The sequence below is a fragment of the Acartia tonsa genome, chromosome 5 (assembly GCF_053477335.1).
Source record: "Acartia tonsa isolate MP-2025a chromosome 5, ASM5347733v1, whole genome shotgun sequence".
Taxonomy (NCBI): domain Eukaryota; kingdom Metazoa; phylum Arthropoda; class Copepoda; order Calanoida; family Acartiidae; genus Acartia; species Acartia tonsa.
In genome coordinates this window covers 42789266-42861354 of record NC_137264.1, presented here as the reverse complement: position 1 = coordinate 42861354, position 72089 = coordinate 42789266, and the positions used below count along the sequence as shown (strand labels likewise).

At 32.3% G+C, this 72089-nt stretch overlaps 4 protein-coding genes across 4 annotated transcripts in view; 1 reads left to right on the top strand and 3 right to left on the bottom strand.

Moving 5' to 3' along the window:
• Window positions 1–30594: 30594 nt before the first annotated feature.
• On the bottom strand, window positions 30595–44741 carry LOC145320157 (metabotropic glutamate receptor 3-like). Its single transcript, XM_080162596.1, has 25 exons — window positions 44659–44741; window positions 43636–43759; window positions 43293–43331; window positions 43072–43112; window positions 41709–41795; window positions 41092–41176; window positions 40475–40521; window positions 40070–40150; window positions 39578–39656; window positions 39034–39132; window positions 38568–38624; window positions 38151–38235; window positions 37839–37887; window positions 36610–36708; window positions 36195–36246; window positions 35512–35559; window positions 34976–35029; window positions 34460–34547; window positions 33855–33966; window positions 33127–33248; window positions 32504–32568; window positions 32060–32176; window positions 31485–31594; window positions 31069–31227; window positions 30595–30670 (listed from the first exon to the last, which is right to left on the bottom strand). Exons 1-25 carry the CDS (start codon window positions 44739–44741, stop codon window positions 30607–30609), a joined length of 2046 nt encoding a protein of 681 aa, XP_080018722.1. The 3' UTR covers window positions 30595–30606.
• A 186-nt stretch (window positions 44742–44927) lies between these two features.
• On the bottom strand, window positions 44928–53773 carry LOC145319573 (metabotropic glutamate receptor 4-like). The gene is made up of 10 exons (XM_080161776.1): window positions 53681–53773; window positions 53209–53343; window positions 52558–52657; window positions 51958–52059; window positions 48478–48630; window positions 48124–48205; window positions 47792–47844; window positions 46516–46569; window positions 45716–45777; window positions 44928–45057 (listed from the first exon to the last, which is right to left on the bottom strand). The coding sequence occupies exons 1-10, from the start codon at window positions 53761–53763 to the stop codon at window positions 44964–44966; spliced, it is 918 nt and encodes a 305-aa protein (XP_080017902.1). The 5' UTR covers window positions 53764–53773; the 3' UTR covers window positions 44928–44963.
• Window positions 53774–59908: 6135 nt separating this feature from the next.
• Window positions 59909–72089, top strand: part of LOC145319574 (SET domain-containing protein SmydA-8-like) — an 18004-nt gene continuing 5823 nt past the window's right edge. Inside the window, exons 1-7 of the mRNA XM_080161777.1 lie at window positions 59909–60070; window positions 60331–60364; window positions 61277–61348; window positions 61810–61944; window positions 62266–62307; window positions 71272–71339; window positions 71755–71878. Coding sequence (XP_080017903.1) covers window positions 59970–60070; window positions 60331–60364; window positions 61277–61348; window positions 61810–61944; window positions 62266–62307; window positions 71272–71339; window positions 71755–71878 — 576 coding nt within the window. The 5' untranslated portion in view covers window positions 59909–59969. The remainder of the gene's footprint in view (window positions 60071–60330; window positions 60365–61276; window positions 61349–61809; window positions 61945–62265; window positions 62308–71271; window positions 71340–71754; window positions 71879–72089) is intronic.
• LOC145319575 (uncharacterized) lies at window positions 62650–68176 on the bottom strand. Its single transcript, XM_080161778.1, has 9 exons — window positions 68086–68176; window positions 67479–67633; window positions 66699–66771; window positions 64577–64671; window positions 64170–64398; window positions 63777–63843; window positions 63526–63594; window positions 63157–63246; window positions 62650–62811 (listed from the first exon to the last, which is right to left on the bottom strand). Exons 2-9 carry the CDS (start codon window positions 67629–67631, stop codon window positions 62760–62762), a joined length of 828 nt encoding a protein of 275 aa, XP_080017904.1. The 5' UTR covers window positions 67632–67633; window positions 68086–68176; the 3' UTR covers window positions 62650–62759.

The window sequence follows — 72089 nt, the reverse complement described above, 5'->3', positions numbered from 1 at the left end:
GAAGAATTAGCAGAGCAGGCTGAGTATATCCACAACCTTTGCCAGCTAGGGGAGGCCGCAGCTAGCCGGCCTCCTGCCGCCCGACTGGATTCAGCTAGAGTATTGGAGGCCCAGACACAGGACCCCCTCCTGCTCCGTGTCCGCCAATGGGTGGCTGATGGCAAAGCCCCAACCAAGGCTGAGCTGCGTGGCAAGGAACGAGACGAGCAGCAGTACGCCAGCCGCTTCCCAGCCCTGGGGCTTGACGAGCACGGCTGCCTCACCACCACTGACCAGACTCTGACAGGAGAGAGGACAAGATACCTGCTGCCTTCGGCCCTCCAGCAGGACGCGTTCTTTCTAGCCCATGGGACCCCCATGGCTGGGCACTTTGGGATGGACGCAACTATCGCCCGCGTTGCCATGCACTTCTGGTGGCCCAACCTGGCCCGTGACGTCCGCCTGATGGTACAAACCTGCCCTGAGTGTGTCCAGAAAGTTACCAAGGAGAGGCTGAAGCAGGGGATCCACGTGCCCTCCCGCCAGGGGTATCCACAGCAAGTCCTATTCATCGACCTGGTGGGACCACTGCCAGAGACCCCAGCTGGGAACCGCTACATCCTCACCTGCCAAGATGGATTCAGCCGGTTTGTCAGCCTCTACGCCATCCCCAACAAGCGCACCCTCACGGTGGCTGAAGCCCTGTTGCACCGCCACCTGGCCACGTTCGGATGCCCTCTGAAGATCCATTCCGACAATGGAATGGAATTTACCGGCCAGGTATTCCAGGAACTGGCCTCCAGACTTGAGATTGGCCTGACACATCCACCACCCTACAACCCGCAGTCCAACCGAGTGGAGAGGTTTCATAGGACGCTCAACACAGGCATGCGCCTGTTCCTAGACAGAGACGATAACAACTGGGAGCCACACTTGCCTGCCATCGCCTTTGCCTACAACACCAAGGCCTGCAGATCCACTGGCGTGACCCCGTTCCTGGCCTTCTTTGGGAGAGAGGCCAAACTTCCGGTGGACATGGTGCTACGGCTGCCAGAGACCGAATATGCTTCAGTTCCAGCCAACGTCCAAGCTCTCTTGCAGCGCTACTATGCAGTGTATGATGCCATCCAGCAGAAGGAGGAGGGAGCCATCAGGAGGAGCGCGGCAGCTTACGAAGGCACGGCCAAGTATGAGGTTGGAGACTTGGTCTGGTACCTGGCCCCCCGCCTGGTGCCAGGGAAGGCAGCCAAGAGATGGACTGGCCCCTGGAAAGTAGTGAGGAAAGCTACAGAAGTCCATTATGTCATTAAACCTGCCTCTCCCGTAGCCAGGATCTCATGTAGGCCGACTGCGCAAATACACTGGAGATGTGACTGCCCACCAGATCCCAGAAGACATCCAAGTTGACGTGGACGGCGACGAGGATGCCACCGAGCTGCCAGTTGGAGCGGCGGCGCCCGCAGCTAGCAACCCAGGAGAGCTCCCAGTGCACCAGCCAGCCGCAGCCGCCCCACAGCCTAGCGGCCAAGATCGTGACCCAGTGGAGGAGAACCTGCAGGAGCAGCCCAACGAACCACCGCCGCCGCCGCCCGCTCCAGAGCCACTCAGAGATGCCATCTGGAACCCTGACGCGGACATGGAGAACCTGCCAGCCAGCAGCGAGCCTGTAGGAGAAGAGCCAGCCACTGCGATGGAAGAGGCCGCCCCAGAAGAAGAAGAAGAAGCTATGTGCCCCCTGCTGATGACAGCCATCCCCATCCGGGTAGGAGCTAGGAGACCAAGCAACCTGAATCAAGCAGGCGCCCCCATGGAGTTCTATGCACCCTTTGCCATCACCATTCCACCCCTAGGAACCACCAGAGTCTGCCTAGGCCTCCGTGTCCAGCTACCAGCCGCGACAGAACTGATCCTGCAGACGAGGCAAAATTTCCAGCGGCGAGGCTTGGCCGTCGCCAACCCACGCCTAGAAGCCAACCAGGAGCTGACAATGCTGATCACCAACCACAGTCAGACCGAGCAACGAGTGTCCCAGGGAGCCTGTGTAGCCCGAGCTGTCCTCCATCGAGCTGTGCCCCAAGAACTGCCTGTCCGGCGCAGGCATAGGCTGTCGTATCCCCAGGTTCAAGGCCTGGTGGCTCAGGAGCCACGCAACCCTTGAAGGGGAGGTTGTGGTAATACGACACCCAGACGGACAGGCCGTTTACAGAGTTGCTTCGCTGTGACTTATGATAACAAACCCCCCGCACTAATCCTATTATATCACCATCCATCTCATGACCGCTGTTGACCCCGCACCCAGCGGTCAAACTAGCCTGCCTAAATGTGGGGAGGGGACTCAAACATGCAACTATCACGAGTCCCTCACGCGCTTATATAATCGGGAGGCGTTGCCTCCCCTTTTACCACCGCTGCCCCCACAGCCTGTCTACCGTCGGGCGCTAAGCCCTAGCGCCCCACACCCCCTTCAAACCTAACCATTGTCATATTTTGTTGTATATATATAGTAAACATAACTTGTAAATATTATTCAGTTTAAATATATAATTTCTGTATGATTGAATCCTGCTTGTTTGTTTGGTAGAATACTTAAAGGCTAGGGCTCGTTGAATCCGAACTCGTTACCCCGTGGGCCGAGAACGCTCGGCTTACCAGAATTACTTTATCTGTGCTGTGCATTAATGAAGATGGATATATAGTGGAGGAGGGTAGGAAGTGATCTGATCATAATTGTTTAGACACAGGATATGACAACACATTTATTTCAAGGGATTCTGAAGGATAAGACAATGATAGATAATTTGTTATATATTCCTATTTGTAATAAACAAAATTACCCTTTCTGTAGATTAAATAATTGGTTGGATACTTCTATTTTGGGTCTAAACAATCAAATTCTTTAAAAGTAACCTATGATTTTGAGCTTGGAATGAGATAAAACTTTGGTTATTAAACAAATAGTAGCGGAGCACAACAAACTCATGGATGGACATACAGACTCGGGACGTTATAAAGTAGCTTCGCTACTTTTGAAAAGACAAACATTTAATGATGAGAATATTTCATGTTTATTAAAATGATATTCAAAAATGTTTGTAAAGAAATAGAAATTCAAATAATCATGCAAATAAGATAAATTAAACTAAATTTCTAAAATGAAAAGAATAAAAAATAACTATTAATAGCAACGAAAAAAGACATCAATGAGAGAAAGAAAAACCTCGCTTTTTATGATTAAGACAATAATAAACGAAAAAAGACATTTGCTCAATAATGAGCTTGTCATCTTTGAAACAAGAATTGCAATATCCATAAAAGTAAAGCTCTAAAATGCAGAATGCAGTAAAAGGACACACTTTGACTATAGGATTAAATTATAAAGATGCCTCGCATATTTTATTTTTCCTTGTTGTTTTAAAATTCCTTATTCCAAAAATCAAATGAAAAGCATAATTATAATATACAAAACTTTGTTGTCAAAAACTTTAAAAATAAGTATGTTTTTAATGGACGTTTCGACTTTTTGACAACGATTATAGAGTTGCTATGGTTTCTAAACCGTACCTAACTGTTATAGGAATCATCGTGCAAAGTTTGAAATCGATAGGACAATTCTGGCGTGCATAAATTAACGAAGAAAGCTAACTGGACTGGGTTACGAATGTCCTTAAACAATTTACTGTATTCAAGCAGTTATACGTAAATTTTCGTTAAAACTTATTTTTTTATGTTCTGCTTATTCCGTTCTGACAGTCTAAGTGTTAATGTTCGTTTGTCCCACAATTTAAGATCTTCGCTTTTATGGATGTTGTCATGATTGTTTATAAATATACAAACCAAACCAATGAATACAAGCATTTAAATCAACTGAAAAAAACGAATGCAAAGACATTTTGCAAACACTCAAGGAATTTTTATGCTACTTTAAAAATGCATTGGGGAAAAAATTATCTAGTTTAGGCTTATTAGTTAGGCAAAATAAATGCATGTTGCGTTAGTGTGGCATATCTTTTGGAATAGTTTTATTATATTAAAAAGTTTATTATTTATTTGCTCCCCCATATTCCATATTTTGTTATATGCCCCGAAGAATAGGTTCCAATCTCTTTAGCAGATACGAGATCTTAATCTTTAGACAGGCGTTCTACTTTGTATTATAGATTATGATGCTTCTTTAATATTAAATAGTCTAATATTATCAGTCGCTTCAAGATGCCTGTTAATGCTTAAAATCATTGCATCAGCCACAAGGTTCGTACTTTGTTTTGGACAAGCTTCATTCGCAGCTGCTATTATTTATGAACTGCGGTCGTTCATTTTTTTAATAGCAGACTCCTGAGCTAAACCACCATAAAATAGGCAGCTATCATTTTATTATTTTAATAAATAGTTCCTATTCATTTATTTTTCACAAAATTCTGTTCAGCCTATTTATGCATTTAATCCCTGTATATTAACATTTATTGCCATAAGTGTGTTTATAAGCATATTTTTAAAATGGCCTACTCAAAAATGCAAGTGGATTTATAAGCTCTACAATTATGCATTTTGGTTGACTGTTAGCGTTGACTGTTTGAGAAACTGATTTTTCTGCAGCCCAAAGTAGATGAACGACAGTTTTAACGGCCGTGAGAAATGAAGGCTTTAAACTTAAGCAAAGCTACACAATAATTTTAAATCTCAATTCTTCTGTTTGCCGTCGATCTATAAGTCTTTCGATTGTCTGTAAGAAACATTATGGTAAACTGCTTCATAACTCACTTTGTCCGTTGGTCCAACCATTGTATTCTATGCTTCTCTACTTATTGATGTTGTCATCCTTGTTGATTTTCATTTAATTTTCAATTTGCTAAATTTAATTTAAGTTTATGTATTAAATAAGAACTTTTATGTATATAAAAATCTATTAAAAACGTAATAAATATTTCAATTACTAAATGCGTAGCATTAAAAAAAAATGTATGTGCGTCAGTACGTTATGTACAGTTATGTATATCTTATTTTATACAAGAAAGAATTGTCTGATCGGAGCAAAGCTCCTTTATAACTCACTAAGTCCGATTTTGGACGATTTTTAGAAGTTTTAACGGGATGATTTTGAATGTCAAAATAAATAATATAATATATAAGAGAGATGTTAAGACATTAGGGGGCTTGGTGTCGCTTCGGGTACTAGGTAACTAGACCTTTCTCCACGCACCTTGAAACATACTCCTCTTATAATTGCGGTGTAAACCGTCCATTTGCCCATCAGACAACCAACTCTCTGAGATGCACAACCTTTGTCTGAGAAGTCCCAACTGTGCATGGTAACGAGTTGCGCCTGTTTTGGGCCAAGGCATTCCCCCAACTCTGACTATTTACGTCGCTCATCTGACATTGTAGCAGTGGGAACCATTTTTAACGTCTTTAGTTATGACGCGGTGTCGGACCGAGATTCGAACCTATCACCTTCCCGACGACGAGCGGATGCGCTACGTGTTGAGCCACGGTCGCGGGTTAAATAATATTATATAAATGTTTAATTGGTTAAAATTTAATTCTTAATTTGTGAGGTTCGCTTTCATGATGTTGACAACCTTGTATAATTATATACCTATCCAATAAACTGGAACCAATTTAGATGTTAAGTAAGACAATTAAATTAAAATGTAAGGAAAATTTTAAAAAAATTAGATGCAGAATAATCAGCATTTAGACACTAACACCTGACCATGGCAAACAAGAAGAGGGCTTCGGGCATCCGATCGGTATTGGGAGAGTGATCTGGGTTGAAACCTCGTCTTTACACCGTATGAAAACGTTCAAAATAGATCCAGTATCTGCGCCAGATGCACAATACTAAAAGTTAGAGTTAGACAGACTCAACTCTTTGGAAGATAGCAATGTACATGTAGTGCAATCAAAGGGTTGGTTGTCTGTAGGACGTTTGGCCGTGTAATCATGCATTTCGTCAGCAGGAATTTAGCATCCAGTAAATTATCATTTTTGTTCGTCATTACTACTTCTTAATTTTCTCAATTTTTTTTTGACTGCTGAACATCTGCACTTTAACTCATTTTGTCCGTTTTCCCCTCAGTTATTTGTTTTTTCTTCTTTAATTATGGATGTTGTCATCTTTTTTTACATTCTTGTTTGTCTATCACTAGAATTAATCGTATAATTTTAGTACAAATTTCCTACAGCATTACAGAAAATTAATACCATTTTCTTTTCTGTTCCAATAGAATTAAAACTAAAGCCATATTTAGTTTTATATTATAAAATTTAATTTTCTTATTTCTTATTTATTTATGTCTACTTCGTAATTAATATTGTTACAGTAAATCTATATTCGAATTTTTATGCCTCTAAAAAACAACATCATCAACTTATAATTTACAAGATTATGGGCGGATACCTTTCAATATCTATCTATCCATCACTCCCTGTCTATCCTTCTATCTATCCATCATTTGTTCTGTTCTAGTTTCTCATTTATAACTAGCGAAGTTACTCTATAATAAAGTATGTTTGTAGTTCATAAAATGCGCAAAAAATACTACAGAACTGTTACAAAATATTGAAACCCCACCTAAAATTGCTAAAAATTCATCCAAAAATTAAATTTACCGAATTTGTGATATATTTTTTTCCCTTTAATTCAATACATTTTAGACTACCAAAAACATTCCCCATTATTTTTAAAAATTTAACAATATTCTTAAATATATCTCAAGCAGGGTGGGGGGTTATATTTTACGTGGTATCAACCCTGATAGACTCTTTAAACCTTTACGCAAGCATGAAAAGTTTTAAAGTTCATTTAGTGGTCTTTTTAATCGAATTTTGTTATTGCTGCGATACGTATCAATTTATTTTTCCTTGTGATATATTTAGGCTAGACACACACACACACACACTGTCGACATCTTTTAAATATTATATTTTCTTTGTTAACATCTGGAGTTCTCAATTTTAGCGCATTTTTATTCTGCTACCCTGATTAATATTTAAAAATGAATAGCAATAAAAAAATCATTTGAAAGCAAGAAAATATGAAATTAATATGTTAACACAGCCGGATTTTCCAGCAGATGAATCTGGCGTTAGTTATAAAGAATTGCTTAATTTAAGTCTTAAAGAAATTTTTTTTTTGCTTTGAATTTGTATCAATTATATTCATAGATAGCACATAAAAAAACTGCGTATCAATATTTTAGATGAAAACATCTTTTAGAAATAAAATAAAGCCAATTAGGTACCATGCATATATTATTAACAACCATTAGTGATAGTGGGACGTGCGGACATGCCATAGTTATGGAGAGGCCGCGCTGCTAAATATGAATTAGTTTTGACAAGACCTGTCAGTTAAATTTTAAGTTTGGGCGGGGAGGAATAATTAGTTCACAAACAATTTTAATCAAAACCATGTTTTTTCATACAACTATTAGACCATAGCTTCTCCTTTTATTTCATTAGTCCCCAAAGTTTATAATAACGTTTTCTTATTCGTTGGCTTGCTTAACAACTTTGGGGACTTTAGTGAATTTTGATTGGTTAGTTAGTTTATTAAATTGAGTGTTCAGACGTTTAAACCACTAATTTTACGCTACAGAAGGAGTAATTTTGTGAATCATCATTAGGAATGTACATTAATTTATCGGCTATTGTCTTTTCTCTTTAGATACATGATAGCTTCTAGTTCTATAACTAAAAGCTAGGTTTGTTTGGAGAAGGAGATTTTTTGTGTTACAGGTTTTTATTTCTCTTAGGCCATAACTTAAATTTCCTGAATATTGTATAACGATTTTTCCAGCCGTTTATGAGATATTTTGGTACATACACACACAAATACAATTTACACAACTCATTTCATAGTCTTGGATAAAACGAAAATTTACACTTATAGATTAAGCCCCTTGCCTCTAAAAGGCTCTAAAGACTTGCAAAGACCCTGTGGCTATATTTTACATAACCTAACTTTCAATAAACATAAAAACATCAACATTTTTTTTTAAAAACATCTCTGGTTCATTTTTATTTTAGTATAATGAGTGAAAATTGCAAATTTATTCTATTGTATGTAGATTGTTAAGATTAATATTATCAAAATATGCATTTATTTATCTGTCTCCATTAGTGTATGATTACATAAAAAATATAGAGAGTCTTGATGATTAATACCTTAACTGGGCCAATCAGGTCACATTATTGGATGGAAAGTGTACACAGTTCGTACAAAGAAAGGTAGTTTTAAATATCAAATCCATATAATAAGTCAGCTATGATAGTTGAATTTCTTCAAAGACAAAAATTTTCGTTTAATAGAAATTGATTGAGCATCTAGTGTAGTAAATCTATTTACTGTATCTATTTTATGTATATTAGATAATGCAATGTAGGATTAATCTTCAGAAATTAATTTATTAATAAAATTTGCAAGTTTTGGCAGTATTGTCAATAAATCACTGAATAATATCCTTGTTAATGATTTCCCTAAATGGGCCTAGCAACCAGAGAAAGAGGTAAAAATGTGGTTCCATTGCTGAATGAGAAATTATTATGTCGAGTCTAGCCCTACATATTGAATATAAATTGAATAAGAATAATTATTTCCTTTTAAAAATTCCACACTCACCCAACACCCCAGAGGCAAGGGGCACAGTACTAGTATTTGAAAAATTACATCATTATTCAAAGTAATCAGATAATGAAAGTACAAAAGGTATGAGATTTATTACTGCAAAGGACACATATGTACAATGTTCATTGTGCAGATTTGTAAATGCAAAAACATTGTCTTTAACAAACAAGAAAAAATATCAAAAATGCACATACCAGGGATATAGCATATAAATTTTAAAAAAAAAACTACAATATTCTATACAATCTTTAAAAAGCATGCCTTGAAGGATATTTTATTAAGAGTCTTTACAATTTAAGAAAAGATCAAATTAGTCCTTCTGGTCCCATAAACCTTCAAATGTAAATATAACTGCCATTTCGCACCAAAAACTGTTCACTTTCTAACCAATAATATGGCCAAATTCTTCTTAACTGTTTTCCTAATAACTGATTTAAGGAGTTTGTATCTAGACCTTATAAGTCTATTAATATTAGTTTAATTATTTACTTACTTTTTAACACAAGAAATGTTAATTAATTTTTAAAACTAAAGAATTTTATAAAACTTTATAATTCTTAAAACAACATAAACATTGCATAGAAAGAAAAAGCATTAACCCCTTGATCCCTGAACATAGAGATATAAGTCTCTCTCTCTCTCTCTCTCTCTCTCTGTATGGAAAAACAATTTCAAGTGAAGTCTATGACGAATCTTTAAGTGTGGCTAAAACTCTCAAGGAGTATGTTATATGAAAGTTTTAGAAATAAGACCCCGTACAGTCATCCTATTATATAAAGTAGTAAGTGTTTTTTGTCTGTCCCGAAGGATCTCGCTAACCCCTTAACCGATATTGTTCTCCTTTACAGTGAAGCTTCTTATAGGTCCTGGGAAGGTTTTAAGCTATTTTTGGAGAAGGTGTCTTCACCACCCTCCCCCCAAAAAATATTTTTTAAAACTCTTTTGAAACTCAAACTTAAAATGGGTTGAGGTCGACTTTTCCCCCTCCTACCAGTGCCCTTAGAGGCTTCTAGGGGCGTAGCCGCTAGTACCATATAATTGATAATAGAAATTGATTTTAAAAATTTTAATCTTGTTTATGAATAAAAATTTCATTCTTAAAAAGGCATACATCAGTTAAGGTAAACATATATCTGTATGTAGCGAAGAATCTAGCTAATTCGGGGTGAGAACATTCCCCCTCTCAAAGTATTGAATTGAAAGTGAGGGTTTGATTGTCACTCCCCCTACCTCAAGTTCCCAAGAGGTCTCTAGAGGCGTAATCGCTAGTAGTAAGTCTAGTTGCACATAATCAACATTGAAATAGACTTAAAAATCAAACATAAGTACTTGAATAGTAATGTGTAAATAATAAATCTTTAACTTTCAATATAGCATACCTGAAATTTAAAAAGACAAGGGGAGTATTGCCATAAATATAAATATAGGCATAAAACTTGCAGTTTAACCCTTCACATACAAATAATAAATCAAAGATATTCTTGCCAACCAAAGGTCAATTTTTTATGATTTAGGGAAAGCTTTATTCTTATACTCTGCCGGACGGTTTTAGGTTATTTGCTTCCTGAATTATCGTATTGTTTTAAGCTATTTTCATATCCCGTACTTTTCCCATATGTAATAAACCAGCCTTAATTATTTTATCCTTGTACTTATTTATTGATAATTATTAAAGATGGCCAGTTTGCTCAAATATCATTTTCAAAGTTCATATTATGAAGAATTATGTTTAATTACTTTTTAATGTTTTTAATCTTCTTCATAATGAGAATTGCTAAACGACCCTACCTATTTCATTATTCAAACGCACAAATTTTCATTATTAAAGAAATTATGTCTGATATATTTCATTTTTTAAGTTTTATTTTTCTTTTCTTTTTTCAAAACTACAAAACTGATGTTGAACAACTAATCCCAAAATTAGTTTGGCTTTTGCTAGATTTCTTTGATAATTTGTTTAATTTTTTTGCTAACGTTTCTCAAGATTAGAATTAGATTCATTTCAAAATCCCATTAGTTTTCTTTATTTAGTTTGATCTAGTGACCCAAAGGGTTGAAATAATAGATACAATATTGTTAGAATGTTCGAACAATTAAAAATTTTAGTGTTGAGCCACAATCGCGGGTAACCTTGCATTACGTAGAAAATTAAACATCTATAAAATTAAGCCTGTATTTTAATAAATTGTTTCTCTTAGAAGTTTTTACACTATCCTATTTTAAAAAGTAATATTAGTCTTTTGTCTGTTGTCGATAACCATGAATGAATATAATACATTATACAGCACCTGGATACTGGGGGCGCAAGTCCCCTTCTCTCCCTCAATGTTATAAGGGTCAAATGAATGGGACCTCTAGGAAATTCTCCTGTTGAGTTACGTGTGTACAGACTGACAAGCATGAAAACTTCACATTTCAAACCTTTTTTTGGCAACAAAAATTGCCATTGTCAAGTGGACAATGTTAACTCAAATTACTTCAGAATGAAACTATTCATTCAATGGCAGCAAAAAGAAATTTATAGCAAAATTACATAATATGATACCAATAATACTCATTAAAAAGTAAGGGGATGTTCATCTGTCTTCTGTATCAAATGTATCTCGCTAAATGTTGGACTTATATGGTTCTCCCTTTCGGCGAAACATCTAGTAGGTAATACGAATTTTTAAAACTATTTTGGAGGGAGGAATTCAACCATCTCAAGGGAAATCGCCCTCAAAGTTTTTAGAATTAAAAAACTTCATGCATAGAAAAAAATAAGAATTGATTTGCTTTTTTTGATTTATGCAACTAACGTTAATATAAGAACACTAAATAAATGGCCAAAACCCAAATTAAGACATTTTCCAATAAATTAAGCAATATAGCCCATTTCAATGGCTTTTCTTGAATATCCTTTAATTTATTTGCAGCTGCTAAAATTCAGATTTAAAAGCAACAAGATGTCTATTTGTATGTAACCTCTGTGTGTAATGTATTTAAGAATCTCGCTTACCACTGAATCGATGAATACTTCATAGTGAAACTTCGATTAGATCTATGGTCATTTTATTGGCATCTAGATGCGTAGCCGCCAGTAAGCAATAAGTTAACATTAAGCTTTATTACATAATCTAACTGTCTTCTGAGTAGACTGATAAAGTTCAATTTAAGAATTATAGACCCCATAAAACCATAACTTATGACCTTCAATGACGTAGCTATATTATAGTTTACACGGATCAGTACAAATATTCCAGCAATTATTACTCCAAAGCGTGTACAGAGTTTTGCCAGGGGAGTATGCGAAGCACACCGGAAAGTTTTTACATCCTCCTTACGATTTTGAGTCCCCCTTAAATGCAGATCGAGCGGTTCTTAGGGGAGTGCAAGATTTAGGGGGTGTAGTATAACAGAATGGGTATAATTTAATTTTCAGGGGATTTAAAAGTTTCCCTAAATAACCATCATACTCAAGGGTGTGTGATATTTTTTTAGGTTGACACCTCTCCCCCCCCCCCCCTCAGCAGTGTAATTTAGTTTAATTATTAAATTAGTGCCTTTACAGAAATGTACAGAAAAATTTCGTCTATTGTCTGATCCTCCAAGAACTGCGGAAATCAATCATATTCAAAACAATTACACCAGTCGGAAAATTCTTTATGTTTACAACGACCATTATGTTCAAGGGCCTAGCACAGCCCTAGTTTGACAAAAAGAACTTATTGAACAAAAGAAAATATTGTACAAATATTAATATTTATCAATATACTTGTATTAAAATCACATAACCTTGCGAGAAAAATACTTGTGTTGTGTTTTAAATGATTTATTCTTTTTACTAGAAAAACAAGGATGACAACATCCATAAAAGCGAAGCACTGAAACGGTAGGACAAACGGACATTAACACTTGAATAGTGTCAGAACTGAATAATCATAATACAAATTCATAAGGGTCAAAGCAAAATTGTAAGTAAATTTGTTAAAAAACTGCTTGATACAGGATAATGTTTATGGACATACTTACATTTTAAGGACTTAATTATAGAGTTGCTTCGCTTATTACATTATACTTTGTTGTCCCAGGAATTAATATACCAAAAATCAGATCAATCAGATGATTAGTTCACATAAAAATTTGTTGTTAAAAAAGTAAAAAAAATCAACATGTTTAAAATGGACGTACGGACATTTTGGTAATGATTATAGAGTTGCTACGCTTTCTAAATCGTACCTAACTACTAAAGGAATCACCATGCAAAATTTGAAATCGATAGGACAATTCTAACATGCCTAAATTAATGAAAAAAGCTATCCGTTACGGACGGACGTACGGACGGACCGACCCTAATTATAGAAAAGCTTCGCTTTTAAAAATCATATCATTACATGGAACATTTAATAAATTATATTACTTTTTTAATACGCTAAAAAATACAGTTTTATATTCGGACGGATGAATATAACATAATTATATTGTATTTGCGGGACTAAAAATAGAAGTATAACTAACAAATGATTAGGGCAGTTATGACGTACTAATAATGCATGTATGTATGATACCAAAGTTTCAAAATTTACCCATAACCGAATTTATACAATTTGATTTCCAGATTATTTATTATTCTGGGGTATGTATACATGCTGAAAATAAAACTATCTATAATACTAAGTAGCTTAATGTTTGTCCGTCCGTCTGAAGCTTAAGATTTCGGTAACCACTGAACTGATTGGATTCTACTCTTCAGGGAATATATTTACTGGTCCTGTGACGTGGTTGTAAGCTATTTTCTTGGGGGTTGGGTCACCCCTAACTCTCCTAAAAAACACAAAAATCCAACCCAATTTTTTTTATGGAAATACCAATTTTTCAAAAATTACTTCTTGGGGTTTCGCCCATAGACGTCCAAGGGGGGGGGGGGGGTAAAGTGGCGATTACCCCCCCAAACAAATTTTTTTACCCCCCCCCCCCCCCATTTAAAATTTACCCTTACCCTGGGGGTGCCGTAGACACTCAACCTCTTTTCTTCACAATAGAGCAAAAGAAATGTATCATAAATAATGTCCATTTTTACTTGAAAACTTAAAATTATATAAATTTTAATTGTTTAATGCAAAAGCCATTTTTTATTTAAAATTTATTTTTTGCAAAGACTATTTAATTTTGTATAAATCTGTGAAAAATGTACACTCTATATTTTATAAATGTTCTATGCTGAAGAAGCGTTGAGATCTCCGTGTGTGGAGAGTCAGTATAGCTGTCGCCATTTTAGATTCAACATAAAATTTACCACAGTGCCTTCGAAGGTGCTTTGACTTTAGTGTCAGAACCTAAATTGGGACATAGTGCATTTCATTACCCTAGGTTAGGTAACTTCATTTCACTTTTCAATAAAATCTAAAATGCAGCCGTTTTTGAGAAAATTAGATTTAAAAATTTCAAGTTCAATCTTCACCCACTAGGAGTTACCGCATAATCATGACAAGAAAAGCAAAGATTATTTATTTAAAATTTTGAACAACTTTGCTTTTATCAAGTCAGACTTAAAACCTCTAAATATATGATTTATTTAAGGCTTAATTTCCGTGACCTTAGCAAAACAATTGATAAAAATGGCCATTAATTAACTCACTTCAGGAATGGTTTTATGAAGAACTTTATAAAAGCAAAGTTGTTCAAAATTTTAAATAAATAATCTTTGCTTTTCTTGTCATGATTTTGCGGTAACTCCTAGTGGGTGAAAATTGAACTTGAAATTTTTAAATCTAATTTTCTCAAAAACGGCTGCATTTTAGATTTTATTGAAAAGTGAAATGAAGTTACCTAACCTAGGGTAATGAAATGCACAATGTCCCAATTTAGGTTCCGACGCAAAAGTCAAAGCACCTTCATAGGCATTGTGTTACTTACGTATAAAAGTTTAAAGAAAAATGTTATTTTTTACCATAAAAAGTGAATTTAAATTAATTGCAAAGCATTTATAAACTTGTTTTGAGCTTTTTACTTCTAATTTCAATAGTTTTTAGTAATTTATTTTGGTTCTTTTAAGCAAAAATCATTAAATTAACTATCATTAAATTGTATTATATATATTTATATGTAAAAGTTATAAAAGAAACCTATATCTACACAAATTAATATGGGCTAATCCATTTCAGAAGTGCTAATAGTGATTAAAGTTGTTAAAATGTAATCAAAGTCTGTCTCTGCTGAGAGATAATCAAGATAAAAATATATTGAAAATAGTCAGTTCATTCATCCAGCAAAATCGCCTCTATAAAGATTTTATTTAAGCCAAAGTTGAAGATTATGCATCAATTGAATACGCTGTTTATTTCAAATAGTAAAAGACCAATAAATGAGTACCTTTTAGAAGCCTCCAAGTTAATTTTAAAACATTTGTGAGCCCTGGAAGCCACAGACTTAATATGAAATAATTAAGGTCTGGGATAAGCCAAACCTCAGAAGAGTGGACCTGCCCTCTTTATCTAACAGTGGAGACTTGTTGCCTGCGCCCCTTGCAACGGGTTAGAGGGAATGGTTGAGCGCGGAAAATTCATCTAATTATGGTTTTTCGTTGCAGGAATCATCAAGTTGAAACGAAGAACTTGGATATTAATAGCGAAAAGGAGACCCTTCGCTAAAAACAAGGTACTAAATATTCACATTTATATTAAGTCTTTCAAATTAAATAGAAATCCTTACTGCCAAAGTTTACTACAAAGATGCCCTTGAGAATTTGATAAATGAAGCTCTTTCTGGCTTAAAATATATGATTGATGTTTTTTAGACTGACAAGTGCTTCTACCCTGTAACACCGATTCGATTGTACCTGTGTACCTAAAATCTGGCCTGTGGTTTGAAGCCTTCAGTTCTTGACACTGCCGTGGATTTATGCTGTTTTGGGCACTGCCGTGGATATTTGCTGTTGTTTATTGTTGCTGTTGTGATCTGATAAGTCTGTAGTTCTGGAAATCTTAAGTGGAAAGAGTTGGAATCGAGAAGTAAGCTTATATATTCTTTATTAATGCACCATGGGATCATTTTAACGTAAAAGCACTATTCTGAAAAGCCCAAAACTATAAGACTTTAGAAAGAAATTGACAAAGGAATGCAAACTTTAGTATTTTATTTCTGTATTATACTTTATTGTCTTATTTGTATTTCATATATAACAACCTAACTCTGTGATTTTGTTTCAGGTTGTTTTTTAAACCGTTTGGAAGAAACCCTGAATAAACGTGTCTTGAAACTACTTTGACTGTTTTTATTGGCTGTGTTCATCGGGACATCTGCCGCAACTGCTACACCTATAACTAGTTGGGTGTTGTACAAGCATTGTCGCTTTAAACATATACTAGCAGGAGTTTGGGTCGTTTTTTGGAAGGGGGGGTTGGGCAGGGGCGTCCAAGGTTTTTTTTTTGGGGGGAATGAAATTTTTGTAAGGAGGGGGGGGTAATTCGTTTTTTGGGGGGGTAAAATTGCAAATTTTTTTTACCCCCCCCAAAGTTTTCACCCTGGGGGTAAAATTTGCTTGAGGGAGATAATTACCCCCCCCTTAAATCTGTTGGCAGGGGAAAATTTTTGTTGCCCCCCCTCAAAATTTACCCCCTGGATAAAATTTTTGGGGGGGATAATTTAAATTTGATAAAATATTTAGTATTAAAAATGCGCGCGAAGCGTGGAAAATTTGTTAGGGATTTTTTTTTTTTTTTTTTTTTTGGGGGGGGGGGTAAATACCCCCTCCTAAATGGTTGGGGGTGACTACGGCACCCCCCGGGTATGGGTAAATTTTAAATGGAGAGGGTAAATGAAAAAAATTTGGGGGTGCCTACAGCACGTCCATAATTGTTTGGTTTGGGGGGGGGGGGAGTAATCCCCACTTTACCTTCACCCCCTTGGACGTCTTTGGGGGGGGGGGATGACAACTTCCTCCCCCGCGCATTTTATTTTAGTTTTATATAAAGAAATATAAATAAAAAAAATTTGGTAAGGGTGATTTTTTCTAGTAAAGTTTTTCTTGGATGGGTAAAGGTACCCTCCCTTAAATAGTTTTAAACCTTTACAGGACCTTTTAGGAGTATAATGTAAAGGAGAACCATATTAATTCAGTGGTTAGCGATATTCTTCTAAACAAACACACATATAGAGATCCTGTGACTTTATTATAAGGATTTTTTATCAGTTTAATTTTTCCTTTATTCTAGGAATTTATATTTCTAGAATAGGGCGTGTTCATTTGTCCGTTATACCTAGTTTCAAGGATTTTGTCATTTACATTTCAGTAGATTTAATTTATTCAGGGAGTTAGGGGACATTAGGCATTATTACACTAGTCCCCAAAGTTTTTACAAAATGATTTCTTACTCTTACTATTATTATTATTTGTTATGTGTGTCATAAAATAAATATCTACCTAATTAACTAACTAATCATTGACTTAACAACTTTAGGGACTTTTATAAATTTTGATTGATTGATTGATTAAGTTGAGTATTCAACCATTTATTGTAATCTACAGAAGGGGTAATTTTGTTAACAACATTGGGGATGTACATCAAATTATCAGCCATTGTCTAGTCCCTTAAGATCCCTGTATTTTATTAGAGTGAAGCTTTTCAGTTTTTGATGTCTTCAAATTAGTGAAATAAACAATTGGTCTAATGTATGAATTTTCTTTTTTTTTCGCAGACATATATCTTATGGGGATTGACTAATATAAACTTAGACGTTTATGAGATCTTGGAGGACATATTTACACAAACAAGTCCACAATTTACTTTGAAATAGTATAGAATATATGTATTTGTTGTTGTTGATTTAGTTAAAATTTAAATTTATTTATCTTACTTTTTATGCAGATACACCCAATCAAATCAATTTATATTAATGACAAACTACTCTATAATTCGAAAAAATTATATTAATAACAAACTACTCGAACTATTCGAAATATCTGTTCACCTTTTAGTGTGTCAGTTTGTCAGTCTGTTTATAAGAAACTTGTATTTATCACTTGCTATAAATAGTTGAAATTTGAAGGATAAAAATTGTGACTGGATGTCCATCTAAGGGAAATCTATTATATTTAGGGGCTAAAGGGATAAAAAAAAATGGCTTATAAAATAAGGTACATCCCCAATAGTGATACAAAAAATTAACCCCTATTGTTCCAACTTATCAAAATTCAATGAAAACTCCAATAGTCAAATAATAAAACATTATTATAAAACTTTAGGGACTAGTGTAATTCCAATGTCACCACCCTCCTAGTTATATTCCTGATTTTATTTGTTTGTTTTATTCTAATTGTAAGCAAATAAAGTGCAAATTTAAATCTAAATTAAGTCAAGATCACAGACAGTATTTCGCGATTGAAATTAATTTACATATTGTTGTTGATGAGTATTTCAAATTTTGGATCTACTTCAGTTCACGGTAAAATATTGCTGGTAACGAATATTGCCAAAAATCTATGAATTTTAAAGGCTGCTAGTTGCCAAATGGCTGAACGTACAGATCATATCCGCACACTGTTTTAAGCAGCATAAGAAGGCCTACAAATAATCTGGAATAGCCAAAAATCAATAATGCATAATTATCTCGCAGCGCAGAGAAATGCGCGAAAAAGGCCTATTTTACGCGTTTTTTCTTCAGTGAAGCTTTCCCTGTGCATCATTGGATCTTCTTATACCGCTTACAATGGTGTGCGGGTATGATCTGTACGTTCAGCCGTTAAAATTCATAGATTTTTAGCAATATTCGTTACCAGCAATATTTTACCGTGAACCGCAGTAGATATTAAATTTTTATACCATCACACCTGAATTCAATTTGCCTACATCATATTTTGGGGAATAATCTTCTAACTAACAAACCTTGATTAAGAATCAAATTTTCATATTCTAATATTTAACTTGCTAATAATACATAAGATTTAATTAGTTTTGATTAATATTTTTCATATACATAGATATAGTTATAGAATTGTTATTTATAAATTCTCCGAATTGAGTGGGTGTAGTACAAATTACAGTTTTTTCCTAAAAAAAATGACACAGAAAACCGTTTCATTTGGTTTTCATTAGTCATTTTCAAAATAACTTTGGTTTATCTATTTTAATTCAAAACACTTTTTCTTAACATATCTATTTATGTTGATAACGTATGAAACACAAAAAAATCCAGGGGATGGAGGGGACATTAAACTAGTCCTCGAAGTTTTATAATAACGTTTTCTTATTTGTGTTGGCTTAACAATTTTTTGGGACTTTTATTGAGCTTTGATTGGTTTGTTCAATAAGTTGAGTGTCCACTCGTTTTAACCAATAATCATAATCTCTAGAAGGAATTATTCTGCGTAAAATCATTGGAAATGTACAGCAATTTATCCTCTATTGTCTTATCCCTTTAGATCCCTGCAAATATCCACAGATAAACAATTCCCTGCAAAACGAAAACCCTTTGAAGAAATGTCTAGGCAAAGCACAAGATTACTTTTTATCCCCTAGCCTCGGATAGCCTACGTGACGGGATAAACCACGAGATCTTATTTTTGATGTATCTCTGAACGTTATCTTGATTAATGATGTAATCATCAAAAGTCCTTCAGACAACCAACCCTTTAAATGCACGTTTTTTTTTCGGGAAGTACTAACTGTGTATGGTTGTTGTGCCTGTTATTGTCCAAGGTATTCCCCCTTACTCTGACTATTTATGTCATGAACCTGACATAGCAGCAGTTAGTACCTCTTTAGTTATGATGCTGTGTTTGAAACTGCCACCTTCCTGACAACTAGCGGATGCGCTACGTGTTACATATTTTCCCTTACTCCTTGAGCCACTGTGCTGGGAATTAAAAATTAATTTAACCTTTGCTTTATTCATAAAAAAAACTTCAGCAGATTTCAAGTTTTGCAAAATTTTAGGCAAACAGATTTTAATTGTCTGCCCTGAGAAGTGAGGTTACAAGTTAAACAATATCTATGTATTTGAATGATCTTTTTTAAATGTTCCTATATATTGTGGGGCAAAATCATCAGCATCAAAGCACAAAAAAAGTTAGTTATAGGGGAGTTGTACTCTTCTTAATAATGAAAAGAATATGTTCAAAAGCCCATAGATGCACATATATGTCATAAAATCTAAACAAAACATCTTCAATGGCAGCCGAGAATATTACATTTCATCCAAAGCATTACGGACTGACAGACGGCAATACAAAGATAATTATAGAGAATATTTGCTACTCAAACATTTAAAATAATTACAGACCTTTTTTAGAGTCATATAAAGTAAATTTATCCTTTTTGCACCCAAGTTTTTAGAAAAATAATAGGATTTTTAAGACTGGGCAACCGCTACAAATAATTTTCTCCAAAAACTGAAAAGAAAGGTGTCTAGTTTATTTAATATATATTTAATTTTCTGATACTCATGGCAATTGTAAAATGTCATTTTTTATAATGAATCAGAGCTGCGGTCCTAGTAACTAAGGGAGAGATAATAGTAATATAGCTTTTAAAAATCACAAGACTTTATAAAGTAGAATAGGTATAAAATTTCTTCCCCACTCCATCATAAATGTTTTATTTGCAATTCATATGTGTTATTTTTGTATCCCAACCTTGACGAATTTTGAAAAGTGTGTAAAGTGCGTACAAAAGGTTATTAAGGTTAAACTTTTTTTATGTTTGCATATTTAGATAGAAAATTTTGTAATATTTTTTATGTTTAACATTTGCATTTGGAGTTTTTTATATGTACATAAATAAAGGATTGCCTTTATTTGCATACTGCATCAAGGATGATAACATCCACGCAAGCAAATCAAAGAAAAATATGCAAAGGGAAAAAGAACTTGACATAAAATCCTCATAATAAAGTAAAAGGATCTCTAGTGTTTGTCTATTTGTGTTTCTGTCTCTAGGGGGCGTAACCGCTAATTAAAGGATTTTGCATTACAAATAATATTTTAACCACATATTTACTTCTGGAATTTAATACATCTAAACCTGTTGCCTTACATTAAATTATGCGTGCCTGCTTGCCTACAAGGAGGCTACAGGTTTGATTCTGGACAACAATTCGTCATATACAACGCACTTTAAATATTATTTTACAATAAAAGAATAGGAATTTTTTTTCCGAGCAGGTTGAGACCAAAATGAAGCTTCTCTTAAAACATGCAGGTTTAATCTCTAAACACAACACAAGCTTCTTTGGTGAGGATCTAATTGTAGTGCTGTAGGATATATCGACTCGTTTTCGCATGGCTGTGTCTTCAAGTAAAAGTGTACAATAGTTCTAATGTTTGGCCAAAACTATGTCGATTGACATTATATTTCCTTGTAATATTACGTATTTGTACACTCTTTTTGGAAGCACTATAATCTGCTTTAAAAAATATATTTTTTGTGGTTTTCTTGGCTGTTTTCAAGATTAGTAGCGTATGAAGAATTCACGAACATCTACATTTATTTTCACTGTATCCATTCATGTAAATGGCTGAAATTTTTATATAGAAAATTAGTTTATTATTCTGAGCTTTGCTACTAATGGACGTTGTCTACTGTTTTGATTTTCAATTCATAATTTGCAATAATAAGCTACCTTTCCTATTTGCATAATGAGATAAATTATATTTTTCGCACTATAATTAAAAAGGGTGGTTCTGCTAAAACTAACAAGAATGGCAGCATCCAAGCATTGCAAAATTTTCAAATTTGCGTGTCTGTCCATATTTGTGGTTTTTATGATATCTGTATGAATAGTCTAATCTGATTTGACTGTGTGATTTATATAGGTCCCGTGCTTATGTTTGCCATTATTAATCAAATTATTAAACTTTTGTTACAAACAAATTAACTTAAAATGCTACTTTTTAATGAGATAAAAGGTTAGGATAGGTTAAGGAAAGCCCAGCGGGGTTAATCTTCCTGCATTAGCTAAACAAAAAGTAAGTATAGGGTATGTTTTAGGGGGAGGGGAGGGTTATTCACAAGCAGATATAGAGGAATGATATATAACCCTTTATAATTTGAATGGCCATTATTATCATAACTCTACTCTGCCTTTTGCATAATCATAATTAGCCATTAACCCCCCCCCCCCCCCAAGTACCTCCCCTTACTGCTGGGTAAACTAAGACTTGCTGAATGCATTTTATTGATTACATTTTTCGCTCTTGTTTCACTGTGCGTCCTTGTTTATAATTAGACAATATTTCTAATACTTATAAAAAGGAAAGTTGACGTTTATAGATAAAAAAAAGAACAATAAACTGAAATAAAAAAAAAATAATTTTCCGTTCGTTATTAAGATTTTTTTATTGATAAAACTTTTGGATATAATGAAGTAGTAAGGTTTATAGTATGTACTTTAAGATCTGACAAGCAGATGGAGTTCTCTGTTTTTGTTTTAGGGAAGCTTCACATAAGTTCATCTACCTTTAAATACAGAGCCTCTAGATGCTAGGGTCTAGTCATTAGTGTAATACTAATTTAGTTTTAGAATTGATGCGATCTGAAATTGTTAAGTTAAACTCTTATTGCTAGATAATTGGCGCGCAGTGATTTTATTAATTAAATTGCTTACTCTGAAAAATCTGTGCGCTTATACTTTCATGAATAGAAATGCATGCACACCAGAGATCTAATGGGATAAGACAATGACCGAAAATTTATGTACCTCCCCAATGATGATACACAAAATTACCCTTTCTGTAGATTACCATTGGTGGTTGAAACGCTTGGACACTTAACTTCATAAAAGCTCCCAAAGTTGTTAAATTAACTAATTATGAATCATTTTAGGGCTAGAGTAACAAAAAGCCCAATGTCCCCTTCCTCCCTGACACACACATCCACAGGCAACAGTACTACAAGAAACCTTAAATCCATGGCAGATTTGACCATGGTTGTTATAATCAGGGCTCGGCAGGCGCACTGTTATTTAAGTTATTTTAACTCTTATAATAAAGTAAAAGGATCTCTGTATGTCTGTCTGTTCTTATGGATCTCGCTAACCGCTGAAACGATATGGATCTTCTTTACACAGGTAGCTTCTAATAGGTCCTGAGAAAGTTTATAACTATTTTGAGGGATATTGCACTTTAAAAATTAACCCCCCCCCAAAAAAAAAAATTTAAATGAAATTAAAATGGGAAAGTCAATTACCCTCCAATCTAAAAATTTCCGAATTTGTGATACTTCTAAAGGAATCATTATAAATATCAGAAAGTGGACTTAATTAATTTTATTAAGTTCTTCATTTTTGGGAAGATTCACATAGATCCTGTAGTTCATATAGGCTACTCTTGTAGTTTTGAGTCTGGTTTAAGGCAATTGTCTGTCCCCTCCCTACCGTCCGCCAAGGCCAGAATATTTATTCAAAATTTTTAAATAGGTTAATATCTGTGCACATAAAATTTATGCACGTATAAAAGGTAATAAATCAATAATCAAATAAGAATAAAACTTTAATACACCAATAAGAAGCTCCCCTGAAGATGAGCATGTTATATACATATTTGTTTCAAATCCCACTGATTATCTGTCTTATGGGTGTTATTTTTTAAAACTCATAATGTTTGTATTACACTCTTACAATTAAACCTCATACCCCCTTTAATTTAGGTTAAAAGAGGTTGTCAAAATATTCAATTCCAATTCAAGCAATGCTCTAGTTTTATGATAACTGCGCTTCTAAAAACTCTAAAGTGTAAATAGATACAGGGTCCAAAGGGATAAGACAATTTCCGATAAACAAATGTACATCCCCAATGATGATACACAAAATTACCACTTCTTTATATTAAAATTAGTGTTTGAAATGTTTGAACAGTCAACTTAAAAGAACTAACCAATAAAAATTCACTAAAGTCCCCAAAGTTGTTAAGCCAACGAATAAGAAAACCTTATATAAACTTTAAGAACTAGTGTAATAAACAGCCGATTGTCCCCACTCTCTCTCTCTGAAGTACATATATACTTAGAAGGGTATGGAACTATCTTAAGTCAATATTATTTGGCGTCGGCACAAATCTAATTTCTAGGCTTGTCAATCATTTAATCAAATATACAATATGTTCAATTAATACAAGTTAAATCTATAGTAAAGTAGATGCGTGTCAGCATGTCTGTTTTATAAGATCTCGTAAACTAATTGAATGTTTTTTTTCTCAAAAAATTGTATACAAGTCCGATTCTAACTATTTGGTTAGATACATAATTTTTCAAATATTTTTTCACCAGTATTATAGGAACACTAATAAAGAACCACGTATGATAAAAAAGGTTATTTAGTTGTCAGGTTTGTTTAATTTAAAAAAGGTTAAAGAACATAAGTTTTAAGTTTTTAGATTTTAATTAAAAATGCTGTTAATGATATATGTAACAAGGATAAAATAGGTCCATGTGGAGCGCAACAATAATTAACTTACAACTTTTTGTTGAAAAAATACGCTATTTTTGCACTTATTTGAGTTATGAACATTGCTGCATTGGTTACTTATTGATATTGAATTTATATTTCTTTTTATTTAGAAATATTTTTTTTTATTTGATCTGTCTTGAATAGGAATTCAAATGCATATATATTTTATTACATTTTTACTGGCCCTTTATAAATTCGTTTTATTAATTTTTAATGCTTTTTTATCCTATTTTAGACAGACTGTAAAGACCAAAAGGTCAAAGCTTAACGCTTTTTACAAAAGCATAAAATGAAATTGTAAATAGCGGTTTAACATCAAATATTTTATTATTAAATCTAATTTTGTACTTCAATGATATTTAATTTTTGTGAATTATATTTTTATAACAAATAAAAAGCAAATTTTCCCCTCTATATACCGAATGTCTACACCCACCCTGAGCTTTTAAAAAATATTTTTGATGAGTGTTCACATAATATAAAGTCAAAGGAATTCTGATATTATTAGACAAACTAGCATGGAAATATTTATTTTAATTTTATTTTGAACTAGCTAGGATCCTAAGGGATAAGACAAAGGCTGATAAGCTTCGGAGATAAATGTAGAAGTCCCTACAGTTTTTAAGTTATTGAATGGGATAACGTGTTAATAACATTTTAGGACGATTATAGCTTCCACTCCAATATCCCCTTTCACACAGAAAACAGGCAAAAACCATGTTTCAAAAGACTACGCACAAAAGACTAGGCAAATTTTTGGTCAGGCCATAGTTTTTACTTCCATATTATCCTTGATTTTATAAAGTTTGTATGATTGAATAAACGTCAAGATAGAAGTCCATTCAAGACTAAATTAGATTCTTTTGTGATCAAAAATTGATTTGTATTTTATTGCAAGCTTTCAGTAGCGTAGTTTCTCCATAACCGTAGTATGTAAGAACTGCCGTCCAACTTTTTATCACTATTTTAATAATTTAAATTAATTTGACATTAAACAAATTTTTTATAGATATATTTCTAGTATCTAACTTCTATCATTTAATACAAATTGTCTGTATAAAATCTCAGAGTTTAATTTAATTTTGTTTTCGTTAAATTGATATATTCAGTTTCAGGCCATTTTCCTCTGCGCGACTTATAAACATAATTGTCCTATCTAAATAATTTAATTAATCATTCTAATGCATTAAAACTTTAATATTTAATAAACGAGAACACTTATGTCCATAGAATAATTAAAATTTTAAATAAGCCACATTTAACTTTAGGCAATGAGATTAATTAGTTACTCTTCTTTTTTTTAATAGCGGCTGTGCCACTGGCCTCTATACGGGTTCTTTATTCGAGGGTGGAGGGGAGTGGAGAAAAATATATTAGACTATCCCAAGACTTATCCTAAATTAACATAAAAAAACAGCCTAGCACCAATTTAATACATATGTAATGCTTTTCTAAAATGAAGATTTTACTCATTCTATATGTTAGCAGATCTTAAACATTAAAGGACATTTTATTCAGGATATTTTCATTAATTTTATTTTGTTTTCCACTCAATGAAAATTGATTGTTATGTTACTTGGGCTGGTTATTAGATGTTTGATGTGTATCAATAGATTTATTATTACTTGGATCTTACACCAGATTATCATGTACTAATAAAGTAAAACTTGTAGCTGGCTAAAACAACGATCTCCCTATCCACCCCCTTTACCCCATCCCATTCCCTACTACTGGGTGAACCAACTGACTAATAATAAGTGATGTTTATGTTAACAATCTAAATTGACAACAATTTTGTCATAATATCCACGTATAACCTACATCATTTGTTGTAACGTAAATAATATTTAAGTTTTTTCCAAGAATTCAAAGTGACAGCCTTTGGCCTTATTACTAATAAGTTATGGTTAACTTCATACAAAACTATTTGTACATATATACTTACAATACGTAAAACAAAGCTTTAAGGTCTGTAATTGTATGTTAGTATGATGGTTTGAATCAATAAAAGGCTTTAGCTGATTAAATTTGTTCACTTTTCTTCTTTGATGTTTATTACTTTAGGTTAGTTTGGATCAATGGTTACCCCTGCAGGGTTAAGACACCGCAGATTAAGGTCCACCCACAGGTTTTAGGCATAGAAAATGTTTTCAAAAATAAGTGGGATGGGGTTAACTTTCAAGAAAACCATCTTCTAAATTGGATGTGAAATGAAAATTTTTTATTACCACCCCCTCCTCTAAAAAAGAGCCAATCTGCACCTGTTAAAAATAATTATTTGTGGTATCGTGCATGAATTATGTAAACATCACGCCTCAGAATTGTTTTAAAAATTTGAGCAACTATAAAAGTAATAGGACATCTCACTGTTTGTAGCGTAAGATTTCAATAACCTGCAAGGATAACTGATATTAATCTCCTTTGTAGTAAGGCATTGTATAGGGTCCGGGTAAAGAATACCTCCACCCTCCATGGAGAAGTCAAAGATCCCTAGCTTATAATCTATAATAAAAAGTAGAATGATGTCTGTCTGTCCGTCCGTCCGTTCATCTGTCCGTCTGTCTGTCCCTCAAGATCTCGGTAACCACTGAACCTACATTCTACTCTTCAGGGAATATACCTACTGGTCCTGTGGTGGTTTTAGGCTATTTTCTTGGAGGGTGGGAAACCCCCACCCCACCTCAAAAAGAATAAAGAATCCCCCCCCCATTATTTTTTTTTTAATTTTCTCATTTGTTTTGCAAATTCGCTATTTATTTGCGAAAATTGGCGACCCATTCGCAATTTTTTTCAGCTTGGTAGGTATTAGAAGATGTAATGATTCTCATGCTCTCATAATTTTTTTTAGGCCCGTACTTAATTTTTTTTATTTACCTTTTGGGACAAAGCCCCTAGAGGCTAGGGGCGAATCCCTAATCTTATAAACTAATTGGCACTAATAATGACTAAACTTCCGTAGTATAAATATAAATAATTTGCAAAATCTAAAAATTTTTAGTATCTATTTATAGCACCGTATTATAAACAGCTCTCCTTGTATAGTAACATAAAATATTAAATCATTTTTGGTATAAATATTAAGAACTAAGCTGGTATTATGTTTATGATTTTTATTTTATCATTCGTCAAAAATTGTCTATAATATGAACAGTATTTTTTCAGATATTAATAAAGGGGTTAAATACGAAAAACACAAATACATTTCTTGAATCAAAAGTTAAATGTCTTTATGATAAAGATCCTTACCCTATGTACGTCTAAATTGTAAAGGGCGGGTATTTGTGTTTTCATTAAAATCTTTATTGCCATCAACATGTCACGAGTAAATGACAGGCTAATTCAGCGTCAGGATTTGTACAATTAAAATTATTTTAAGCTTCACAAATATTTGAGTTGTGATGATTATCTGTTTGTGTTTCCTAATTTTCAGATAAGATTGACATTCGTATATGGATAGTTTTAGGCTATTGAAAAAAGGAAGGTGGAGGAGATTGCGTTACAATATAAGTGTCGAAGCCACTAATATTTTAAGAAGGATGAAAGCATCAATAATAGCATAGCACTAAAACGGTAGTACAAACGGACATTAACAATTGTATAATGTATAGTGTCAGAACTAAATTATCAAAATATAAATGTGTAAGAGTCGAAGCAAAATTGTAAGTAAATTTGTTGGAAAACTGCTTGATACAGAATAATGTTTATGGACATATATACATACATCTTTAGAACTTGATTTTTCAGTTGCTACGCTTTCTAAATCGTACCTAACTACTCCAGGAATCACCATGCAAATTTTGAAATTGGTAGAACAATTCTAACATGCCTAAATTAAAGAAAAGGTATCCGTTCCGGACGGTCGGACGGACGGACCGACCCTAACTTTAGAAAAGCGTCGCTTTTAAAAAGGTTTATAGAAAAAAGAAAATATAGAAAAAATTTATTCAAAATTATGGTTTTGTTGGGATATTTTAAAAAGCTGTGTACATTTTCAGTCTAATGGTTAAGGTTCCCTGTAATCAAATGTAATCTATTCATGTAATTATACAAGAACGTACCTGTCCACGGCTTTTTTATGTGCAGAGTGCTGCGCTACTCAAAAACTGGAAATTTTCTTATGACTTTTATAATTATCATGATATGTTAGTTATACTCTTACTCTTAACTCTAACTTAATGCTATATCATATTTGTACTTGCGGCTGCGATCTTAGCATCTAGGGGATCTATATTCAAGGGGATATGAGAGTTATGAAAAATAGCCTAAACTTTCCAAGACTTCCAGCTAAAAATAAAGCAGCTTATAACCATCCCAGGACATATCTGAAGTTTACCTAAAATGGAGAACTCAATCGGTTGAATAGTTATGTTAATCCTAAGCTTCAGACAAAAAAAGCCTTACTACTTTATATATTAGGATATTTTAATATGTAATTCTAAACAACTATGATACTTTTGACGTAATCGTCATGTTGTTTATAACATTTTAATGTTTACATTCTCTAAATCCTCATTTCATCCTCCTTTTAGAGCTTAATTAATATTTAATAAGCCTAAAATTGGAAAGTAAAAGAGTTTCTTGATAGATAGTTCGTGATTGCTTAATAAAGCCTTTTTGTTAATTTTGAAAGAAACTAATTTGAAGTAGAAATTACTGTACTTTACAGAATAATTAATTAACATATTGTATAGAATGAAGGAATACAATTAAAGGTCAATGTGATAATGCTTACAATAGATTTAGTATTTTAGATGGTTAATTAGACATAAAAATCTTTTTGTTTATATTTAGTAACATTGTATAATCCAATCGCGTTATTCGAGCGATGAAATTTTTGGACGATAAAATTTTCTAAGCAAAGATTTATCCTACGAAATTAGAATATTGATAACTGCCTGTTTGTACAAAAATGTGTACACGTTCGAGCCAATAATATAGCCAGATTGATCCAATGCTGTTTTTCTTTTTGTCTATTTAAGGGATTGTTCATCTAAACGTTATTTAGTTATTGAAGATATACAAGATACCAAAGTAGTATCATAAAGGTGACCATTAAGTTAGTTAGTGCTGTAGTAAAAGTTTGGTGAGGGCTTTTGAGTGCCTTAACAAAAAGTGCCTATGGAGCGCTGATATACCACCTCCACTACCTATATTTGACAATAAAAATTGGGGCAGTCTTATTCTATCTATGCATTATCCCTTCGATAATACCCGTATTACCCAGTTACTAATATATAACCTTACCTTACCAGACATTTAAATATAAACAAGCTAACCAAAAATCACCCCCCTCCACAAACCATAAATTTTATTTCAAAAGTAAGGGAGGGGTGTGTTTCCAGTGCTCAACAAGATGCTTTTGGTAAAAGCGCTAGCTTTTGACAATATTGAAAAAGGAAAGACGAAAATCTATAACAAATGCATATTATAAAAAGTGACAAAAAACTATTGTATTTCTCTCTCTCTCTCCACTTATAGTGATGCAAATTTTCTTGTATCATTAAAACAATTTTCCTAAAATTGCATTTTAAACAAATTTTTTTTCATGTTGTTTTCTAACAAAATAGATTTAGACAGCATAATGTTTTAAAAAGTTGCAAAGATTAAACCTTTAAAATATTATTATTTGCTATCCTATAATATAGAGCAGTTTTAACCGATTGCCAGTACCATTTTTAAAAGCTTTACATAGGCCTTGGGTTGGTTTAAGATGATATTTTTCCTTCCCATACTCGTCGAACAAAAAAACCCTAGTTGTTAGGGGCACCGCCACTAGTTGCATACAAAGTTTTAATTAGTTAAACAAATTTGCACAGGACTGTCTGTACTGAAAAATCATGTATCGCTAACAGGACAGCCGCTGTATTGAAACAAAAAACTGATTTAAACATTTATTTCTGTTATTATCTGTTATAGTTATAAACTTAAGTAATAGTAACATTACCTATTATAAATTAAAAAAAACATAATGTGAAATTTAAAAAATTCATAATCGTCTAATCGCTGTGTCGGTCAATGATAATGGCAGCCTCCTGAAAAATCTTTCAATTCAATACAAAAATTTAAATATCATTTCATTTTTTACATTGTGTTTGCTTTCATGACAGGAAAGGTTTCGTGATTTAAAAAAATAAACATAAGAACAAAAACGAAAAGGATCAATGGTTGCCTAGCTGTTTTAAATTATAAAATGAAAATACACTGTCAAACATTAGGAAAATTCTTGGAATTTGCCATGGAGCTTAAAAATCACCATCAATTTCCAGCTAAAAAAACATGATATACCATTATAAAAAATGTGATAAATTTTGAAAATTCTAGAAAATTAAAGTTACTTAGGTATGCAGTATAAGTGTTGCAGTGAAGGGTTAGTGAAGTGGAAGGGAAGAAACTAAAGGAGAGGAGAAGTTGAGGGGTTTCCGGTAGATTTTAGGAAAGATTTTTTAAGTTAATAGAAATGAATTATTTTCACTTATATTAAAAAAAAAAAAAAAAATGCCAACTCTAACATAACTGACAGAAGGACAGACAGGTACTTAGATAAAAATAAACAATTAAAGACCAGCTACAAAAAATGTTGATCAATAAAATTGAAAGATTTCCTGTTCAGATTGAGTACATGTTGTAGCTTTAGTTAGTTCAAATCTATATCACAAGATGGTGCTTTACAAAATCAATAAAAGCATAAGATTTTACTTGGTGTACGTATAAATGAACTGCACTGCGAAACACTGCCTTTCCCAAAACTATTTATCTATTTCACAACAAAAATGACTATAATTAGGTGATTTTTAAAGTCTAAATATTAATCACAACCTAGCTGTGCCAAGAATTTGAAAATTATGTTTATTTAGATGGAGTCTAAATATATAGTTTTTGGATTTTGATAAAGAATTTACAGTCTGAGATATCCAAGACGCAAGAGTGGGGGGGGGGGGGGTAAAGGGGTCATTACCCTCCCTTAAATGAATTTAGTTGAAAATATTGAGTTTGCTAAATTTAAAAAAAATTGTAATATTTAATTTTTTATAAAGCGCCAAGACCTCGTGGGACCAGCAGAAAGTGGCCTCTGCCTGGCACTAGGACTTGACAGGTTCACTGTTGGACAGATGAAGCTGCTCTCCATAATTGCGTTCTCCCACATCTCCAACCAACTCTCTCGGTTAGATGTCTGAGTCGATTTACAGATACACTTGTCATTTCTATAAAAAAAAAATATTTTATAAATATTTTACAAAGGCTAAATTATAACGGTGAAAAAAAAAATTTAAAACAGTAGGCGGCTGCTATTGAAATTTTAATATTATCTACGGCAGCTGTTTTTTTGGCAGCGGTATAATTCTACATTCTAAAGTAAATATATGTCATTATGTCTGTATGTCCAGTAAAATCTCAAAAAATAGCCTGATCGATCACTCAAATGAATTTACGAAAGTTTTTAATCTTATGTAAAACGTACCTTAGAGATTTTAGATATTTGATATAATGTGAGTGGCTCCATGTTGAGTGTCTGGTCCGCTGAAATTCGTCTCCGGTCAGTAATTCATCATTGTTCAGCTCATTCATCTCCTGAGATAGATAGATAGGAGAATAATAAGAGGTAGATAGATAATATATAACCTCTAGAAAAAAAAACACTATTAGGTCTTACTATATTTTGCTGTCTTTGCTATTAACTTGCGGGTAAACGTCCTACAGATAGCCATTGATTGCATGAACTTTATCTGTAAGTCCTAATTTTGAAGAGTTATAATGAAAGGCGCTTTTTTTGAGTTTATTCTAAATACTTATTATATGTGTCGCGCATCTGCTAGTGCAACAGTAGGAACAATTTGTTACGTCTCTTGTTATGGTGGGTTGTGTGTCAAAGATACGAACCAATCATCTACCTACCCGACATCGAGCCTTATGCTTATAGTGTCATGCCACTTACGTGTGTTGAGGTAAATAAAAAGACAGATTGATATATTGTTAGATACGTGGATAAATAAAAAAATAGGCATAAAAAAAAATCCTGATATAAATTTGAAGTACCTGATTTAAAAAGATGGCAGGTGTCGAGTTTCTGTGCTCAAAATAGCTTTGTTGTACAGGGGAAGGAGGAAAGTAGCTGTGGTTACGGTTGTGGGTCATTACGGCACCTTTAGTGTTCTAAACATTTATGATAGAAAAATCTTTATAAAAAAGTATCAGGATGTTGATCTTACTGCTACGTGTTATTTCACTAACCACTAAACCGATATATCTAGTTATCCTTTACAACATAGCTTTTCATATGTACAACATTGAAGGCTTTAAATGGTTTTATGAGAGGATACCTATTGACATCCCATTGGATATCGCCCCCTACCCAAATATAAAGGCATAATTTTAAGATTTTCAAATATGTTAAAAAGATACGCCAAAGATATTTTCCCAAAAAAGGTACAAAAATATAAGACTGGAAATTAATTAAAATGTGTTTCAGTTAATGATTACCTTCTCTGGCTTAAATAGAACAGTGTAGAGTTTTGGAAAAACTAGACAACTCAGCTGGACAACTCCTAAACATTTTAGTCTTGTTCAAAATTTAATTTTAATACATTTCAAAGTGATGTTTAAGTGATCATGTTTGTATGTTATCCTGGCTATTTCTCTGTATCTCATTTTGATGATATTCAATACATTAAATAAGTAAAGTAAGTATATGGTGTCCCATTATATTTATGTTAATACTGAGATGACCTTTCCACTATTGCTAAAACCAGATTTATATCATAATAGGCTCAAACTACACCTCTTTGCCTTATGTTTATTTATGGCTAGGTGTAATAGCTATACTCCTATTATTGATACCTACCCTTGTTTAATAACATTGAAATACCTGATAATGATAAAGAATAAGCTAGAATAACTCCTCTAATTTTATGATCTGTGCTAGCCAGGATTTATAGCTATACTTCTATTATTTATACTTATCCTTGTTTAATAATATGTAAATACCTGATAATGATAAAGAATAAGCTAGAATAACTCCTCTAATTTTATGATCTGTGCTAGCCAGGATTTATAGCTATACTTCTATTATTTATACTTATCCTTGTTTAACAATATGTAAATACCTGATAATGATAAAGAATAAGCTAGAATAACTCCTCTAATTTTATGATCTGTACTAGCCAGGTACAAGGGTACAAACGCCAGCCAATGAATTGTGTTTATACAATTTGTGAATAAAATAAATCTAAATTAAAAAAATAATGGTATATTCTACAAATGAAATAATAAAAAGTTTTTTTTTGTCAAAGTTGTAAATGAGATTGCTTTTATTTCTCCTTTTTAAGTTACTTTTTTAAATTGAAATCAAATCTTTTTTATTTGTCTTTTCCGCTCCTTGTCATTGTCTCTTGTCCATTTTTATATTTGGATATCTGAGGTGGATTCTTTAAAAAAAATTGCCCCACTAATCGCTTAGTGGGGCAAAATTGTTTTCGTGAAAAATCCTCCAAAATCACATAAAAAATCTACAAAATTGAATATAATCTTATGTTCATAACCCTTCTACGATTTTGTTTAATTTTTGTAGATTTTTAATGTGATTTTGGTGGATTTCTCACGAAAACAATTTTGCCCCACTAAGTGATTAGTGGGGCAAATTTTATTAAGAATTCACCTCTGGAGTTTTTTAAAAATGAAAATTTTGAATGCTTGATTTCTATAATTTGTTTTATATTTTAGAAATTTAAACGACAGCTATCGGCTCACCAAACGGGTTATTGGATATGTTTTAGGGGGATTTCCTGCCAGTCTTTTTCTGCTAGCTCTTGTCAACATAAATACTTGTACTAACCTGGTTTCATTAAATCCTCCTGGACATTTTCTAGTTTTGAAAGCATACATGGTGGCACACATTATCAACAAAAATGGAAAGAACAAGCCAATCATGAAAGTATGGTCAACACCTACAAATATATTCTCTGGATTACATTATTGGTGGCTAAAAATCTACTTTTATATTATTAACTAGTGGTTACGCCCCTTAGGGCCTCTATGGGCACTCGAAGGAAGGATGTCCCTTCTCAATATTATATTTTTTTTAAAAGGGGATACAAAATTTTTAACCGACATTTTTTTAGAGTTGATTTATCTAGGGATATAGTAATAAACATTTCCTGGATCTTTAAGAAGCTTCATTGTAAGAATAAGGTTATGCTACAAACAGAAAAGATGAAGATATGTACAGACATCCTGTTACTTTTATTTAAGGATAAGATAGAATTAAAGAAATTAAATAAGTAACTTTGTTCTTAAAGAAAAAAAAGCTCTTATAGTCAGTAATTTTGGTTTTGCATTGAAATAAAGTATTTTTTTTGTCTCACTTTTAAGGCTAAAAGAATTATAATAGTAAACAAAATAGGCATTTATTAACTTTATCATGCTATTGGAAATCTTTACCATTACACACAAGTATCCTAGTTTTCATAAGTGGAATGTAGGCTGTAGAGGCAGGCTCTAAAATTAACCACAACACAAGTATAACAACCTAAAGTAAGAATATGTAAGATGTAACTGAAAAGAATAGAAATAATAATAGAAAAAATAAACTAGGAAGAAAACATTTATTTAGAGCGAAGCACAAGAAAATCTAGGATGGAAAATTGAGTTATATAGAAGATGTTCAGTTACCAAAAAAAAATAAATAATTATGTACCTTTATACAATGTACATATTTAATTCTTTAAAGGCATAAACGAAAGACCGACGGACCAAGTAAATTATATTTAAAATTTCAGCTGACTATCTTATATAAATGTAGAGAAAATCATATTTTTTTTAAAGCGGTACAGAATGACAGACGAACAGCCATAGTAAAAATTTAGAGTAGCTTCGCTACTAAAACATTACTAAATGCATGTTTGGATTAAATGGATCTTACTAATATCAAAGCTCATCTATACATATCATAGTTACCTCGACCAAAGTGAGAGCTAAAGTGATCAGAACAGAGGCTGCAGGCGAAGTGCACTAGAATTATAATTCATTGAAATAAACTTGCCTTTTGCTTTCAACTTTCGTGTAAGTTTTGATTGGATGTCAATACACTATTCTTAAACACATAACAGTAGGAGAATTAAAAAGAAAAATGTACTGAAAATCAGAAAAAACTAAGAAGGGAGAGGAATGATACTTCCCCCAAAAGTTTATAGAATTCACCAGGTTGAAAACTTTGGGGTAAACATTTTGATTTTGATTGGGCTGTACAAAGTAATGAAACAAAAAATTATTAATCATGATTATTATTATCATTAATTAACCGTACATTGACCTATCCATTAGGCTCCCCGAGAGGAACCATGTATAGCACAACCAGGAAAGATTTTATAATAACAATCAATTGTAGTAAAATCATATTTCTAATCAAAAACACAAAAACTAATTTGAATTTCAACGAATCAATTCAGTGCTTCAACAAATGTTTTACTAAAGTCAATTTGACATAAACTTACTTTTGGTACGACAGAGTGAGCTGAGAAAATTCTCGAAATTCTGTTTGTCTAAACATATTTTGATAAATAAAAATAACATTTATGACATTCATTTATTTTTTACCAAAAAGAGGATTAGCAAATTATTAAACAGTACGAAAAAAATCATAAATTAAAAATTACAGAAAGGCATTACAAAAAATAATTAGAATGCTAGAAAAAATTTTAGCAGCTGAAATTGCCTAATAAAAAAAGTCATACAATTCAAATGACCAATTACAGAGCCAGAATACATTGTAATTGACCAATGGTTAAATGTATACTGGCCTATCATTGGTTATTTGTATTGAATAACGTCTTTTTAAGCTGCTTCGGAAAAAGTTTTTGGTAAATTCTTTAAACTATGTCAATGTCAATGTCGAGTGGGTGAGTTGCACCTGGACTGAACAGTCAACTTGTCAACTTAAGGCCAGACTCTTAGTCCTTCGTCTTATACCCGTGGTACAGTACATTGCAGACAACCAACCCTTTGATTGCACGATCTTTGAATTTTCTTAAAACCAACAAAGATGATGTATTACTCACCTTTGTTACGACAGCTGCATAGCAAAGAGTATGTATTACCCACCTTTGTTATAACAGCTGCATAGCAAAGAGTATAACAGAAACCAATGAGAAACTAACAAAGATGTTGTATTACTTACCTTTGTTACGACAGCTGCATAGCAAAGAGTATAACAGAAACCAATTAGAAACCTTTAGGTTATCATACAATAATATAATATTCTTTCAGTAGTAAAGCTGCTCTATAATTCACCTTGTATGTCTGTCTGTCAGTCCGTAGCTCTCTTCGAAATATGATTAGCATAGACTGCTGTTTTATAAGCACTGTACATCTGCGCTATAACTGACTCTTTACCGTCAAATATCAAGTAACACATTCGTTTGCCTTTAGATATGCTTCTTTAAGAGTACAGGGTCAGGCATACAGAAAATGAGATATTATTGATCTAAATGCTTTTTTAGCAACTGTAATTCCAATTGCTTTTTTTTCTCATAAACTTAGTAACAAGCTGGGGAGGAGTTCACCCCCAAGCCCTCAATTGTATTGTAAGAAACCTCATAACGCCACAAGTGAAGTCTGATGGCTTTGTCACAATTATAAAGGTTGTACAAAAAGATATGAAGGTTCCCATTATCAGAACACAGCTCAACTCCCTAAAATTGTATCGTTAAATGATTTTTGGACACTCTGTACAATTATAAAGGTTGTACAGATAGATAAGAAGGTTCCAATTATCAGAATACAGCTCAACTTTCTGAAAATTGTAGTTAAATGGTTTTTTTGACACCCTGTACATTTACAATTAGAAAAGTTGTACAGAAAGATATGAAGGTTCCCATTATCAGAACATAGCACAACTTCCTGAAAATTTAAGTTAAATGGTTTTTGGACACCCTGTAGTACAATTCGAAAGGTTTTTCAGAAGGATAGAAAGGTTCTCATAATCAGAACACAGCTGAACTCCCTAAAAATTTTATAGTTAAATGATTTTTTGGACACCCTGTACAATTAGAAAGGTTTCACAGAAAGATATGAAGGTTCCCATTATCAGAACACAGCTCAACTGCCTAAAAAATATAGTTAAGGATTTTTTTACACCCTGTACAATTAGAAAGGTTGTACAGCAAGAAATAAAGGTTCCCATTATCAAAACACAGCACAGCTTACTGAAAATTGTAGTTAACGGATTTTTTTGACACCTTGTACAATTATAAATGTTTTACAGAAGGATAGAAAGGTTCTCATAATCAGAATACAGCTCAACTCCCTAATAATGTTATTGTTAAATGATTTTTTTGACACCCTGTACAATTACAGAGGTTGTATAGAAAGACTTAAAGGTTCCCTTCTCATTATCAGAACACAGCTCAACTCTCTGAAAATTTTATAGTTAAAGAATTGTTTTGGACAAACTGTACAATTTTAAGGTTTACGGAAAGATTTAAAGGTTCTTATTATAAAAACTTAGCTCGCTAACAAAATAACCGTAAAATATTATTGAAACACCATTTACGAACGATAGAGAGTGGTGCAAAGTCGTTAATGGACAGGGGATACATTCCGCAACTCTATATTGCTTATCATGTCCCATTTAAACACATTCATTAAGAAGAGTATTAAGTACTCCCTAAGTAGGCTAGCGTGCATAATATTCTTGTTTTTTACAAATTGTTAGAGGGTTAGTAATAAAAAAACGGTCAACCTTAGCATTACAGTCAGAAGGACAGACAGATAGAAATAAAAACTTATAGAGTAGCATTGCAACTAAGAAATTAAAAGTAACCTGCTACAAGCTTTTACAATTGGTGTGTTCCAGTAATTCCATAATACAACTACAACAATAAAAAAAAACTAATGTCATTTTGACCAAATCTTAAGCTGATGCTACTCGTATATTCCAAGTTTTTCATGAAATAATTTACAAGAGAGAGAGAGAGGCGATTTTTTAAAAATCGTATTATATCTCCTGTGAGCTCTTTACCTACGTTACACTCCCCTCATTTCTATTTTGAAGTAAAGGGGTGATTTCTGTGCTCAACAAGGCACATTTGTCAAAAGTTTTTTTTTAATTGATAACTTGGAATATAAATATTACCCATAGTAATACTGGTCATTACAAGGCCCATGCTGGCAAACGCCAGAGCTCCCATTGCCCACGGATTCCGGTAATCCAGGTAATCCTGCAAAAATGAAAATTAGAGTTTCATGGATATAGGTTAGTTTAAAGAATAAAATGCAGTTTCTCTTATTTTGAATTGGTAACAATTAATAAACATTTCAAGGAAAAACTAGTTTTAATGTTTATTTTAGATTATTAGTTAGGTTAAGTATTAACCTCGCCTCGTATTCTTTGCCTCTCTTTTACTATTTAATTTTTTCCCCACTTTCATTGATATGTTTACTGGTTTATGCCAATGACGAGAACTTTTGACTTATCAACAGCATAGATTTTTATACAGCTGCTATTGTGTTATAATGGTCCATGTCCTCTCCCACACACTGAGAAATTTACCTCAGGGGCGATTATACAATCATCAGTTCCATTTTCATTCAGCAGAGGAACCATACCCTAAAATAAATCATTATGAATTTAAGATTCAAAAGTAGAGCAGCTATAAAATATAAGTTTGAAGATATGATTACTTACCTTTATCAGACAATTTATGTTTTTATATTCTTAATAGCGCCTTCATTTGGACATTTTTAATCAAGTTTTAAAATTATAACTGTTTGTTGAGTAGCTACGCTGAAACAAAGAGTATTCGACATCAGAATCATGACGTTTAGGACTTTTTCTATATTGGGTATATTACCATAAAGTACTTGCGCACATTGAAAGGTGGACAAGAATGACATTCGAATTCCGAGTATTCAACTCCAAATCATGGCACTGTTAGCAAGTATAGCTATTTATATAGTAGGCACGCCACTATAGATAATGTATAGAGCAGCTGCGCACCTTAAAATTGAAAGCTAACCTGTGGACAAGCCCGGCATCCAAATTCTGAATACTTAATTTCAAAATCATGACATTGTTGGCAATGCCAACAACAACCGTCATTGAATCCATCTGGTACCTCATTAATAAAATTGTTATTTATCGTATAGATTCTTAGACAGTTTTCTGTAGATAGTAAAACAAAATTACAAACAAAACAAATTCCAGTTTTTATATACCCCTGAGGTTCTAAAGGCCAAAAAAAGATGTATTTTATTTTGTATAATATGACAAGTATTCAGCATGACTTAGCAGAGGTTTTATTTTAGATAAATAAGCAATTATGAACAAAAGAAATTATGGTTTTTTTCAAATTTAATTACAATACATTTGTTTTCTTCATGCCTATCCCTTGAGGAGGACCCTAACCCTAGGAACTAGCCTGTACCCAATATAACCTTCCAGGACTATTGCTACGTCTAACATAAGACCCCCTTCCCTTCCCCCTCAATTAGTTTCAATTTATTTTAACAAATTTATTATGGAACACATTTATAAATAAATTGTGAATATAAGAAAATTACTTTTATTTCATCTGCTGTGCAAGCATATCTTGAACACGTGATGTGTTTCTTACTGTAACTTTTCTCAGCTATTTCTTTCCTTAATATAAAAAGAGTAAGAAAACTTTTTAGAAAACCTTAGTATGACATTGAACCCATGAAAACATCAAAAAAATATAAATGATTTTTATTTTGGGAAAGACTTTATTTTTCTTTAATAAAATGATTAAGAATTTTTTTTTCATTTTTCAACTTAAAATAAATACAATGACGCAAAAAACCTTTGAATACAGGTGACTTACAAACGGAATGAGTATACGCTTAAAACTAAAATTTTATAAACATAGGTATAGCAGCAATAAAAAGCTAAAGTATATTCAAGATGTAAAAAGCATGAATTATCAAACATTATTTTAATTTCATTTAAGAGGTGGTAAAAAAATCTTAATTCCAGCTATCTCGAAAATTTTTAGATTTTAAATCAAACCAAAATACAAAGTTTAATCATTTTACTTGAATTTGTCATCAAGATGTAGAATATCTCCATCCTGGTAGGTTCCAACATTCTTCCATACCAGGCTCCCATCTGATGATCTAGATAATATGCAAAATAATCTAAAGTAACCAAAGTGGAACCTCTCAAAACATTTTGTTGTTACTTCATAATCCCAATAAGCTAACATGATTTGGGGTTGAAGTTTTCCTTTTTTATATCAGAGTAAAATTCATCAAACTCAACCTATTCGTAAGATTTTTAATAAAATCAATATAGATAAATTTAATTGAGGGGGGGGGGGGGAGGATATAAACATTTCAGATGACTTATTACAACTTTTTACTAAATTACTGAAGAGGTTTCGTGTTTATTTGATAAAAATTCATTATTTCCTGCTATCTTGTATATGATTGAAACATTACCTTTTAAAAGTTACTACTGTATATCGTGGAGGACCATCTCTAGTATGCTAAATTCAATAATTGTACATATAATTGTAAAATCTTTAGCAACACAAATTTTCACAGTTATTTCATAAAATAAGATATAAATGTTTCAATAATTAATATAAAATACTTTGATATTGACACTGGGAAATTTTGTCTTCAATTTAGGCTGCTTATATAGTCCTCAGATATTGGTCAATACGTTCCTTATTGGTCAGGGGAGGGAATGGAGTAAAGTGATAGAAGGGTGGGGATACGAAGTATCGTTATATTAGCCAGCTGGAATACACATTTTATCAGTTTATGCGTAAATCTCTAACAATATCCACATACTCTGAAGAATATCCACTGTTTACTTTATGATAAAACATATAAATCCACCAATAAAAAAGACAGACATTTTAAAAAGTTGATTCCTCATAAATAGTCAAGCATAGTAACTTAGTAAATAGGTTGGATACAAAAAACAAGTATATGAACGTCCAACAGTAGAAAAAAAATAAGACAAGATAAGCCAAATCTAGCATTACAAGAAAAGACATACAGGCACGGTAACAAATAGACTTACTTTGTTAACTAATAATGATGCTTACCTGCATAAATCTGAAAGGATTTTTATCCACATCAAGAAATGAAACATTTGTGAGAAAATCTTTCAAATCTGTATACATTCTTTCCCTAAAACAAACAAAAATGCAGAAGATGATTAAAGTCCCTCAACAAATTATGACGTCATACGATAGAATAGCCAATGAGAGGCCAGTATACACTGTACTTGACCAATGGTAAAATTTATGCTGGCCTCTCATTGGTTATTTTATCGTATGACGTCATAATCTGTTGAAGGACTTTAATCATCTTCAAAAAAGCAAATTTATATTTTTTTAAAGAATCAAAACTACCATGAACTTATAAGACTGTCCAATTTTGCAAAAAAAATGTTTTTATAAGATTCCCGTGTAATTTTGAAATAAATCGAAGATAGAAGAGGCTGGCGGGCGTAGTTTTTCGTTGTTTATTCATTACTTTAGGTCTGTTTAATTTAGGTTATATTTAGTTGTGGGTAGTCCCGCAGTGTTAGGGTCCATACGCAACGCAGCGGCTAGTCATAAGAAACCCAAAAACTCCATTTTAGATTTATTTAAAAAGTATTGGGGGGGGGGGGGGGCAGTGCAAGATAAGCATTTGATGCAAACAGATAAAATCTAACCTCATTTTATCACACAGTCCTGCCTCCTGTTGACAAGAATCTTGACGTAAATTTTCCAGGGCATACGCAAATGCGTACACAGCATCTCTAAATAGGTTCAATAATTTACGTAAATATGTCACCTTTCATAATTAAGGAGTATTAAAATAAAGAATAAAATAAGATATAAATTAGTTAAGTTAGTAGTTCTGTATGTTATTATATTTAAAATTTATGATCTTGAAATTTGTTTTTCTTGTTATAGAATTGCATATGTATTATCGCACACTATACTATAGTCAAACAAACACAAATAAAGACACTTCTCTAAATATATTTTTTTTAAATATCAAAAGGCTTTTATTTATATTATATAGCCTCACTTAACTTTTAATCTACATCCTATAAATTGACGCATATTTGATAAAGTTGAAATTTTTTGCCGGCTTTCACGAAATTTCGGTGCTTTTACTCCTAGTGCCTGTAGGGTGCACTGAACTCCCCCAACCCTGATACTTAAAACGACATATTTAACTAATAAAGAGTAAACATTTTTTCTTTATTCTTTAATGACTTAATCAAAGATGAATTAAAGTAAAAAAATACACAAGAATAACTATCTTTTATAACTTTTCGTTTATTTAAAAATAAGGGGGTATGCGGGCTATGTGTTCCACTATACACTTTGAAGAAATCTCCAAAATTTTTAGATCATACACCTGATTTGAAGTTTTGTGTGTCATAATTTTCATATTTTAGTTGCTGGACAGTGTTTATATCAATCAAATTTAAATAATTTGTGATATATCATTTTATATTTAGTATTCGGCTAAATTTAAGTCTGAATGATTCAAGGTAAAGTGTACAGTTTTAATACAGATGTAGTTTGTTTTATAACAAGTATAAAAACTTCCATAAAATCAAATTTCCAGGAAAAAAACAAAAATATGTATATCCTATAATATAAAGTAATAATCCTATAATATAAAGCAATAAGGTTTTTTGTCTGTAGCTTAAGATTTCGATAACTACTGAACTGATTGGGTTCTCCAGTTAAGGAAAAAGATCTTAGAATGGTTTTAGGCTATTTAATTGATTATGTTTATGTCGAGGGATGATTTTATGCTATTTTTATTCTCTTTATTTATCCCTTCGTATTCAAAGATCCTAGATGCTAGGGGCGTAGCCGCTAGTAAATTAAAAACGCCTACAATATTCAAGATTACTTTAAAAATCAATCCTATCCTACTAAAAAAACTAAACATCATTGTGTTTAGAAGTTTAGAGTCGATTGGACAATTATAACATGCCCCTATCAGATATGAACAAAAGGACAAACAGACTGCCCTTAAATGTAGAAAAGTTTAGCTTTAAAAAGACATACCTTACGAAATGTAAATACTGCTGTTGAACGTTCTTACTTATCTAAATTAAAACATGATTATACCAACAAAAAAAATATAAAAAACAACAAAAATCATTTAATAAAATTCAATGTCAATTACCCAAATTTACCATAAAGAATATATCAAGCCAAAAATGTACATGCAAAATTTATTGTTCTTTGAATTAGTTCACTTTTAAAATAACATTTCAATAATTTACCTGTCTAAAGGGACAAACATTTTGTATTCTCTGAGATCCCTTAATATAAAAATATTCATATATATTAACAAGGAAAATATAACTAGATTATATAATAAAATTACCTAAATCAAATATAGTAATTAGAGGTTAAGATCCTTTTTTATCTTATTAAAATTTGAGTTAAAATTTTTTATTCAAATCAATCAATTAGTTTAAAAGATTCGTAAAATTAATTATATCATCGAAGTAAAACCATGGTTTGTATTTTTGCTGATTTTTGAAGTCTAAATTAGAGGATTTACAAACAGATTATATGACAGATGGACAGGTAGACTGTATTAAACAATAGCTTTACATGTACCTTTGTTTTCAAGGAGCAGTTACAATAAGTTTGATAATATTCGTCGTACCAAGGATTTCTACTGTTCCGGTCTGGCAGCTCAGATAAACGGTTGAAATACTCACTAAAACCTGGCAGCTCACGTCTGAATGCAAAATCTTAGAGGATAGGACAATGAAAATTGAAAAAAAAACTTTCCCTAAAAAGTCTAAGACTTTGCTAGATACTAAACTAATGAGTAAAAACTAAAAGAAGGAGAGAGAATTCTTTAAACTGGCACTGTGGCTAAACGTTGAAACAGATGTCTCGTCTGAATACAACATTACTATAGAACCACTGCTACCCTATACGCCTGTCCTAACAACTTTCAGTAAAATAGGGTTTCTTTCTAAATTGACTGAATCTAGTTAATTTCTCTTCAATATTACAATTTGCTGGACTTTTTATTATAAGATAATGTTTCTGCACTGTATCACTGAAGCATAAAATTGACAAACCCCAAACTGTCCCAGTTTTGAGCAAGACGATTCCAGTTACGTCATATACGTTTCGGGAAAGAAAAAGGGAAGGGGGGAAGAAAATCTCTTCAAAAGAGATGGGAGAAAAGGAAAGAGATTTTCTTCCCCTCTTACCTTTTTATATGACGTCACAGGAAGACACATTACAAACTTTCCCGATTTTGTATTACTTTTGAGGAACATGATTCCAGTTACGTCATATTTTTCTTTCCCGAAAAAGGGAAGGGGGGAAGAAAATCTCTTCAAAAGAGATGGGGAAAACCCCCTTTTCTCCCATCTCTTTTTTCTTTCCCCCTTCCCTTTTTCGGGAAAGAAAAATATGACGTAACTGGAATCATGTTCCTCAAAAGTAATACAAAATCGGAAAAGTTTGTAATGTGTCTCACAGAAATCGCCTTGCTCAAAACTGGGACAGTTTGGGGTTTGTCATAAAATTATCCTTTTTTATTTTGGTATCATGTAAGGGGGTTTAGGTGCTTTAGGCACTTTGAGAGAAAGTACCGTTTTTTAATGATTCGATGAATACCTCAGAGGTTGAACTGCAATAGCTCCTTCAACTATGGATTCTCTACCATAAACTACTGATTCTCTGTAAGTATACAAAATCATTACTGTTTTTAGTAATTTTATGTTAATTAATTAAAAAAAAAACAATAAGAAGAGTGTGGTAAAAATAATAAAAAATTTCTCCAAATATCTAACATCTGTGCAGGTAGTATTTCCTCTTATTCAGCTGTCTATCTTGAATAGGAAAACTGAGAAATTAACGTTTCCTCTATTTCGTTATTTATAGACAGACGGACGGATAGTTGGTCGGACATATATTTTTGATTATAGAATAGCTTCACTATTAAAAATATTAAAATAAAGTTTCCTCGAAGCCCATGCGTCTGATCCAATCCATACTAGCTTGTCTGTCAGATTTCTAAATAAAAAAATATAAAAATTTCACTCAAATGCTCTACTAAGTTCAAATTTGCGTTTGTATTTCAACATTGAAAAATTCTCGTATAAACTGAACTGATTGTATTTATTTACTGAACTTACTTTGCAATAGAGCGAATGTAAAACGTAAAAGGGACCTCTAATAGCAACTGGGAAAATAAGGGGGGCAAATTAACTTAGGGGGTGAAATATTTTGTATTTTTCTAAGAATAATATCTTTTTATTCTATAAAAATAGTTATTTCTCGCATCGTATTATAAACGGCTTTCCGCGGATATAGAAAGTACAAATATGAGATTAAAACTAGTTTTTTTTAGCCCCGTGGTGCCGAAGGCACCGGCTAAAAAAACTGGTTTTAATCTTATGATTGTACATTTCTATATTCGTAGAAAACTGGATATAATACGATGCTAGACATAGTTTTTTCGTATGGATGAGAACCGGTTCCTATCCACCTGATTCAAATGAATAAGAGAAAAGTCATTAAACTTCCCTAGACCTGTAAATAGCTTCAGCTAAAGGAGAACCATATCGGTTCAGCAGTTAGGAAGAACCTTCGCCGCACATAAACAAACAGACAAACATCTTGTTATTTTGTAAGGATTGAATAATTATGCAATATTATTATGAAAAACAACCTTTCTTTGGCAGCTTCTAAGAGTAATCCTGCTGCGTTTCTGTCCGCAAATACAATAACAACCTAGATTATTATTATTATCATTTTCAAGTAATTGTATCATTCATTATTAAATAGAATAACATTAATTACAAAAAAATACAAAAAAAAATTCCCGGGATCTATGAGAAGCTACCCTGTAAGGAGAACCCGATTGGTTCAGCGTTTAGCAAGACCCCTTGGTACAAACAAACAGACAGACAGACAGAAAGACATATTTCTACTTTGTATTATAGATATATTTCTTTTAAATTTTAAATATATAGCAAATTATCAAACATAGCAACGTAAAATAAAAGAAATTGTTACTCTCTTTGATAATCTGAGGAATTAGTATAAAAATCAGTAGGGATGGAGAGACATTGGACTGTATATCATATTCCCAAAAAGATGTGTTTCCACATTTTTTGGGAAAAATATTGATTAATTCGGATAAACTGCAAGTGTGCAAACTCCTCCAAATAATATTTACTGTCTAATATCTTATCTTTTATACCCATACTACCGGTTTATTTTTTTCTAGGTGTTATTTCTCATAGGAGGGTGTTAGTAGTTAAAAACCTTCCTCGGACCTACGAGAAGCTGAATTGTAAAAGAGAACCGGTTTTGTGGTTATCGAAATCATTCAATTTAGACACACAGATAGAAAGACATCGTGTTACTTTTATATGAGAATAATAGTGATAATACCATTTAGTTTTAGCAGAGAAGGAGTTGACCATTGTCAATAGTTGAAAGTTTCTTTTTCAAAATTAATTTTACCTTTGTAAGTTTATTTTTTAGCAATTCTGTAATGACTTCATCGTGATTATTTTCCTAAAAAATATTAAAAATAAGCTTTCATATTATACAACATTGATATATAAATAATATTTTCAATCTTTCTTGAAAATGTTAAATAACATAAATTGATAAATATATTTTTCTCATTTCGCTAAATTAACCCTGAACGGTCGGGGGGGGGGGCGTTGAACGCCCCCCCATCCGGTTTTTTCTATCTCATTTTCTGTGTGTGAAAGATAAAGAGCCTAAACTGCTTGACTTTTTAAGTATGGGTATGACACATAACTGAGAGTTGGAATTTTTTGAATATCTCCATCCTGGCGGGCACAGGATGCCAGCAAACCTGGCAGGGTCATTCAGGTAAAGAGCAAAAATATTTTTTTTGACTAAAACAAAGCATTTTATCATACCAAAATACTAAAAAATCTTCTAGTAGTACATCCTTATATGAAATACAGGTGTTCAAGTCACTTTCAGGTTCCAGGTATGATCCTGCAGGTCCTGATCCTCCAGGTCTCCAGAAATCTTTAAAAGTCTCCTGTGGCCGCAATTTTTGACTTAGAGACTTCAAATTTTAAACTTAAGCTTTTCTGACATGTCTACATAACGTATTAAAATTTCATGAAGATCCGCCGCCGTTTTCCCGCCGACCGCCGACTGCGGCGGCTGTCAGCTGCCAAGTACAGCTGCGGCCGCTGAAATTTATATTTTGATATTTCAAATGTAAAATTTACATAAAGTTAAACATTTTCTGGAAAAAAAATTTTCTTCTAGCTTCAAAAATAAGAAAATTACGGCCGTTTGAAATTTTTAAGTAAAAAAAGACCTAAAAACAAAGGTTGTTAAATAAAAGGGTGAAGGAAGCGAAAATTGACTTAAACTTATAAAAGGTCGGAAATTCATTATCAAACAAGGGACTTGCACAAAAAAAATTAGCCCTCTAGCTCTAATAGGAACTGAGATAATAAGGGGGGGCGTTGAACGCCCCCCCCCCCCGACCGATTAAGGTGCGGCTAGGGGCCCGACTGTAAAGGGTTAATAATCTTGTTTCACAATTACATACAAACACATACACACACACACATACACATACGCTTGCACAAGAGATTAGCTATACATAATTATTTTCATGATAATTTATCTATTATTAATATACCACAGTCTACTGTTCTTTTCGTAATAAAGATCTTTAGTTTTTTTTTACTATGCATGTAAACATACTTGTCCTTATCTTTAGTAATATTGTAATATTTACCTGAATTATTAAAGGATCAGCCAAACAGACATGGTTTTCTTGAGCTGATTCAACTATAACAACACTGTTTAGTACCAAAGATTCCCTTTAACTTTGTCCGACCGTCTGTGGTTCATGCTTCGATTACAAATTTTTTTATAAAGAATTCGTGATTTCCAATATATATTTTTTCTTTTTTTATGGCAACTGAACATGTTTTACAATTCAACTTGACCGTGTGTCGTCCATCTAAGATTTGTGGGTGCTTCGCTACTTATAGATGTTGTCATCCTTGTCATTAAATTCAACTGACTTAATTTAGGGTTAGAATTTACAGTATAAGAATAGTTTACCTAAAGCTTCATATCCTGTGGTACCATAATCAGTTTGAGTATGGACAACAGAGGCGTACGAGTAACCAAGAGTGCTCAACACCTATATTTTAGTTTTTATAATTCAGTTTGAGTTTGGACAACAGATGCATATGAGTAACCAAGAGTGATCAACAACTATTAGATTTAAAAGTCTAGTTTAAATATGAATAATAAGGAGGATATAGATTCGTAAAGGCGCAGCTTTAATATAAACTTATTTAGTACAAATTGTAATTTGAATGGTTGCTTACACATCGTTATTTGTCTTTAAGTTTTTACCACCAAACCCTTAAGATATTAAATAATTATTACACATGAAAATTTGTATCAAACCTTTAAAATAGCTCTTGCTTGATGAATATCACTAGGAACAGTTCTAAAGAAGTATGGATACTCCTTCTTGTCACTGAGTAACACTGCCGTGGACAGATAGCTGATCTGGGGCACTTTGAACAGCCGCCCTAGCCTCGCCACTTCCAGAGATACCTACAATAAAGAAAATCTGTATAATTGCATTAAAAGCGATGGAAAGTGTCATGTGTGACGTCATAAAAATATGTCTAAAGCCATTTCTTTTTTAAGGGATTCCTTTCCCAGTTCTTCTCTAATCCCTCCTATTTAGACACATTTATGACGTCACACATGACACTTCCAAGCGCTTTATTGCATTGTTGTAAGTTATCTGCAAGGAAGTTGAAGCATTTTTGGTGGTTTAAGTGTAAGAACTTATTTTTATTGAGTTTAGAGTTTTGTTAAGGGGGGAAGCAGCTTAAAGTTCCTCTAAAAGTTGACGTCAATGACCAACGATAGTCCAATAAATATTTTAACTATGCAATGGCACTGTGGAAAGGTAAATTACTCCCTCAAATTTAGTATTAAGTAATAATGATATATTTTCTTGTATTTGTGAACTTTTTAAGATGTAGTTATCCATTGACATTAAACAGCTTTTAGTATGGTCATTATTGATTCATTCAGTCATATGTGAAGTTTCAAATATTATTTTGACTCTGTAAATGTTCAAGTTAGGGCAATAAACGGCTAATTTTCGTTTTATTTGGGGTCCGTGGGAAAAAGTCTGATAATATCGGGTGTAAGGGGTTTATTATTATATTTCCATATACGAGTATATACTGACCCTTGTCCGAGAGGTGTGAAATAGTCCAAAATATAGGGGATATAAAATATTAAAATTCTGTAATATCTCACTACCCTTCTGGACAGAATATAAAATATTTTTTAGCTAAATATCATGTGATTTGCATGATTAGGAATCACGGAACCTTGGCATATTTTCTAGAACTTTCTTGGCTTTTTTTGTAGCTTAACGTTAATTAAAAAATACCGAAATTATAAGAAGCAAAAAGCGGTGCATATTTTCTAACCCTGTCGGGTAATCATTAAAATTTACTTTACCTAACCTAACCTAATCTTCATAAGCTACTGTGAACGTACGATGAAGCCCGCAACTTCGTTTTTCTTTCCATGATCCTAATTTTCTACTAATACTCCATTTGCAAAATATGCGAATTTCCCAAAACTGCTTCTGATAAAAATTGTTTTAATACTTCTTTTTTATATAAAATAAATATGATTGATATTATTTTGTTTTATTATCTTGATTAATAGCTTTACTAGGGTGATAACAGATATAGTTCAAGGAGCTAAAGGTATAAGACAATGAGCGATAAATTGATGTCTATCCCCAATGATGATACACAAAATTACCCCTTCTGTAGATTAGATTTAGCGGTTGAAACGTTTGGACACTCAATTTAATGAAACAACTAATCAAAATTCAATAAAACTCTAAAGTTGTTAAGCCAACGAATAAGAAAACGCTATTATAAAACTTTGGGAACTTGTGTTATTTTTTTGCTAAAATTATTAATCTTCCTTAATAACTATAACTTTCTATTATCACCTTCCGGCTTGTTATTTGGGATGTGTGGAGTGGAAAATTTTTAACAAGGATGACAATATCCATTAATGCAAAACATTAACATAAACGTATAAGTATATTTAGTATAATCAAAATTATAAGTAAGTATTCTGTCCGTCTGTAAAACACGGGCCAAAAGCCTTCATAGCCGACGCCAACATATATCTTTTATTTTAATTAATCCATTTACGGTTTACCCTTTTATACAAATTATAGAAAAGCTTCGCTTAGTTAGAAGGGGAACTTTTATCTATTACCATATGTTTTTGTTATTTCTTGGGGGGGGGGGGGGGGAGGGGGAGAGGTCAAAACTCAAAATCATATATATCAATCGTCATATAGGGGATTTATTTTTTTTTGGGGGGGGGGGTTAACTTATAAAGCCTAGGTGTCATGTTATCTTCCCCTTCCCCCACCCTCATTTTGGTCAACCCTTCTTAAATAGGGAAGGGGGGGGGGATGGGTCAAAACTCAACATCATATATATCAATCGTCATATAGGGGATTTTATTTTTTTTTGGGGGGGGGGGGTTAACTTATAAAGCCTAGGTGTCATGTTATCTTCCCCTTCCCCCACCCTCATTTTGGAACTAACAAGGATTTTTTATAACTTCTTCTTCCATAAAAGCGGATATTAACACTTAAAGATTCAGGGCAAAATTGTAAGTTAATTTTTTTGGAAGACTCTAATTAACCGACCCTAATTATAGAAAATTATAGAAAAGCTTTGCTTTTAAAATGCAGTGTAAGTTACAGTAATTAACCGATCCTAATTATAGAAAATTATAGAAAAGCTTTGCTTTTAAAATGCAGTGTAAGTTACAGTAATTAACCGATCCTAATTATAGAAAATTATAGAAAAGCTTTGCTTTTAAAATGCAGTGTAAGTTAAAGTAAGTAAATGAAAGTAAAATTAGTGACAGACGGACGATACGTTATTAAAGAAAAGCTTTTGCAAAAGGATAGATATTGGTATAATATAGGTCATTAACCTTTCAAGTTTCAACTTCAAGCCGTTTGCTTTGAGATCAATTATTCTTCTTGTACATATTTTATTTTTAATACATCTATATTGTTTAACTTTAATAATATTATCAATAAATTATGAAGAAATAAAATTGAAAATAAACGTATAATTAAAGAATCATAATGGCAATGCATTTCTATTTTCAATTGTGTATGAATATTATGAAATAAACTTATTTAGTACAGCTAATTTCTTATTTATTTATCCATAATAAAAATTCTTTCTTATAACATTGACGTCACAAGAAAAGAAAAGTAGGATGTCTTTATTCATTTATATTACTAAAGAAAGAGTAAAGACTCCCTTGTGTGCGTGCAAGTATTTAAATATAATATGATTTATTGTTATTTGATCTTTGGGTCAGCCACGGTGTTCGTACAAAAATGTTTAAATAAAAAGAAACATATTGAATAGCAATGTTTAAATATAACAAAAAACACAATGATTTACTTTTATTTATGTAGAAAAATAAGACAAAATTTTAAAAACTTGAGTATTTGGTATATTATATAAAGAGCTAATTTTCATTATTGGTGCATCATTGTAAACCCTCATTAATGTGTGAACTTCAGATTTATTGACGACGCCTTCACTGTATATTACAAGTCAAACCTGAAGCTCTTTATAGTGCCTATAAATGATGACGTCAAATTGAAAAGTCCATTATTTTAATATGACGTTATTCGGTATTTTTCGGCCAAAAGCTTTTAAATTTATCCACTTCTTTAAAAATACTAAATTTAAAAACTTTTGGCAGAAAAATTCTTAATTATGTCATATTAGAATAATGAACTATTCTAATATGACGTAAATTTTTATACTCACTATAAGAGCTTTGTTATACCTGACTGGTTTGAGCTCCAATAATGCCAACTATTTTCTTGACAGAACTATTGCTACACTGTACAGCAGGATTTATTGATTTCACGGATCTGTACATAAATCCCTGAATTTAAATTAATGTAAGTAAAAGCTTTGAATTCAATGAAATTTATAAAAGCTCTCCTTATAAGTGAAGATCATATAAGTAATAATATAATGAAAAAAATGATTTGTGTATTTGTAGTATCACAATTAGCAGACTAATTAATCTCAAGTAATTTTATCATGGTACTCAAGTACATAGAAGTTTTTTTTCAGAAGAATAGGATAATTATATCATATAAAAAAGATAAAAAATCAAAGTGTATAAATTAATCAGCCTTGTGACGTCACAAAATTGAGAGATTATCCATCTATTTTTCAGGTGTTTTTTTTCTCACTTCTCCTCTCATCTCCCTCAATTTGTATACCGTCACGTGGCTGATTTTTGAGACACCTTGCTACCGATCATTTCTTCGCAATCGAAAGGATAATTTCACATGCATAAATTAACAAAAAGAGCTAACCATTATAGAACCTAATTTTACAAAACAAACTTTGCTTTTAACTATGATATTTATACCTGTATAAAATCTAGTGATTGTTTAGCCGCATGCACAGGAGAGTCACAGGTGTCCCTGACTATGGAGCCAAGTTTTATACCTGGCAAGATACTCTCATTTCTAAAAGCATAAATGCTGTAAAAAGGTTTAGGTAACTAATTTCACATTAAACTAACATAAAGATAGACCATGTTAATTACTAGGGACTGCGCATCTAGCCTCTAGAGGCATTGTCTTGGAATAAAAGACTTGAATCTAAAAATAAAATAGCCATAAACTACCCCGGGAACTATGTCAAGCTTCCCTAGAATATAAAACTCAGTTTAGTAGTAAAATCTTAAGCTTCAGACTGACTATTACTAACCTAGCTTTTTATGACGTCTAAAGTTGATAACAGCCAAGTAAACAGCATCACTTAACTAGAATCTCTTTCTCTTCTATATTGTAATTGACGGAATAAAATGGACAAATGGACGGACAGACAAATGGAAATAAAAGTAGCTTTGCTACTAAATAAGAATCAACATGCTTAAAAATTACCTACGGACTTTACTCTAAAAATTATAAAGTTGCTACGCTTTCTAAAGTGTACCTAAAAGTGTAAATCTTAGAAATCTTTATGTCACGTTTGAAATCGATAGGACAATTCAATACTAAATTAAATTATGTACCTGTTGATTTCATCTAAAGTAAAGAGCATAGCCTCTAGGGGTTGGATACCATCCTCATCAAGAATCTGGCCACATATGTCTTCATCCCCGCCTTGCTTGTGGATAGGGAACAGACCTCCCAGCAGTATGTCTCCACTAAACATAATATTTTGATAGTTTTACCCATGTAATACAATATAGGTGTTTGGTCACGGAGGGAGGGGATATTTAATTGAAATTAAACTGGTTCCCAATGTTTTTATCCTAATTATTTAACTTTTATTCAAATTAGGGAAATTATAATTAGATACGAACACCAATTTTCCATCCATTGTCTTATCCCTTAAGATCCCTGTATATAGTAGATACATACCAATTATGTTTTATGTATTAGATTGAACTAGCAACTACGCCTGAATTCAAATTCTCTTTTCTTTCTTATAAGTAAAAGTTTCGCTAATACTGTAAGCCTGTCCTTGTTATAATACTTTACCTGTAGGTTAGAAACTCAGTACCAGGATCGTTGGCTGCCACAGACCCTAGCAAAATTAATGAATACTGGATAAGAATAATCATTGGGTTGTTATTGATAGGACTGTATTGTTAATACTGTTATTAACAATACTCTCGGATGAATCTTCTACCAACTACACCCAGGGATTAGGGATGTTGCATATAAAGAAAAAACTATTTTTTACTAATAAAAGTTTCAAGCATCTCATTGCACAAATTAATGCTGTAACATGTAACCCACAACGGTGTTTTCCTTCAAAGTTCCTTTTGAGCACTGAAACCTCCTCTACCCCGTTATTTATACAAATGTAAATTGTGTTTCCATATTCCTATCCCACAGTACTTAAGTTATTTCTATCCTGACGGGGCCTATAACTGCGGGGTTGCCCCGTACCCATTATAACCTAACCTAAGGCGCGGGTTCTGTGCTCGATTAGGCACTCTTAGGGAAAAGTCCAAAAAAACAATTTTGCTTTTTTCTTTTACAAAATATCAGGCAGGTAAAGCACAATGGTAGATGAGTAAATATTCGCTAAGCTTGACGTAAACTTGGGAGAGGACATTAAAGTAAATTATAGCAAACCGAATATACCTATTTCATGTTAGAAAAAGCTAAAGTTCACAAATAAATTATGGGAAAATTATCGTCTATTGTCTTATCCCTTTTTCCCAGACTAAATACACACATACAGATACCCTACAAATATGTTTATTCTACTATCCCTGTTTTCCAGACTAGATACACACATACAGATACCCTACAAATATGTTTATTCTACTATCCCTGTTTCCCAGACTAAATACACACATACAGATACCCTACAAATATGTTTATTCTACTATCCCTGTTTCCCAGACTAAATACACACATACAGATACCCTACAAATATGTTTATTCTACTATCCCTGTTTCCCAGACTAAATACACACATACAGATACCCTACAAATATGTTTATTCTACTATCCCTGTTTCCCAGACTAAATACACACATACAGATACCCTACAAATATGTTTATTCTACTATCCCTGTTTCCCAGACTAGATACACACATACAGATACCCTACAAATATGTTTATTCTACTATCCCTGTTTCCCAGACTAGATACACACATACAGATACCCTACAAATATGTTTATTCTACTATCCCTGTTTCCCAGACTAAATACACACATACAGATACCCTACAAATATGTTTATTTCTATTCTATCATTTATTCCCCTCTGTGTGTCTCTCTAATTATCTCTCTTTCTTTCTTTTTCTCTCTTATTCTTTCTCTCTTCTTTCTTTTCCTCCCCCGTTCTCTCTCTCTCTCTCTCTCTCTCTCTCTCTCTCTCTCTATGTATCTATCTTTCGCTCTCTCTTTCTCTCTCTCTCTCTCTTTCTTTCTTTTTCTCTCTTATTCTTTCTCTCTCTCTTTTTATTTTGTATCTTCCCTTTACTGTTTGACTTTTGATTGTATAAATATTTGTTTGATTTTATTTACATTTTATCTTTTTATTTCTTTCATTCCTTTTTAGACTTCACTGTTACTCTTTTTTCATCAATTTTTTTCTTTTATATATTTCAATTCAATAAATTTTTTTTCTCTCTCTCTCTCTCTCATTTTCTCTTTCTCTCTATCTCTCATTATCTCTCTCTCTCTCTCTCTCTCTCTCTCTCTCTCTCTCTCTCTCTCTCTCTCTCTCTCTCTCTCTCTCTCTCTCTCTCTCTCTCTCTCTCTCTCTCTTTCTTTCTCTCAATCTTTTTTTTTCCTTTCTCTGCCTAACTTTATTAAGTTGAATTGGCGAAGATATAATATTATTCTTATTTATAAAGTAGCTCTTTTCTCCTATTTGTAATTTGATATTATTACTTGACTACTTACAACTTATGAAATTAATTGTACTTGTTATAATGGAAACTTGGATATAATAATATGTTTTGAATATTAAGAAAAGATAATCCCCCAATTAGACCTGATTTTGTACTCTTCAGAATTGGGAATAATATGTGATTAAAATAACTGGTTTTGACTTGTTTTCAGATCAAAACAAAATAATGCTATTTTCCTTAATTGTCTTATAAGTCTTACAACCCCACCCCTCTTCCGGTTTTGTACCTGATTTTATGAAGTTGGATAGATATAGGCTTTTTTTCTTAAATTTTTCTTCTAGTTTGAATACATAATCCCTATATACTAGGGGCTCTTGCACTATTATATAAAGGTACACATAGACATACTCTTATATAAGTTGTTTTGTATTTGTAAAATTATAATGAAAGTGTCTTATGCATCTTTATAATATGTTGATAACATATTTGTATCGTTAGCATCATTCAATAACAATTTTATATGAATATTTTTAGAAGCCTTTCTATGATTAGAGTTGTTAGTATTGTCTCTTAAGTTTCATAAATTATAAGCAACACAGACACACCCTGTTACTTCTCTATAAGTTAGAGCTTTTATGTATTTTTAAATTTGTAATGAAAATTTCGTATGCATCTTCATAATATGTAAATAATATATTTGTATCTTTATTATTATCAATAACAATTTTAAATGAATATTTTTAGATGCAAAACCTTTCTATGATTAGAGTTGATAATATTGTCGTTTTTTAATGTAAAAGATTAATAAGATTGGTGCACGATAAGTTGCTTGTTCAACGGCCCTAATACTTTTATCAGAGCTACTCCATAATTAGTATTCAAATTTATGCACGTTAACACATCATTTAAGGTTTTGATTATGAAATAATTAATGTACATATGAATTTGTCAAAGTGTTTGATCATGTTTTATTTTTCAAAATAGTGTAGGACCTCTGGGATGTTAAGGGAAAAGACAATTAAAAAATAAGTTTATGTACACTTAATTTATGAAAACAGATGTTTATAGTTTCAGTAATGTAAAATTGTTGGTTGAAAAACCTAAACTATGCAAGTAAGTAACACCCAATATAGATTATCGAACATCCCAATAGTTTTTAGGAAAATACATTAGAGAAAGTGTTTAGGAATTGGTTTAATTTGCAGTCCAATGACTTTCAATGTTTAGACATAAATTGAGTAAAACAACTGAATATTAGTCTCGCTGTCAAAAACAGTATTAAACATAAACAGTTAGCTAAGAATAATCACTGAAACCTTTCAACTTTCCAGTGTCTATTTTCTAATTTTCTATAACCTCTCTTTTTAGTTTTTAATCGGATGTTGATTAAGATTGAGGAAATGAAAACAATTTCATAGGTTTCCATACTACGCAGCAGTATAGTAGTGCAGCTTCTATGTTACTTGGTCCTTCCGTATGTGTGTCCTTAAATGACACTTAGGGAAACTTAAGTCTCGCAACCACCCACCTTCATGAACTCGCTACAAATCAGGGAATGAAAAGACATTCTCACATAAACGACCCTTCAAATAGTGAATGTAAATATTCTTTTTTTTCTTCCCGAGGTAGTCATTTTTTTCCCCGGTATCATTTTTTTCCTGAGTATGGGAAAAAACGTGAGAAAAGATATGTTTTAGTATAAAGAAATGTTCTATTGGTTTCAAACCTTTTCCATTCGATAGATCTTCCCGACTATGGAAAAACTGTCAGACCGATTTTTGAAATTTAATCTAAGAAAAAAGATATTCCAGTTTGAAGTATTCGTTTTGAAAATATATTTTAAATGTATTGACTCCATCTTGGATTATGATAATTAAATTTACCAATAATTCAAAGATTTTTTCTATTTAATTTGGAAGATTTTTTTTTGTTTTAAATTTTTAAGTTTACTTCGGGGAAAAAAATGAAAATTAAAAACCAAAATTAAACCACATTTTAGCATAAAAATGAGTTTTTGTTTAAATGACAATGATATTCCTATCCAATTTTTTGTTTAGAATTACCCCATTGTTATATAAAACTTGTACCCAAAGTTTTGTAACCAATTATTGCTGTAATTCATTTACTCAGAAACTTTGGGTACTTTTGAATGGTTGGTTTCAAACTACAAGTGCCTAAACTTTTCAACCAACAATTTTAATCTAAAATTTTGTTTGTCATTACTGATGAATTGCATAAATTTATCATCTATTGTCTTTTCACTTAAGATTCCTGTTTCAGAGACAAACCAAAATCATAAGATTTTCTATGAAATTACTATACTTCAATTTGTTGTAAATTTTGCAAGCTTGTTATTTTACTCTGGCTATATGTGTTCTTGTTGTAAGTTTATTTCAGAATTAATTATAAATTAAGAAACCTTACTTATATTTAAAGGGAAAAAACATCGAAGTTACAAAAAATATTTTGTTTAGTTTAAATTGCTCATTTAGATTTTTATAAAATTTATGTTACTTATAGATTCTACATTACAGCTTATTCGAAGAGCAAAACTTATTTGTAGAATAAAATCATTAACTAAGAACTGTGTTTTAAAAAGTAATAAAGCATATGCAAGTGCATATTGCATTTAGGTGCGTGCACAGGGTTGTCTAAGAAGGGGACGGGGAGGTGAATCATAAATTTTGTTCAAAATTCTTTATTTTTGTATTAACTAAACCCACCCCGTGGTATGGGTGGAAGTTTTATTACATTGAAATATGTCTATGATTCGGGGAGGAACTCTCCCTCTACTCCCATCCCCCTGGGCACGCCTATGATTGTATTGTACTGAATGTTACCCTTGATTATCTGTACTTGAAGGGCATATCTACTATTTTAACATTATTTAGAATAAAAGTAAATACTTTAAAGTAAAACCTAAATAGACTTTTATGATGTTATTCAATTTAAATCGTATAATGTTTCGATTTTTAGGTATACCTTTTTAACTATCATCCTTTTTTAGTCAAATTTTGATATAAAATAAAACACTTTTAGATATTTATCATGTAAGTAATTAAAGGTAAAGTATCAAAAATTAAACCTATACTTCTTTGAATTACTTTGTATTTAGGGCAATTGCTTTCTTAAATACAAACACTCACACATACATTCACACACACACACAAATACATTCAAACACACACACCTATATGTCTCCCTTCCTAACAATAATAGTATATGCCTATAGTAGAATAGTTATATGTGAACTAAAGAACATATGATAGAAAGCTTTTATACTCTCTAGTATACTATAAACTTTCTATGTTTTATTTTTCACATGCTTGGGTGAAATTATTCTTTTATTTTCTTGCATATTCAGGCTTTTAATCTTTATAACGCTATGTTGATAATATATAAGTTAGTGATCGAAAATGAACTTCTTAAAATTATTTTTTTTAAACAATTAATTCTTAAGAATAGAAGCAACTAAAAACTATCAATATTTTTGAGAGTCTATAACATAAAACTGTTTGTCCGTGAAGATCTAACTAACTGCAGAACAGAATAAATTTTCCAACTTTGGGAACCTTCACATAGGTCTTGGGATTGTTTAGGCTTCATTTCAAGCCTTTGTAAAGTTTAAAGGCTATGTTAGGCTGTATTCAATTCAATTCTAAGCAGTTAGAAGGGTGGAATTCTGTGATTTTAATTTACAGAGGGGGTAATTTTGTTTTCAAACATTGGGGTTGTACTTAAATTTGCATTATAATTAGGTAAAGTTATTTATGTCCCAACAGTGATAAAAAAATATTTTGGAAAAAATATTTTTCTTTAAAAGTGAAACAAATGCTATTGATAATATGTTATTTTTATAATATATATAAACAAACATACACGGTTCAACGTTTCCAAAAAATACCTATTTGTACAAGTATGTTTATAGATAGAACTATTAAAATATGTGCAAATTAAGCTCAATTAAGAAGCTTTTTTTTGTATTTTATCCAATTCTATTTCTCATTAAAAACAATATTCGTATTTGTAAATGTCTTTGTATGTTATAATTTTTTACATAATAATTATGCAATGATATTATTAACTTGCTATTGCTGCTCTTCTTATAGAGAAAAGTGTCCTTGTTATTGGTGCATTTAAAAAAAAATAATTTCGAATAATGGAAAGAAAACTAAGTTGTGGATTATTTTCACAATAGCCTTTCTCCTATTTCTAGCCCCTGTGGGTGGCTCTAACCCTGTGGGGCCCATTTCTTAACCCTGTGGGACAATCATTAACAGTTACTTAACTTGACCTAACCTAAATTAACCTATCAAAAGCTACTCTAAAAATACGGCGAAACCCTCTACATAGTTTTCCTTCCATTTTAGTAGCTATCTATTTTCAGATTGATGTACACATCTTTTCAAGTTTCAGGGTGTACTTTACAAAACTGCAAAAAAATAATAAAAAATGAATGGTAATGAATGTTACGTTTGCGGATGTCCTGGGATTATTTGTAACATTTGTAAACAAATATATTTCTGCTCGTATCACGAAACCTCTCATAAAAGGTAAAAATGTCATTTACTGATGAAACCGATGTTTGCCTTTCTGTTCTCTAACCACTGAACCTTTGCAGAGAGATTTATATGGGTCCTCCGTTGATTTCACTTATTTCCAAAATAGAAGAAATTATCTCGTTTGTTTATTTTATTAGCTAATTTATACAGTTTTAATTTAAGCTTAAAATTATCAAATTTAATTTAAATCAAATTATTATTTTTTTGAATAATAAAACTTAAAATGTTTTTATATAATTTTTTTGTTTTAGAAATGAATACTGTTATCCTTACAAAATAAATCAGGTGTAAATTTTCAATAAATACAATGATGTCCAAAGTACAAAGTAGCGCAGAAACTTTTCGTATTTTAGAAGACAATATATTGCCTATAAAAATGACGTCATACAGGCCTACTATTAGTCAATTAGAATGTATACTGGCCTGCAATTGGTAATTTAGTCTGTTTATTGGTTATTTGAATTGTATGGCGTCATTGGTGTTTTTATAGGCAATATAAAGTACTTCTTATTTTTGATTTGTATGGTTATCTTTCCAAAGAGATAACCAAAGAAATAAGGATTAACAAAGCAGACATTAGGATAAAGGAAAATTGACAAATACATAGTCAAGACCATAGACGTCCAAGGGGGGGGGGGGTAATGAGGTGATTACCCCCCAAAATAAAAAAGCTTGGACGCCCCTGGTCAAGACTGTTGTATAATACAAAGGAGCAGGATGTGTTTCTGTACATCTGTCCGATAAAGCTTAAGATCTCGGTTACCACTGAACCGACAATTTTCCGCCATAAAAATGAGTTTTTCTTTTTAATTTTTATTATTTACATTAAATTTCCTTGTCGAATATTATTTGAACTCCCTCTGACTGCGACAACACTAGTCCTATTATATAAAGTAGTAAGCATTTTTTGTCTGTCCCATAGGATCTCGTTAACTGCTGAACCGATATTGTTCTCCTTTACAGTGAAGCTTTTTATAGGTCATGGGAAGGTTTTAAACTATTTTTGGGGAGGGTGTCTTCACCCCCCTCCCCCCAAAAAAATATTTTTTTACCTACTCTTTTGAAACTCAAATTTAAAATTGGATGAGGTCGACTTTTCCCCCTCCTACCTTAAGTGCCCTAGAGGCTTCTAGGGGCGTAGCTGCTAGTCTAATATAAAAGAAAAAAAAGTTTGCCATCAATAATTTGTTTGATCAGAGTCCAGAAGCTGGTCATTACTACATTGCTACCCGTGATATTCAACCAATGGAACTAATATTAATGGAAAAGGTAAATTTGGCATTAGATGCTATAAAATACTAAAGTAGCTTGATGTATGTGTGTGTGTACGTCTAACTAAGGAATGGTAAATTTATGTCAGGTTTTCTTTTAAGTTGATTTTATTCCTTATACCAGACAAACAAACATTCAATTAATTTGAATTGGAACCGACCATTTATTTTTTACAGAGAGAGAGGAGACAATGGGCTGTTTATTACGCTAGTCACCAAAGTTTTACAAAAACGTTTTCTTATTTGTTGGATTAAGTTGAGAATTCAAACGTTTCAACCACTAATTTTAATCTATAAATGGGTAACTTTGTATATCACCATTGGGGGTGTACATCAATTTATAGACCATTGTCTTATCCCTCTAGATCACTGATTTTAACCTTTTATTTTGTATCCTATGTATCCTTATTTTATATTACATACTTTCATGTTTGAACATCCTTGGTTGTTTAATTTCAGCCAGCAGTGACGGGGCCGTATACAAAGACACGTCCCCAGTGCCTGGGCTGTGCTAAAACCTCCGCATTACCTCACCTCTGTCAAGGATGTAACTATCCATTGTGCAGTCAACAGTGCGAGCACGGAGATCATCAGGTTTGATATTCTTTTTTTTGCAGTAAGTGTAGTAAGAATGGGGGGGGGGGCTCACTCCCTATTGAAATTTTTACACCCTTCCCCCCTCACAAATAAAAAAGGATTTAGGTCGTTCAGTCCGTAACATATTGCTCTGGACGCTTATCTATGCAAGCTGGAATTTTCCCATTGACTTTAAACCTTCTAAGCGTATGCAGTACCAACTATACCTTGATTCATGTTGAACATGTTGATTTACATCTTTACCAAGGCCATACGGACGGACATCTTGTTACTTCATAAACCAGGCCGAATTGGATAAAAATATTAGTTTTTTTGTAGGTTGAATGTACAATTTTCCAGAAAGCTGGTTATAAAGCCCAGGTAAGAATTTTCATTTTTGTTATTTTGGAAGGATTATGGGAGGCTTATTTTCAATAGGAAATTTTTCATAGTTTGGTAAAGCTAACGGGATCTATGGATGCAATTGCTAAGAACCAGATCATTCCAGTGGTTAACGACTGTATTGGAACAGAGAGACACTAAGTTAGGCATGCTTCTTTTTTAATATTGTCTAAATTTTTATCATTTAACACAAAAAGAAAGATATCCAGTTACATTAGGTTTAGTGATTTAAACACTTAAGTGTCTAAAGAAATTTAAGATTTAGTTACATATTACATTTTCAAGTTATTGACTAATGAAAAATTAACAAAAATAATTGTATTAAATTTATCGTTTTTATTCTTTTATCGATGCAAATTAAAATAATGTATATCTACAAAAATGTTATTATTTTTCTCTATCACAGAAAATAATTATGGTTTGTATTTGATTTACTTTTGTTGTTGGGGAGCGTTTCTACCCAGAATAGCTGCCTCGGCGCATCTAAAATAAATAGTACTGGTTTTAAAACAAAATATTAGGATGCTGCTTTGTCAAGTAAGTGATGTTAAAACTTAGAAAATGAAGAATACCTTAACTAATGTAAAAAAAAGGGGGGGGAGGGGTATTTTAATTTGGCATATCATTTTAATTGAAAAATAGTAGCTGCACCCCTAGCATCAAGGGGCTTTGTCTTTCTAGGGGTTGAGAAAGAGGTGAAAAACAGCCTAAAATAATTCCACGGCTAAAATATAAAAAATCTTAAAACCATCCCAAGACAAATATATAGCCTCCCTAAGATTGAGAACCTGATCGGTTCAGTAGTTATCGAATTTTTAAGCTGTGTACCTGATGTCGAAAAACTTGGTTTGTCTCCTCTTACGTCCATTGCAGCCGCAGCCGTAATATTTATCTCCTTGAGGACGACCTCGGCAATCCCTGAAAAATGTATTCAAATTTTAAAAAATGATATTATTACTGTTGTGAAACACTCAAAAACTAAAACTAATCGAGAACAAACAAAATTAAATTGATATATATCCCTTATGATGATATGTACATCCATTCTGTAGATTAAAATTAATACTTTTAAAGTTTGTACACCACTAGTTTGGAATTTAAAAAAAAAATAAACTTCTACAAAAGTATCCAATGTTTTTTAATCAATGAATGAAATAATGTTATTTTAAAACTTTGGGTATCAGTCTTAATAAATACCTGACTACATTGTTGTAGCATTGTCCTTGTACGTTGCAAGCAGTGTAGGACCACGGGTTGTTGGGAAACCTGTAACAAAATAACTTTCCAGTATTTTTTTTTTTTTTTGGGGGGGTATACGATTTACAAGACAAAACCTAACCTTCTAAAAGAGGTTTACTTTTACATTTGTAAATAGTTTACATGAGTCAAACCTATAGAATATCATTAAAAGACCCTACTTAGTTTAAACTATCTAAAATCAACTATACCTGGAAGATGATTGAAGATCATTGCATCCACTATTACTCCATCCAGTTGTGTAGCACCAATATCTTCCTACAAATTCAAAATTGAAAACAAATTGAAAAGTATCGGGATGAATGCATGTGTATGTACTTTGTGCTAAACTCAATTAAAACAAGAAAGACACATATACATTTTCTTATTCTGATTCTTAAATTAAAATGGCATAGCAACTTGAATGTAGGGGTGTAGCAAAAAATTTATACTTAATATTTCAACATCTCACAAACTGTTAAAATGTACAAATATTATATAGTTGTAAAAACACAAATTTAGTTCTAAATTCTAGTGCCTTTAAAAATTCTAATGATAATGTAAATTATAAAACAGCAGCGCGCTGCTGTTCACATAACCTTTACCTGTGTTATCTGGAGTTCTGCAGTTGCCATAAGTGACTCCATTAGACTGGAATGTCAAGCTGGAGCACTGACAGTTGCAGCCGGAGCCGGAACTGCCGCCACCACCGAAACTGCCACCACTGCCGAAATTATTGTTGTTATTGCTGTTGCAGAGGGGATTGAAGAATCTTGTGTCAGTGCTATCGCTACTGCCGCCGTTTGAAATACCCGCACGATTGCCGCCGCTTCCCTAACAAAACAAGGACATTCAAATCTATAATAAGCAAAACAATAAACATTTATAATATCCTTGATAAAATTCCAATTTTTGAAAGGTTTCAAGCACTTTATGTTTTTAAGCAAAAAAAACACAGAAGTATATCAATCAATTCTTCTATCGTTTTCTTGCAAGAAAATTAATTTCTTACCCCAAAGTTTGCTTGTCTCTTTTTTCTTCCACATGGGTTAATAGCTCCTGTCAAAAGACCAGCCCCAGCTACAAGACCAGCTCCCAAAAGTCCACCTGAATTTTCAAAATGTAATCATATAAATGTTTTGTATATACATAAATGGTCTACAATGTTTTGGGGCCTTTATTTCTTATTTTATCGTATTCTTAAAAATAAAATAAAAATTTTTTCGTTTTAATTTTAAAATATCTACTTAAAAAACGATATTCAATTAGTAAAAGTATTTCACAGTAAGCTATTTGTTTAAATATCTAAAGTTAATAATCTTATAGAAAAGCTTTGAATCTTAAAAGGGGAAAATAAAAGGTGCAAAATATTGCACTAAATTTCTCGTTGTTCTCAGAACTAGAATTTTGAAATTTGCATGATATTTAATTTCTCTTTTCAGCCAGACAAATGTAAGCAAGATTTTTGAAGAAGTTTTAACACTGCAGCCAATGAATAAAACAAATTTATTTGCAAAAGAAAAATACAAATTTTGGTTACATTCAGTTGTCCTTTTTCCTTTTTTATCTTTAATATTTTTTAAAGATATTAAATTTTTAGAAAGTCTTATAAAAGTCTTATAAAATCTTATACTATAGCACGTATTGAATATTAAGAATTAGATAATAGATACATACATACATAGATATTCTGAGATTTAAATACATTCCAATGCAATGGTTCAATGTTTTGGTAATATGAAAATGTAGAATGTGTTTTCTCGTATTCATTTGAATCCGGTAGATAGGAACCGGTTCTCATGAATACGAAAAAACTATGTCTAGCATCGTATTATATCCAGTTTTCTACGAATATAGAAATGTACAATCATAAGATTAAAACTAGTTTTTTAGCCGGTGCCTTCGGCACCACGGGGCCAAAAAAAACTAGGTTTAATCTTATAATTGTACATTCTATATCCGCGGAAAGCCGTTTATAATACGATACGAGAAATAACTATTCTCGTATTCATTCGAATCCGGTGTATAGGAACCGGTTCTCATCCATACGAAAAAACTATGTCTAGCATCATATTATATCCAGCTTTCTATGAATATAAAAATGTACAATCATAAGATTAAAACTATTTTTTTAGCCCGTGCCAAGCGCACCTCGGGTCTAAAAAAAACTGGTTTTAATCTTACAATTGTACATTCTATATCCGCGGAAAGCCGTTTATAATACGATGAAAGAAATAACTATTCTTCCCTTAAAAGACAAACTAAAAAAAGTTGACAAAAAGCAGAAATTCTTGGGTTTAGGGGACAATACAATGGAGACAAATTTATATAATGCACCCCTAAATATTGAAATTAGTTGTGAAGTTTTGAAAATTCCTAGTTTGTTCCAACCAATCAAGATTTAATGCTTAAAAATAATCCGTGAATTATTTTAACCGACTAACGAATGAAGGAAAGTGTTTATAAAACTTTCTTATTATGTCTATTTAGTTTAATGGCCAATCTCCGTTTTATGGCCTAAAAAGAATATTTTCTTTTTTTAATCTACATCTCAGAATATCTGTCTATAGAGCTGGCTTAAATCTGTTATGCTTGAGAAATTAAATTGTAAAGTAATAAACCAAGTAAACCATATCCTCAAATTTAAACAATTTTAGTAGCAAAAATACTCTAGGATTAAATGTAATATGATTTGGCGCTTTTACACAAAGTACCTTGTTGAGCATTGATACCACCTATCTATACTTTTTTTTGTATTTAATTGAACTAAGAAGGATGGTTGTTTTTCATTTGTTTGTTTATTATTTAAGGTCAGGTTATGTTAGGTTATATTGTATACTGGGTAGACCCGCAGGGTGTGGGCACTGCAGGTAAAGGCCCCGCAGACGTTAAGCATAGAACAGAACTAAACCTCTCCCCATTATTTCCAATTTAATTAACAAATAAGGGGGTTATCAGTGCTAAATAACCACTTTGTTTGAAAGCACCAGTAAGTCAAAGCAAAACCTACCTGCAAGCAATCTACTGTTATTTTTAATTAAAAAGTATACTATCATGTCATTACTTCGCTACATATATACAAATACAAACTTGTTTTTCTAAGAAGAAATATTTGATAAAATTTTTAAACTTACCATTTAAAAGATTATCAGTTCCCGAATTTCCAGTTGAGATTCCAGGTATGATACCAAATATTCTCTGGTCAGTCTAGAAAATAAACACATTATAAGAAAAAGTCTATAATTTAACACTCAGCTGTTTATAACTGGATAGTAAGTGAACCTATAGAGTAAACATATAGAGAAAACCCAAATAGCGCGAGAATATTTTTTTAATGAATTTATCTTATTGCATGGTTTTACGGACTAACATACTTATAAACCATCCGTTTTATTGTATGATCTTTGTCAGGAAGTCCTAACTGTATGGAATTATGAGTTGCACATGTTTGGGGCCAATGCATTCCCACCGCTCTATCTATATTTATATCGCGCACCTGACATAGCAGCAGTGTAGACAATTTCTAACGTCTTGAATTATTATCTGTCCCGACAACATAGAGATGCATGTTATACCAGAGTCATTCAAAACATTTTGAGAAAGTTGTAAAAAGAACCAAATTAGAAACATGTAATATATAGGTTTTTGAAAGAAAGAAATTATGAAACTTAAAATAAAATGAATTGATATAAAAAAACAGTTTACATAGAAGGACATCTTTGGATAGAAACATTTACTTTTGTAAGTACAAATAAAATGTAATATCATACATTAGAAATATATTGGCCATTCCAAAAAATAAGTCTATTGACAGCTAAATTCACATTTTCATTTTAGGACATACTGACAAACTGATTTATATTGCAGCTTTGCAACTAGAAATAGTTTTTTAAAAAACTAAATGTTAAACCTACATTAGGATTCTTTGAATTAGAGCTGCTAGAACTGGAGGAGCCACTAGATGAGCTGCCAGAGCCGCCAAAATTAATTCCCTGTGAGTGGATGGATCCTGTGAGGAACACAACGGCCAGACAAAACACTCGCATTCTTGAGGATGACGGCTGCATCACTGAAAATTAACAGTCCAACTTAAACTTGTTAAAAATTCAATTTTGGTCCATCATATGGTCAAAAATTAGGTATATTGATGGATATTGAAATCTTACATTTTTTTCTTTAAAATAAGAATATGTAAAAGTCATTTAAGCAATCAATTGAAAACATTCTCAAGTGTTTTCACAAATTGTTGCCCTCTTATTGTTGACTGTGACACTAATCTCTAGGACCTACAGGTGATAGAGGGATTGGTTTAAATTCTTTAACAAAGTTTCATTAGAAATTATCAACCAATCGTTCATATAGCTAGATCTTAAAGGACAAACCGACTACAAAAAATCTTATTATAAAGAATCATTTATAAACTTGGGTATCTTTTAGAAGTTTGGCTTTTAAAGAACTTAAACACAGAAAAAAAACAATGGCTAATAAATCAAATAACAAAATGCAAAATTTTTTGCTTACCTTTTCTTGCGTTTAAACTCCTAACTATTCTTTGTTTGAAGTAGAAATGCTTTGGTCCGACTGTATAAGTATATTGGCTTGAAACCAGTATATATACGGCAGACTTTTACATCCAATAAAACAAAATATAAACAGGGCTATATATATATCTTAAACATTTCAAATTGATCTACCAATAAGAATATATCTTATTATCAATATTACATAGTTATAGGTAACGTATTATGGCTTTTAGTCTAAAGCTTAAGAGTCTAAAAACTACTGAATCGATTGTAATTTTTATTTATAGGAAAATTTACATAGGTCTCGGTGTGGTTTTTGGCTATTTTATTATTTACATTTCGGTCTTGGGATGGTTTTATGCTATTTGTCTTACCACCATTTCCCATTAGATGCTATGGGCGCAGCTTATAGTATGTTTAATTGGTGAAGATAGAGACCAAAATCTAATATCTACAAATAATTTTGATATCATATTTACCCCTTAATAAGATGCTTGGATTTCCCCGATGGTAGCGCGGCGTAGCTAGATGTCGGAAAAACAAGAAACATTGAAAGACAGCAGAGAGAGAGAGTGTGTGAGAGAGAGAGAGAGAGAGAGAGAGAGAGAGAAAGAGAGAGAGGGAGAGGGAGATAGAAAAAGATAAGAAAAGAAAGAGATAGATAATAGAGAAGAGAGAGAGAGAGACAGGGATTTTTGACAACCGGGGATTTCCTCAAAGTTTAGGCCATTATTAGGAAATTAGGAAAAATAAATTAGTCCAAAAATCAAGATAAATAATATATTTTTTAGTATTTATTTTAAAACATGGACAAGAAATGTCCATATTGATTTCAATAATTTAGGCCACATAATCAGAATTTTTTTTCAAAGATACTGGATAAGAAGTATTAAAAAGCTGTCATTCTTACCTTTAAGCATTTATATATTAAGATTTTAATAGTTTTCATCTTGTCGATGTTGATATGTGAAACATAAATTATTTTGCAATAAATTAATTAATTTTTTTTTTAAAATGTACTAAACAACTTCTTTCTTTTATTATACTTAAGAGTATGTAGAAATTCCCTCACCTATTTAGAAATAGCATAAAACATGCAATGGAATGATACTTGTTTATTTTACAAAGTATAACCTATTATTTGGAGTTTTGGTATTTTTCTGGACCCATACACATTTCCAGCTTTTAATGATTTAAATTTAAATATCTTTTTTACAAGTTTTACATTTTTCTTTTTCCTTGCAGCCCATGGCACCTAAAAATCTCGGGCCATTTGTTAGAAAAATATAATAAAAGAATGGGCTTTCTAAAACTTGCTAGAACCAGAACTTAACCAAGGGAAAGTGTTGTGTTTGTGAGTTGAGTACTATGAACCCTGGTTTAGCAGCCGCAGCCGTGAATAATTTATTTATTTAAGCATATTGGCTAAAACCCAACCCCCCGATCGCCTGAATATTCCTCAAAATAAATCGTATTCGTACCTTTATGCCCATGTAATTTGCGCCTTTAAACTGAAATTGCCAACGCAGCCTCCATTCAATTGATTTTTTTGCAACTTCAGTCGTTAAATTTTCCCCTAGTGGCCCTTTTTAAGTGGTTCAAAGATTAAGGCACCGCTTTTTTTTTAGTAAATCCGTAACAAAAATTTTCTGTTTGAATATTGGCGGCTGAAGAGCCTTGATATTTAGGTTTTAGTACGACAAAATCACAAATTCTTGTTTCAACTCCTTATCTATATTCTATACTAGTCCTAAAATCTTTGGGTTTTTTTGTTGCTGTTAGAAAAGTCTACAAATTTGTTTCTATTGTTTTAGTTTAGGCAATTGAATTTCCAATTTCTAATTTTGTATTGTTTGACTCCAAGAAATTTTAGGTGTCAAGCTAAAAATCTACAAAGTGATGACTGTCTGTATGTCTGTCCTCACTAACCGTTAAACCGAGTTGGTTGTGCTTTCCGGGGAATATTGCTACTAGTCCTTTAATGATTTAAAGCTGTATCTTTCTCTTAGAAAACCATTCTATCAAAGTTAATTTTTGTTTAATAATCAATATTCATGCTAATATGCATTCTTTATTGTACATTTTTGCACACAACTTGTTTTCTGCAAAGCTTCAATTCTCCAACTCATGCAAGTTTGTATGGCTGTAGAAAGGCAAGAAGGGAGGATGGAGACTGTAAATGATACTGGTACCGAAAGTTTTGTAATCGCGTTTTCTTAATTATTGGCTTAAAACCTTCACATTATTTCAATAAATTCAACCAATTAGACTTCTACAGGGTTAATTTTGTTTATTAACACTGAATGGAAGGAATAAATGTAAATTTATAGTTAAGAATTTTGGTACAAACTTCATTTTGTTTATATACGAAATTCAAATTGAAAATGATATCATTGCAAGTTCATTACGCATTTATTGATATCTTATTTAAAGTGTATAGATTTATTTTCTAGACTAGCGACTGCAGCCCAAACATCTAGAGGCTCTATATTCGAAGGGATATTGAAGGACAGAAAAATAGCCTAAAACCATACACAGACTTACCTATAAAAATGAAATAGCCTAAACCATCCTGGGACATATAAAAAGCTTTACTGTAAAGGAGAACCATATCGGTTCAGCGGTTAGCGAGATCCTTCGTTACGTACAAAAAAAGCTTACTAATTTATATAATAGGATTGTTACTTTCAGCTAAGTTATATTTTGGCCAAAAGCGTTCTTGTTTCATGACTATAGGAAGCTTTTTTTCTTTATCATCTTAGGAACAATAAATATTTCGATATCATTATTGATGTAAGAAGTAAGATTAAATAATAAAAATTAATAATAAATAGTAAGTATAACTCATTATTACCTATATATTAATCTAACCACTTTTGAATTTTTACTCGAAGATTGTCATAATCTTATCTCATTGATATTATTAGTAATATTCTATGCCTGTTTTTAGGTCAAGCCAATTTATTCGCAAACTTACATTTTGAACGTCTGCAGCGAAGCTTTTTTATACAAAGTGTCGAGTCGTACGTCCAATAAGCCTGTATCTCCGTTTGAGTTATTTTATTAGTTTATGCATGCTAGAATTTTTTAATAGTTTTCAAGCTTTGACTGATATTGCCTCCTGTAACAATAGGGTACAATTTATTGTTATTGAAATGGTAACATTATTGTTATTTTTTTTCAGGTAAAAAATTTGAAGGCAGAGGACCCATTATACGCAGCAATTACTGTCATTAGACTACTTGATCTCAGGTTTCAATTTTTTAATTAGTCTATAACAAGATACTCTATAATCAGGGGCGTCCTAACGTTTAGATACACTGAAAAAGTCGACGCATTAAAATCCCTTTTTATGACTTTTTTTCTCGTTTTTTTTCTTTTTCCATTATTCTTTCTTTTCTAATCTCTCCCTCTCTCTATTTCGAAGCTTTTTTTAGTGCCTACAAAAAATAACGTCAAACTGGCCTAACATTCGTCAAATGAAATGTATACTGACCTGTCATTGGTAATTTAGTTTGTGTGTCGGCCTATCATTAGTAATTTGTGTTATGTGACGTCTTTTTTTGTTAAAGAGCTTCTCTATGCCTTTCTATTTATCATTCCAAACTGCATTGCTATTAAAGGACTTTTTATTTAAACTCAATGACCATTCTACCTTGTTCTGCAGGGACTCAAACCCAACAGCGTACGAGCACCTCCTTTACCTGGAACACCACAATGACCACCGACGTGAGGATGAACCTGACCTCTGGGAATATCATCAGAGACATGTCGTAGATTTTATCAAACAGGTCAGCAGAGTATGGATATGCAAAGGTTTCGTGATTAATCCTTAATCTAATTGTCTTCCTTCATAAAATTTTCAACTTTGAAATTACTAAAGTCCATGAATGGACTAATCCTAGGGAGGGGAGGGGCGGATATTAGAATGTTAATTATGCTGAACCCCAAACTTTATACACACTTTCTGGCCATTCGTTGGCTTTTGGGATATAGGTTTCT

Excerpts from the sequence above, each read along its gene's own strand:
- LOC145320157 (XM_080162596.1), bottom strand. The coding sequence starts at position 44,741 with ATGATTTTGTATACTTACAGAGAATCAGTAGTTTATGGTAGAGAATCC. Across the intron at positions 43,113-43,292 it reads ATGTTTGTCCCTTTAGACAG|ATAAGTAAGAACGTTCAACA; the intron begins GTAAATTATTGA and ends GTTTTAATTTAG. Across the intron at positions 36,709-37,838 it reads ATTGTAAAAGCTTGTAGCAG|GGAGTTGAGCTGTGTTCTGA; the intron begins GTTACTTTTAAT and ends ATACAATTTTAG.
- LOC145319573 (XM_080161776.1), bottom strand. The coding sequence starts at position 53,763 with ATGATTATTCTTATCCAGTATTCATTAATTTTGCTAGGGTCTGTGGCA. Across the intron at positions 46,570-47,791 it reads CTGATCCTTTAATAATTCAG|GAAAATAATCACGATGAAGT; the intron begins GTAAATATTACA and ends AATATTTTTTAG. Across the intron at positions 45,778-46,515 it reads TAAAAAATAAACTTACAAAG|GTTGTTATTGTATTTGCGGA; the intron begins GTAAAATTAATT and ends ATAATAATCTAG.
- LOC145319575 (XM_080161778.1), bottom strand. The coding sequence starts at position 67,631 with ATGCAGCCGTCATCCTCAAGAATGCGAGTGTTTTGTCTGGCCGTTGTG. Across the intron at positions 66,772-67,478 it reads CTAATTCAAAGAATCCTAAT|ACTGACCAGAGAATATTTGG; the intron begins GTAGGTTTAACA and ends TTTATTTTCTAG. Across the intron at positions 64,399-64,576 it reads AGAGACAAGCAAACTTTGGG|GGAAGCGGCGGCAATCGTGC; the intron begins GTAAGAAATTAA and ends TTGTTTTGTTAG.